General features: G+C 34.9%; 4 protein-coding genes across 4 annotated transcripts; 3 read left to right on the top strand and 1 right to left on the bottom strand.

Annotated features, from left to right (window-relative positions):
* Positions 1 to 8,089: 8,089 nt before the first annotated feature.
* LOC129947172 (protein twisted gastrulation) lies at positions 8,090 to 15,236 on the top strand. The gene is made up of 4 exons (XM_056057620.1): positions 8,090 to 8,815; positions 14,106 to 14,309; positions 14,369 to 14,513; positions 14,729 to 15,236. Exons 1-4 carry the CDS (start codon positions 8,593 to 8,595, stop codon positions 14,919 to 14,921), a joined length of 765 nt encoding a protein of 254 aa, XP_055913595.1. The 5' UTR covers positions 8,090 to 8,592; the 3' UTR covers positions 14,922 to 15,236.
* A 2,687-nt stretch (positions 15,237 to 17,923) lies between these two features.
* LOC129948082 (ras-related protein Rab-21) lies at positions 17,924 to 22,920 on the top strand. Its single transcript, XM_056058904.1, has 6 exons — positions 17,924 to 18,276; positions 18,477 to 18,556; positions 18,670 to 18,757; positions 22,267 to 22,385; positions 22,448 to 22,538; positions 22,605 to 22,920. The coding sequence occupies exons 1-6, from the start codon at positions 18,139 to 18,141 to the stop codon at positions 22,758 to 22,760; spliced, it is 672 nt and encodes a 223-aa protein (XP_055914879.1). The 5' UTR covers positions 17,924 to 18,138; the 3' UTR covers positions 22,761 to 22,920.
* A 5,675-nt stretch (positions 22,921 to 28,595) lies between these two features.
* LOC129946657 (GPI inositol-deacylase) lies at positions 28,596 to 42,620 on the bottom strand. The gene is made up of 17 exons (XM_056056913.1): positions 42,329 to 42,620; positions 41,064 to 41,210; positions 40,920 to 40,995; positions 40,369 to 40,853; positions 40,117 to 40,305; positions 39,878 to 40,042; positions 39,722 to 39,810; positions 33,601 to 33,751; positions 33,395 to 33,533; positions 33,193 to 33,322; positions 33,006 to 33,128; positions 32,749 to 32,942; positions 32,506 to 32,692; positions 32,302 to 32,452; positions 29,212 to 29,708; positions 29,052 to 29,150; positions 28,596 to 28,987 (listed from the first exon to the last, which is right to left on the bottom strand). Exons 1-17 carry the CDS (start codon positions 42,461 to 42,463, stop codon positions 28,738 to 28,740), a joined length of 3,207 nt encoding a protein of 1,068 aa, XP_055912888.1. The 5' UTR covers positions 42,464 to 42,620; the 3' UTR covers positions 28,596 to 28,737.
* A 3,123-nt stretch (positions 42,621 to 45,743) lies between these two features.
* On the top strand, positions 45,744 to 46,867 carry LOC129946226 (uncharacterized). Its single transcript, XM_056056343.1, has 2 exons — positions 45,744 to 45,979; positions 46,041 to 46,867. The coding sequence occupies exons 1-2, from the start codon at positions 45,856 to 45,858 to the stop codon at positions 46,841 to 46,843; spliced, it is 927 nt and encodes a 308-aa protein (XP_055912318.1). The 5' UTR covers positions 45,744 to 45,855; the 3' UTR covers positions 46,844 to 46,867.
* The last annotated feature ends 14,557 nt before the right edge of the window (positions 46,868 to 61,424 follow it).

Here is a 61,424-nt window from a genome sequence, read left to right as displayed (position 1 = left end):
GAGGGGTAAATCTACCGACAAATCTAGATCTACAGATTTGATCTTAAATCAAAAACAAATCAATTTGTTTTGCCCCGTAGAAGGAAAAAACGAGAATTTTTTTTCTGAATCAAGAATAAACTGATATATTTTACCCATCGAAAACCCCATTAAATTAAATTTAAATCATGGCTTGCAAAATGTCTTTTTAAAAAAGTTGAGGTTATTTTAAAAGCCAAGAGACTTTTAAAAGAAGTCAAATTCATGCCTAAACTGCATTCACTAAAATACTTAAGCTTTTACAACTCAACAAAGAACTATATTCCACATTCGCGTATTACAGCTAAAGAACGAATATCTGTACTTCACAAAACAACCCAAGCTATGATTGAGTGTGAACAGATGGGAGTTCCTACAAGCGCAAGTATTATGGTTTAACTATTTCAGGGGACGGAGCTTTAAAAGCAATAAAGGTTCCATTCGGTGCACATCACCAACCGTAACTGCAAGCTACGCCAGGCAACTTGGGACATTTGCCTTTCATCCTTACAATTATGGACTTTAATAAGCTTTTCACTGTGATTGAGGTAGTGAGCATTACACTGGTCCACAAGGTTATGTAGCTTTTTGTATGGTATTGCTTTTGTTTGGAATCGACTTCAAAATCAATCTATCACGCCAATTTTGGCAGCTACAATATTTTATAATTATAAACAAAAATCTTATATAAGGCTTTTTGAGGCTATTTTCATTCATGAAGCAGTTTTTTTTTTCAATAAAATTCGTAATGATTTTTCAAATATACAATCCCTTACTTCATTATTTCGTTTAAATATTTTCAGTATCTTATTTATTTAAAAAAAGCCCTCATTAGTTACAAGTCTTTACCTGCCCTACATAAACCTTAAAAGAAGAATAAACGGTTCTTAAAATTACAGTTATATTTGAAAAAACACGTGACCTTAGTGAAATTAAAAGTTAAAATTCCAATTCAGGACAACAAATTCCTTTGAACTTACTTACTTACTTAAGGTGGCGCTACAGTCCGGGGCGGACCTGGGCCTCAACCAACAAGCGTCTCCAGCCAGCTCGGTCCCTAGCTAGCTGTCTCCAGTTTCGCACGCCAAGTTGGTTGAGGTCCTCTCCCACCTGGGTGCACCACCTGAGTCGCGGTCTTCCTCTACTGCGCTGTCCCTCGGGATTGGATTCGAAGACCTTCCGGGCTGGAGCATTGATGTCCATCCGCTCTACATGACCTAGCCATCTTAGCCGTTGGACTTTAATTCTGCTAACTAGGTCAGTGTCGCTGTACAGCCCGTACAGTTCGTCGTTATATCTTCTCCTCCATTCTCCATCTATGCGTACGGGACCAAAAATCACCCGAAGAATTTTTCTCTCGAAGCATCCTAAGACGCTCTCATCTTTCTTTGACAGGGTCCAGGCCTCAGCGCCATAAATGAGAACCGGGATGATGAGTGTCTTATAGATGGTGATTTTACATGCTCGAGAGAGGACTTTACTTCTCAATTGCCTTCTAAGTCCAAAGAAGCAGCGATTTGCAAGAGTTATTCTTCGTTTGATTTCAGCGCTGGTGTCGTTGTCTGCGTTAATAGCGGTGCCTAGGTAGACAAAGTCCTTAACTACCTCAAAGTTATAGCTGTCCATGGTGACGTTTTGTCCAAGACGTCGTCGTTCAGTGTCCTTTTTTGATGACAGCATATACTTGGTCTTGCCCTCATTGACCACTAAACCCATCTTCTTCGCTTCCGTCGCAATGCTCAAAAACGCTCCACTGACATCACGCTTTGATCTTCCAATTATGTCAATATCATCTGCGTATCCGAGTAATTGGATGGATCTTTGGAAGATTGTCCCTCTAGTGTTGACGGTTGAGTTTTGCACAATTCTTTCCAGAACGATGTTGAAGAAGTCGCATGACAGTGCATCGCCTTGTCTAAAACCTTTTTTGACATCAAATGCATCGGTAAGATCTTTTCCGACCTTGATAGAGCAGCGTGCATTCTCCATCGTCATTCTGCACAAACGGATAAGTTTGACAGGGATGCCAAAACTAGACATTGCTCGGTAGAGCTCTTCCCTATAGATGCTGTCATACGCGGCCTTAAAATCGATAAAGAGATGGTGGGTATCGATTTGAAGCTCCTGGGTTTTTTCGAAGATCTGCCGTAGTGTGAATATTTGGTCGATAGTGGACTTTCCTGGTCTGAAGCCACACTGATAAGGACCAATCAGGTTGTTGACGAATGGCTTCAGACGTTCACATAATACGGCAGAGAGGATCTTATACGCAATGTTAAGGAGACTGATGCCTCTGTAGTTGGCGCAGTTTAGAGGGTCTCCTTTCTTATGTATCGGGCACACTATGCTGAGATTCCACTCATCGGGCATGCTTTCTTCCGACCATATTTTGCAGATGAGTTGGTGCATGCTCCCTACCAAGTCATCGCCTGCTGCTTTGAATAGTTCGGCGGTGATGCCGTCAGCTCCAGCAGCTTTGTTTGACTTAAGTTTAGATATAGCTATCTTCACTTCGTCAAGGTCGGGTAGGCGGAATTGTTGATCTGCGTCGCCGAGGTTGAGTGGTTCTATCTCCCTTACAGCGGAATTCGGTTCTTCATCGCCGTTATATAATTTGGAGAAGTGATCTTTCCATATTCTCAGCATCGACTGTGGTTCTACTACGATGTTCCCTTGATCGTCTTTACAGGCTTCGGTTCGTGGCTGGTACTCTTGGGAGGTTTTTTTTACCTTTTGGTAAAATTTACGAACCTCATTCCTGTTGTGACATCCCTCTATCTCCTCGATCGCGCGCTTCTCATGCTCTCTTTTTTTCCGTCTAAGAAGCCGGTGTTCCTCTCTCCTCTTCTGCTCGTAGAGCTCGCGAGCAGCTCTAGTCCTTTTGTGCAGCGCCGTTTTGTATGCCTCTTGTTTCGCTGCGTGAGCTTGCCGGCATTCGTCGTCAAACCAGGGGTTTCGCTGTGGTGGCCGTGTGAAACCTAGCACTTCAGAGGCGGCATCTCTGATGGGCTGCAAGGCAATGTTGCCACTGGTTTTCAACGCTTAATGCAGGAAGCATAGGACTCCTTAGGAGGTTATTAGAGACTCGATCGGAAAAGGACATGGCAGTCTCTTGCGATTGTAGCCGTCTAACGTCGAATCTACTCACAGTACTTCCTTGTTTTGGCTTGGATCGGGATATCCGTAGCCGTACCTTGGCTACAACGAGGTAGTGGTCCGAGTCAATGTTGGCCTCTCGGAATGTTCGGATATCCTGGATACTGGAGAAGTGTCGTGCGTCGATCGCAATGTGGTCAATCTGGTTGACGGTTGATTGATCAGGAGATTTCCATGTCCCCTTGTGGATATTGAGATGCGTGAACTGCGTACTAGCTACCAGAACGTCTAGCCCCGCAGCGAAATCGACCAGCCTGAATCCGTTGTCGGAGGTGGTTTCGTGCAGGCTGTATCTCCCGATTATGCCACCAAAGATGTCTTCTCTTCCTAGCTTGGCATTAAAATCTCCTAAGACAATTTTAATGTCATAGCCAGGGCACTGCTCATATGTCTTGTCTAAGAGCTCGAAGAATATGTCTTTGGTGTCTTCATCTTTCTCCTCTGTTAGGGCATGCGCGCATATTAGGCTTATTTTGGCGAATTTAGCCTTGATGCGGATTGTCGTGATGCGCTCGCTCACACTGTTAAAGCTCAAGACTTTTTGCCTGAGCCTAGTTCCAACAACAAATCCACACCCAAATAGACGCTGCCTTTGTTCTCGGTAGCAGTCGCCGTAGTAGATATCGCAGTCTTTTAGTTTACGTTTGCCCGGTCCATCCCATCGCACTTCTTGGATGGCTGTTATATCTGCCTTGCAGCAGTTTAGGGCTTCCGCTAATTGTTCGGCTGCACGTGGTCTGTGAAGGGACCTAACATTCCAGGTACATATCCGAAGTTCGTTGTCCTTATTTCGTTTGCGTGGGTTGTTAACAGTGAATCCGTCCGTATCCGAGGCTTGTTGCTGCTTCGAAACTATGATGTTTTTACGTGGCCAGGAAGTCACCCCGACGGCACAACCCCCAACCTGGAGGGCCAGATCCTTAGTATAACTCCAAGGAAGGGGAGCCGGATGAACCGCTCCTTATAGGCCTGGGCTCCGAATATGTCGAAGAAGCCCTAATAAGGTGTTCACTAAGTAGTTCGACCTTACTGGAACTGTAGACGCCACCGTTGATTCTATCTTTGAACTTAGCAGCAGAAAAAAAATAATTTTGATGACCAGTGTTATCTATTGTCATAGTTCTATCCCCAACCAATGGCGGATCCAGGGGGGGGGGTCGTAGGAGTCATGATCTCCCCCTGGGAGATAATTTGTTTGCTTTTTCGCAGGAATTCCCTTCAATTCAAAACTAATCGTATTGCGTTTATGGATATGACTCCAATTATATTTCAAATTATTTATTTTTTTTATATGAAAACATTATTTATATTTAACTTCCTTAAAGTTTGTTACCAAAAGTACTACTTTTGACTGAATATTGGACCAATAACATGATATGAATCTGATATTCAGCCTAATTCCAAAAGAAACAACACAAATTCATCAACCTTTGACCAATTGACTATCCAGGGGGTGTCATATAAGCCAAAACGCTTATACGTTAAGTTGTTTAAGTAAAGATTTCATTTAAAGATTTATTAGTTATTTAACGACATTCACCAAATATGGTTTGCTGTCAAAAACAACTCCAATTTTGATTAAGAAGAAACCTCGAATATGAGATCATGAACTGTATATTAAGTTGCCTTTGAATTCCTTCAACTCGCCTTCAATTTTGTTATTGTATTCTTTTGACGACATATAGGAACTATATAGCAAGTTTGGCATAAGTAAACAATTTCAAACTAGAGTTTTTAATCAAATATGACATTACGAACCGGAAAAGTGGGTACCCCGATTCCTTTCCTCTGTCTGTCTTTCCTGGCCCTACAGTCCAAACAATTGTGTTGATTAAAATTAAGATTTTCAGCCGATTAGTGTAAGGCGTTTTTTTTTAATTTTATTAATACGAAAAATAACAGCCCCACACAAATTTTTTGGTTCAAGATGTGATTTTTCTAAAACTTTTTCTAAATCTTGTGTTCTTAATTTGGCTGCTTTCTACAAGAAAAACATATTTTCGTATTGCTCCAAAAGGGTACAATTCAAAAAAAACCTTAATTTTGTTTTTAAGTTTTCTCAAGAACTAATGGAACGATTTTAAAATGTTTCTCTTTCTGTGCAAGCTCTTGTCAATGATCAAATTGATGTTGATTTTTTATGGTCAAACATTTTTTTTTCTAATTTTTAATAAAATACTAATTTTGTTTACAAAACTCGATATTTCAGAAAGGGGATAACATTTTTTGACGAAATTTTAATGTAAAATGTTCATATATTTATAAGCTCTTTATTAATAGCTTATACCAAAAATATTTTTAAGACAAAATTTAGAATGTTTTTCAAAAAAATAGGTAGATTTTTTGACAAATAAAATGGCTTTTAAATTTTTGAGAAAAACTTTTTTGAAGGTACATTTTTAAATCTTAAAATATAGGAAATATTTTTTAACAGACTTTTTGGAAGAAATTATTAAGTTCTAGCGACCCAGTCGTGCGTTTCATTTATTTCAAAATTAGTTTTCTGTTGAATACAAAAGATTTAAAAAAATTAAATAAATCTACTTTTGAAATGAATTTGCTTTAGATGCTCTAGAACTGAGATTCAAACACGAATTTCAATAATACAAATGTCCCAAAAAAATCAAGTGACACTTTTGTTAAATTAATGGCTAAGTGAAAAAGATAATAAACGTTTCATATCTATTGATATATAAGCTTTGAAACGTGTAATTTGTGAGTACTACAAAACTTTTTTTCCCAACTCATTTGTTTACTTACCTTACTTTTTTCTAATCTAATTTTTTTTTAAAGGAATTATGTACTTAAATGCAGCTATTTCCTTGAATTCAAGAATCAAACCTTTTTGTCTCTACAATGTCTAATTTTGTCGACGCCTTTATAAGATCAAAATACGAGAAATCAGATTGATAACGAGAGTAATAAGAGAGAAATTGAAAACTACATCAAAAAAAGCCCGACATTTTTACATATCAGATCCTCTCTCATTTTCTGGATTTTAAAATTTTTGCAGCGTTCTTTGCATTAATAGAAACAAAAACCAGAAAAGTGTGTTTTGTTTTTGGAAAAAAGCTACGTTTCAAAACAATTTCCTACATTTCTGCGCGAAATTCACCAAAAACCCTCTAAGCTATTGTATTTTAGCTCCTAAATATGGCATATTTAGACAGCTGTTCGAATCTTGGAATGCTTTCATATGAGTCATCCAAATTAAATAGTTAGACCATAATTTGCTCGACAACATTGTTCTAAATAATTTGATAACTAAAGTTGTCATTTTGGCAATTATTAAATTTTGTTGGCATCCTTTATAAAACATAAGGGAATATTTTTAAGCGGTGATTAAAAACTCATCTTGTGTGTGACCCCCCCCCTGATGAAAAGTCTGGATCCGCCCTTGCTGTGGGTATGGGCGCATTATCATGTTGATAAATCCATGGCAGAGGTCAAAAAAGGGTTTGAAAGTATGGAAAAATATACCATTATAAGACAACGCATTCATTGTTGTTGATACAAAATGTAGTTTGCAGGTGCCATAATATTAAATACATAGCTCCCCAAACCATTACAACTCCAACTCTGTTATGCAGCCGGTCCAGATAATGAGTTTCTTTGCGGAGGTCATGGAAATAATAGCTATATCTATCGGAAAAGGCTACTCAGAAGTCCAGGTAACATGTGCGCGGTAAAAACTGATGCGTTTCTTCTTGATTTCAAAATAACACGACGCATGGTTGTTAGACTTGCTTTAACACCACATTTTTCCTGATTTTTGCCAAAGAGTCGTAAGAATTTGACGCTTTTCTTAATATAAGTCGCCTTTCCGCATTAGTAAGCACAATGTGTGTGCGGTCTTTCATGTATTTCCCATATTTAAGCTCATTACCTAAAAATTTGGATATCATGTGTTGTCTTCTCTCGACTTTGTTAGCTATTTTGGCAATAGATAAGCCAGCGTCCTTATATGCTTTAATTTGTCTTTTTTCCGCCTCGGTCAACTCTTTCCCTCGACCTATTTTACGTTTTTTTTTTTTAAATTAAATAATCGTTCAATGAAGGATACAATTCCGCGTGACAAAGATAACGATTAAACTAAATGCATGGCCTATTCAAAGGGCGCAAAAATATTGCTTTAATTAAGACGAAAGTTAATATAAAGTAAAAAAATATAACGTGTTTTTTCCAGAACTTGCAATTTATCATAGAGAGAGAAGAAAACAGTTGCAAAAAGATAACGGCCAAAGTACCATTATTTTATCATTCCGCTTTTGAGTTATAAGCAAAGTAAAAAGAGAGTACAGGGTGTCCTATTCAAGTGGCGATGAGTTTACAATAATGCACCAAGGCGTATACATACTTTTTTGTATTTTGTGTTTTTAAAATAGGTGCAACATTTTTATTTGTCAACAATGACGTATAACGTAGCGCCAGAAAAACGTTGCTGGCAATACTACTTCATGTACTACAAAACAAAGCTACAAAAATTTACCGAGAAGAGAACGAACTTCATACCAACAACTTAAACTGTGTATAGAATAGGCATAGGACTGTTGTATTCTGTCGTGAAGTGAATCATATTTAAGTCATGCATGCATGAATCAACAAAACGCAATTATTATTATGTGCGAAGGAAACAAGTGCCAATCACCAGATCAAGTGTAACTACCTACGACCTTTTCGTTTGGATTTAATCTTTCTAGCTTTTTACTCTGCCGCAGAAAAACAAGGACAGGTGCGTTTCTGTTGTTTTATAAAGTAGCTAAACAACTTTGTGTTCCGCTTCCCCGTACCTCCTTCTTGAACCTGATCAACGTAGTGTGAGAAGATCGTTTGTTTTTCTTAATCCAACTCTTAGCAAACAGAGGAGTAAAACCGTATTGTACTTTTCACCGCATTTTTGTAGAGTGAGGCTGCTGCTGCCTTTGGCTCGCTTCGCTGTATCTCGCTATCCATGCTTAATAATGTATCTTTTAAATCGAAGACGAAGATGTGATCACTATTGATCGGTTTTGATCTTGTTGACAAAGAAGATTTAGTTGTTGCTGTGCAATATATACAATCACAATAATACGCTATTTAATCGCCTGTCAGTTAATATTGAATGATTTGAATATTTAATTTAAATATCTATCTCCATAGATATTTTTATTCCGACGGAATTTTAATATACCACAATCGATCGCTGCTCGCAAAGCTTAGTTTATTTTATTATTTTAAAACCTACCTATCTGGTGTGGAGTGTGAAGTGTGTTAAGTGGCATTGATTGAAGCAAGAAAACCTACTAGCTATAAAAAGATAAATCTTAATGCATCCTATAATAATAAGAAACAAAAAGTGCTAGTTCTACTATAATTTGTGTTTTTATTTTGATAGTTTTTTTTTATTTGTCTAAAAATTTGGTAAACAAAACAAATAACATGGTGCTCCGCAAAGTAGTGTCCCTGTGCTTGGTTGTTCTGTATGCTGGAATTCTAATTATAAGTCAAGTGGAATCGTGCAATGAAGTTGTTTGTGCGTCAATTGTCTCCAAATGCATGTTAACTCAAAGTTGCAAATGTGAACCGAAAAATTGCTCCTGCTACAAAGAATGCCTCAGTTGTTTAGGAAAGAAATATTATGAGGAGTGCTGTAGTTGCGTTGGTAAGAAATAAAATTTACCTACATGCTTGTAATAAAAAATTATTGAATTATAGATAGAATAATAATTATTGTGATTAGGTAGGTATGTTATGTATATCTAATATTTAAACGAGAGCGGAATTCGATTAATATGGCGCCTGACCCTGAAAGAAAGTAAAGAATACCTGTTTCTTTGTCATAGTGTAACAAAACGGAAACACTTACAAACCTACACGGACAATCATAATTTCGAAAACTTAATTTACCTGATTATCAGGCATTAAATATATACCTAGAAATCATTCTAAAAAAAAGTTTTTTTTATTGAAAAATATGGCTAATATGTGTTAAACATTTGTAATAAATAATTCTTCAATCTGTCATTATTGAAGCAATTTTTTGAAATGCATCAGGGCAAAAACAATTTTAATGAAAGACAGACAAAAAAGACTACCAACACGATATTAAAAAAAGAGGCGGGGATGCGACCCACACTGATAACTTCCCATTCCGTCTGTCAAATTGTCTTGCTTAAAAGTTTGTCTATATGTACTCTTATCAATTTTTACCAAATTTGCGTACTATTTTATGTAGATTTTATTTTTTATGAAAAAAACGGACTGTTGGATTTTTATATAAAAATTACTGAATATCGAAAACAATATTTTCTTTGAAATAAATAAATATTTGATATTTGAGTCGAAAATCAATTTTAACCAACTTTTATACATTTTTTTTTAGGTTTTTATTTTTTGTTAAAAAACTGTCAATTCGATTTTTCTCAAAATTTGTCCTAATGTTGAAAACAATATTTCTTATAAGTAAAAATTAGTCAGAAGCTATTATATAAAACTTTTGAAAAGATATTTGAGTCAAAAATCATTTTTTACCAACTTTTGTTAATTTTGTTTCGGTTTTCAATTTTTTGTAAAAAAAAACTGTCAATTCGATTTTTTTCAAAATGTTACTGAATGTTGACAACAATATTTTTTGAAAGATAAAAGTAAATTAAAGCCAATATCTCAACGTTTTAAAAAGATATTTGAGCCGAAAATAAATTTTTACCAACTTTTATTCATTTTTTTTTAGGTTTTTTTTTTTGTAAAAAAACTATCAATTCGATTTTTCTCAAGATTTTTCAAAATGTTAAAAACAATATTTCTTATAAGTTAAAACAAGTTTGAAGCCTAAATTTCAAGTTTTTAAAAAGATATTTGAGTCGGTATTCAATTTTTACTAACTTTGAGTAATGTTTTTTCTGTCAATTAGATTTTGCTCAAAATTTTATCAGATGTCAAAAACATTATTCTTCGTTGCACAAAATTGTTTTGGAGATGAAATCATATTTAAGTCGTACAATTTTGGAGGTGACTATTTTTTTTTTCAGTTTTTTTGATTTATAAAAAAAACCGTTAGATGGATTTTTTTTCAAAAAATATACTTATTCTAAATCACGTTACAATATATTATATAAAATTTAATTAATGGTTAAAAAAACCACCCATGCAATTTTCTTGAGAGCCCTTTCTGCATCTTTCTGCCTTATTATCTGTATAACAAAATTTATTTGAAGTTGATATCTCTTCTGGTTCTTGAGCTATGGAGGACGAAAAAAACGTCGCAAACGTACGGACGTACGGACGTACAAACGTACGTACACACACACGCACAGACATCTTTCTAAAAATCTTTTATTTCGACTCTAGGGACCTTGAAACGTCGATAAATGTCAAAATTTTCAATTTGACAAATCGGACCCATAACAATAACTTCCTATGGGAAGTTAAAAAGGACTATTTTGAATACAGTGAATATCATTCCAATATTTACTCCATAACTTTGGCCGCCCAACATTATGTAAAGTGTATTAAATAATTAAAAAAGAAATTTAGGATTAAATTATTGTATATTTTTGTTTTTAAAATTTAATAAATATTAACAATTTTTAAATGGAAAAAAATATAGTTCTTTTTGTAATAAGTCATTAAATATAGCACTATTCGTTCAATGTTGATCTGACAAAAAACTATAAAAAACACATACATATATTTTTTCAGTCTTACTAAAGTATTTCCAGTATTTGGTAGCAAAGCAATTGTTTTTAATAACTTTAGCATATCTTCGAAGCATGGAGTCAATTAAATTGATTGGAATGTTGTTTGGAATACTTTTCCAAAGCAATTAAATTTGATCAAACAGATCGATTTTATTTTTGCAATAAGTCCTTACAATTCGTCAATCTACAATATCCCACAGTTTTTCTATGGAGTTGAGATCTGAGGACTGTACAAGCCATTGTGACACGTCAATTTGGTTTTCTTGAAAGCACGTCTTGACCTTATTGAACGTGTGCTTTGGATCGTTGTACCGCCGAAATATCCATTTGATCAGAGTGTTGCAGCATTATTATTTTAAAAATGTCACAGTACATTAAACGATCCATTGTATCATCTTTTTGGTGAATCGGTTCCAGATAATGCCCTGAAAAATATCTAAAGACAATTACGTTACCTACACCGTGTTTAACAGTAGCTTTGGTGTAACGTGGATTTAGTGACTCTTTGGCTGGTCTGTTGATGTGAACATGAGGAAATTTCAACCTCGCCAGCTTGGTTTTGGTTCAAATAAATGGCTTTTTTACAGCTTTGAAATATTTTAGTCCAGCATCAACCAGGGTCCTTATTATGAAATACGATACGAACGACAGAAAAAACGAAACCCAGAAAAACGAAACTCATGGCGTAGAGCGATTATGAGAAACGAAAATGGAATCAAGAGAATGTTACCAGCCAAAAATGAAAAATGGTATTTTTTTTAAACGCAACTAACTTCACGCCTATTTACAAATGTCAAAATGTGGATGTTGGAAAAGTTTTAAGTTTAAATTTGATTTTCATTTGGTTCGGTAAAATGTTTTTTCATTGCTTGCGATTACTTTCTTGGAAGCGAAGATGAATCTAAATCCGAAGGAAAAATGCGTGTAACAAGGGCACTGTTAAGAGATTAATCCGACACAATGAGCCTTTTAAGTTCCACCTAAGTAAATGAAAATACTTTTGTTCATGTTGTATTTAAGTAAATTCCTAAAATATTTTCAAGGTTCAAGCAACTTTTTCGTCTGAATAAGGAAGCGTTTAAATATGCATTGGATGAGATTGATCCACACCTTCCAAGTTTTAATTCTACATAATACCAAATGCATTGAAATTAGATGCAACACTTCAGTTTCTGGCAGAGGGTGGATATCAAAGAGGAACCGGACAGGATTTCCTTGTTAGTATGGCACAACCAATTTTAATCGAAAATATTGTGTGCCATGTCATTTGCAATGACGGAAGACGAAAAAACTACAAGTAAACAACATTTGTATGAGAAATATAGTTTTCCTGGCATTATCGGTTGTGCAGATGGTACGCACATGAAAATTATAAGACCAGTAATGAGCACCTTTACTTTAATAGGAAAGGTGACCATAGTGTAAATGAAATGATCGTAAGTTCCACCCACTTCAATTGATACATTTTTGATATATTTATTATTTAATTTACATTTTTTCTCCCTCATCAAAATGAAAACCAAAAAAAAAAGCAAACCAAAACACAATAATGTTTGACACTTGACAGTAACCCGCCAAAACAAAAGCTGAAAAGCTGAAGTCTTTTTACGATTCTCGTTTCTCGTAATCGCAATTTTACGAATACGCGCTTCTACAATCGTTTTTCGTAATCGCAATTTCACAAATACTCCGTATTAAAAACGATTATCGTTTTTCATAATAATCCCCCAGCTGTCTCCGAATCGTTCTCGAGGTTGCGTTCAGGTCGAGTTGGATTCGTATTTCTTTCTCTAAATGATATAAAAGGGTCTTTTCTGACTGATGTCATTATAGCAGAATCCTGTCATTTTCTTGTTTCTCTATGTTTGCCACCTCGATGAATCCTTTGAAATAACTTTTTGGATTTGTAAAATTGTATTAATCGGCAAATCACTGATCTTGGAATGGAATATTTTCCAATGTATTAATTTGACTCTTTCCTCTTTTATAATGTTTTCTTTTTTCATTAGAGTATTCCTTACCGGTAATTTTACAATAGTTAGCTAAGAACACTGACTAGCTTGGCCGTGCACTAAATAACACCTAATAAAAAGATTTGCCAACACCTTTAATATGAGCAATGGATTTGGGGTTATAGGACCAAACAAATTACAGAAACAAATTGTAAATGTTGTTTACATTTATATCAAGCCACCATATTATCTTTATAAGAATATTTTAAAAATAATCCTCTTTACAATCACACGGAAAAACTCAAAATCAAGTTTTCTACATTTCGTTGTCAACTTTCTAATTTTTGTCCTGACGAATCCGTCAAGTTGTGAATTGTCATATTTTAACACATGGATACTGTGTTTCGAAATATCGAGAATAATTTTAAAAGTGGCCGTATACTAGTTACTATATACTCTGTTCAACAAAAACAAAAGGACCGATTAAAAGTACTTTTTGCAAAAAATTGACGAAAAAAGTCCGGAACGAATCATGAGAGTTTTTCCAAAAAAGAACAGACCAATTTTTGACAAATTTGGGAAAGCACTTTTTCATGACAAGAGCTTCTCTTGGAGAATTTGTCAATTCCTCGCAAGAGGCAGTACCCGTGAAAAGACATACGGGTCTTTTTCCTGGCAACATTACTCGCACCCAGGAATGGTTGAGAGTTGTAAGTCACTAGGCCCTAGTTCTCAACAGGCTGTTGCGCCACACAATTTATTTATTTTTATAATTTTTAACAAATAGTAGTATAGTGTTCAAAAATAAAGTGAACTCTTAACACTATTTCCTTCATAAATGTTACTATATTTGATGGCCACTACAGCTCGCTAATCATCAGGGTGTAGTGACGTTTACAACACAACTATGTGCGAATAATGTCATTAATGGAGGAGACTTATAATTTGTTCACCGAATCTGGATAATACTCTTTGAGGATTCTGGCAAGAGGGGCAGTAGTTACCGATGAAAATAACTTCATTGACAATCCTACTCACTAACTATTATTCCACTGGCTTATGTCAAAAATACCACGAAAATGTACCTCAAAAAGATTTGAAGAAATTTCACTCTTAGCAGCTTAGAAATTTAGCTATCCGTTTTTAAAATAAAATAGGTAATCCTTTTAATATATAAGCTGGGATTTCGTTGCACCGGTTTAATTATAAATATACCTACTGCAAAAAAGAATGCTAATTAAATTCCTTTGTATAATATATTTTTAATTAATTGTAAACACGGCCTTATTTTTTTTTATTACAGAGCTTTGTCCGAAACCTAACGAAACACGAAACGCATTGTCCAAGAAGTCTCACGTTGAAGAATTTGACGGGGTTCCTGAACTTTTCAATGCTTTAATAACATCTGAACCAGAAGAATATGAATGGGACATAGTCACATTTCCGGTTGACTTTGATACCGTTCTCGCGGGTCCTAAGTTGGAAAAGGACGTAAAATACTACTTAAGTGAGTTATCCAATTTTTGTTTTTCATTTGCCAACTAACCTTATGACTCACCTCTACAGAATCAAACGAACAGGATTCGGATGAAATACTTAAGGAACGAGATCATATGATTACAGTGAACTGTAGCGTCATCTACCTGTCTCCATGTATTTCATGGAATAAATGTCGTCAAAGTTGTCAAAGCACTGGCGCCAGCAGCTATAGGTAAGAGTTTTTATGTGATATGGTTCTTTCCTTTTTCGTCTATCACCATAATTATGGCTGTCTTCGGAAAAATACCTATAGGTATACAAAAGCAGGTATTTCTTTGGTACCTACTTGAGTGCATGAGAAATGGGATAATGAGTGTGAACAGATTTATTGCTTTATTGTTTACAAAACCATAAACTTAAGATTCTCTGTTTTTATTTTGTTCTTAGATGGTTCCATGACGGCTGTTGTGAATGCGTTGGTGCAACATGCATTAACTATGGTATAAACGAAAGTCGTTGCAGACGTTGTCCCGAATCGAAGGATGATGGAGACGATTTGGATGATATTGATGAGGAGTTACAAGACTTTGGTGATGAAATGGGGCCCTTCGATGGAACTGTAAATAATCAGTTTTTATAAATCCCTGTAGAACATTGTAATTGTAGTGCCGTGTTTAAAAATAATTGATTTATAAGTTCTTATTTATAACTTTTGCCTTTATTTAAGACGATTTAATTTATCTACATTTTGAAAAGAAACACCAACAGCTGTCTGCTGTCCCTTATTACAAATTATTCTATATTTATTTTTTGATTTGATTTTTTGAATATTTGCTAAAATAATTTATAAAATTGTATGTGTGTTTGTACAGAGATTTTTAAGCTGATTTGATTTAAAATTAACCAAATAGAGCTAACATTCCATTACAAATAAAAAAATCTTTAGTAGAATGAGTTCAACTTTGTTTTATTAAAATTATTCAATAAAAAGAAAAACAACAAAATCAGATTCCCTTACAATTTGGGGTTAAGAATTTTTACTGGCATGAAAAAGACTGAATACTGTTTTTTATCCAAATTGAGATATTGTTCTTAGTAGTTTAAAAATATTTCGTATTAAGTTTTCCATTGGTAAAATAAATCACTTTATTTTTAATTGAAAACTGTAGAAAATATTTTTTTGACTTTTAGTTCAACGGGTTTCTAAGACGCATGCTAAAAGCTATAATTATCGACATAAATCTAAAATTAAGAGCAACATTAATCACAAATAGTTGTTAAATCAGGATTCGAGTAAACGGTTTCATTTTCTATAGCCAACTATTTTGGCAGAAGTCGCTTTTGAAGCTGTGATCGATATCTAAAAACTACTAAAATTATTAGCATTCACTACAAAAATAGTGAACATTTTACAGTCGAAGCTCGTTCTACAAGAATTGTTTCTGGACCGTTTTATTTCTCAATAGTTATCTAAAACTTTAAGACTCGTTTCGTTGATGCATAATCGATTCAAGACCGTATAAATAAAATTGGAATTATCGAAGACAAAGAGAAAAAATTGTACGAATATATCATGAATAATATCATGATATGGAACCAAAGATTTAGCATTGCAAATATTATATTACACATTCCTCTTTACAATGAGAAAAACATCTATTGTTTTTCCCAAAAAAACACTAGAAACCCTATAGAGCGACAAAAAAAATTTTCTCCGAATTCTTCCAACAAGTTCTTGTGCGAATTTGTAGCTCCAACGACGGCTCAACTAGTTTCCTTTAATTTCAAAATGAAAAATCTTATTGCCAAACCTTATTTGTATGAGTTGATAGTCTTCTTATCATTTTTATTTTTTCTCATTTTATAATTTTATCTCGCTCCCACTCATTTTACCAGTTTATGTGCCCAATAGGCTTTTTGCACCAAGTCCAAAACCAGGTTTTCGCGAAAATATCAGTTTTCACCAAAAACCTACATCGAAAACTCATGTTTTGTCATACATTTTTGGTAAACCACAAGTTTTATATAAAACAAACAAACCTTTCGAAACCTTCACCGCTCAAATTAATGTAAACAAAAAACAGCTAATGAAATAAATTTGGTCGTGGTAAGTAATATTATTTATACAATTTCCGTACAAAATAAGAATTATTTCTTTTTGTTTTTATTTACAGAATATGGAAGAGAAAAAAAAAGGAAACTTTGAGGAAGCTGCGTGAACGTCGAGAATAAAAGCCCCGGTGACTATTTGCAGCACTGGCGGTTGTTTTAGGATCCTCCAGAGTTTCAAACGCTCTTTGTTAAGCGAGGAACCGGTATTCAACAAAAGGATTTGGGAGATATGAGAAAGACGATAAGTTCATTTGTGGAGGAGAATAAGTATGGAAGAAAATTTCTGGTGGAGGCTAAGTCGCTGCGCGTCTAGGAAAACTTGCGCCAAACATTCCACAATATGGGAATCGTTGTTCCAGTGAATAAAACCACAACAGAGGGCTATCTCAACTTGATGAACAGCCTGTCAACATCAAGAAGATCCTCAGTGCATTTTGCAAACCAGGCGAGTCCTCAAAGGAAGAAGCCAAAGAGATAGTCATGGAGAAATTGTAGCCCATCATAACAGCTTCAGTGATCGCTTTGGTTGAGTATGATATTGGTACGAATCTGGAACTAGGAATTAACCTTTTCTGCTCCCACCATAAGAACCTACAAGAAATCGTTCAGAATCTTCTTAATCCCGCCTATAAGGAAGGCCACAATATATGACCATTCTGAAGGCACGTTTGGCCTACAAAGGCAATAGTCATAAACTCAGTATTTTGGATTGAATTTGTTGTGAAAGAAGAAGAAAATGTTTTAAATAAAATTAATTTTTATTGTAACAGTTTTGTTTGTTGTTGATTCTACGATATATTTTCTACACAATTAGCTTCTCCTTAGTGAATTGTTAGGACCGGTCGAAGTGAACTAAAAGGATAGCTGCAGCCTAGTGAGCTTGTAGTTCTTGTTGGTGCATGTCGTGAGTCCATTCCACCAGTCCCCAGAACTTCAGTTCAAACTCTTTTTCTAGACGAGCTAGTGTTACGATAAAATTAATTTGAATTGGTTAGAATTCATTTTATTTTTACAAATAATTTGAGAAGAACAAAACTTTGTACTCATAAATTTAGTCATCAATACAAAATTTGACAGACAATGTTAAACAAATTTAAATGTCAAATGAAAACGTGTAAATGTTCGGTGTGAACGATTTTCGGGTTTTCGAAAACATTTTGCCGAAAAAACAGATCAGGAGGACTGTATATAGACATATTTCTCGGCTTTTTGTGTCAAATGAACTTTTAATTTTGTTTCTTCTTATTTAAAGTCTGAAATTGAGAATAACTGAAAAAAAACGAAGCTTAAAAAGCCTAATTAATCTATAAAATATTGCAAAGAACAAGAAAATCTATGACTGGACGTAATTATCCATCTCTCTTCTTGTCCATTAAATGAGAATGTTTTGAAATAATGCGACGAAAAAGTACAGCGCTTTTCAAGAGTCAAATGCGAACATCGTAATAAAATGAACAGACCCAATATATTCATAATTTCCTGAACTCTGCCATTCATTAATTGACAGATCGAAATGTCAACATTGTCAGTTTCTCAGCTACAACAACAACTTGTCAAACAAGAAAATTATCAAAAATATAAATTGTTTTTCTTTTGTGCATTTTTATTTTCAATCAGCCAAAAAAAAAACAAATATTTTTTGTATTCAAAATTTGCATACACCGATATGAAGTGATAATAGTTTATTATATTTCCAATTGGTCAATAATTATAATTAAATAAGCGAACACATAAAGTGATAGAATATGAGTACAAACGCAACTGCAAGCAGCTCTTATAATCTAAAAATTGTTTTACTTGGCGAGGGATGCGTAGGTAAAACTTCTATTGTCCTTAGATATGTCGAAGATAAATTCAATAATAAACACATCAGTACACTGCAGGTAATTCTTCGTTTTCTTTTATCTGACTACTTCACATTTATATTGTTCGAATAATTTCTCTTGCTTATCTCAATATTTATAAATGGAAAAATGATTGGTCAGCTATTTTTTTGGCTTCATATCCCTTCAATAAAAATGAACCCTATGTTGTTGTTATTGTTGCAATTGTGATACCTTAAGGTTTAAATTCAATTTTGTAGGCTTCGTTCTTAACAAAGAAAATAACCCTTGGCGATAAACGAATCCAACTCAATATTTGGGATACAGCTGGTCAAGAAAGGTAAGACAAGCCATTTATGAAGAGGTAAGATAAGCAACAAATATGACTCATTTAACTAACGAAGCATAATTTAATAAATAAACAAAAATATACATTTTTTAAATACTCATCAGATTCCATGCATTGGGCCCAATATATTACCGCGCTTCGAATGGAGCCATATTGGTGTACGATATTACGGATCAAGACTCATTCCAAAAGGTTTGTTATAATTCCTTTTAATTCTACACTAAATATGAGTTCTTAAGTATCATAAAATATTTATGTCTTCATTCCCAAAAAAGTTAATAATATGAATAATTATGCGATAGTACTTCTCCAAGTAATTAGTTCTCTATAATTATTTTGGTTGTAATAGCAAATTAAAAGTACGTAGGAGAAAGTTCAGCTTGCCGCCGGCATCAACATTGAAAAATATGAATCATCTGCTTGAATAATACCTATTTATAATTTATTCATTTTAGTCTTGTTAAGAGCTTAAGCCTCATTTTTTGAGCTCAATTCCAACTTGATCTATCTAACCAAAAACGAAAACTCCGTCAAAAATTTTGTTTGAAAAAAAACGCTACATTGAACTAGCTAGGCCCTAAATTAAGGCCCTACAAAACCCGTATGGATACTCTTTCAGGCAAATGAATTCTCGCTTGGTATCTTCGAGAGAAAGGTTCTTCGTCTGATCTATTAACCCATTTGTGTCAATTGGTAAAGAAACAGCTGGCGGACACGATACAATTATGAACTATACGATCGGTACAGCTACTTGCCACAAGTAACAAAACTGAACAGTTAGGATGGCTAAGGCATGTCATCATCATCAGGTCCTCTAACCCCGTACGGGGCATAGGGCGTCAACAAAACGTCTCCATCCTTCTCGATCTGCAGCTAAATACCTTAACTGTGGCCACGTCTTTCTCTGCAAGTTAGCTTCCGATAGCACTGTAGATCTCCATGTTGTTCTTGGTCTTCCAACCCGCCGTGATCCCTGAGGATTCTATTCAAATGACTGCTTCGCAATATCATCGTTTGGTTTCCTCAGTGTGTGACCAATTTGTTGGCATTTGCGCTTTATGATGTCGATGTCCAAGCGCCTCTGACCTGTCCTACGACACAATTCCTGGTTGGATATTGTTTGTGGCCAGCGAATTTTAAGGATGTGACGCAGACAGCGTTTTTCTCGAGATGTTGGCCGAGACTTTTCATGTTTCACAAGCATATAATAGCACGGATTTTACATTGGATTCGAAGAAACTCATTTTAGTGCGTAAGGAGACTTGACTGGATTTCCACATTTTTGACAGAGCACCAAAGGTAACGCGAGCTTTATTTATTCTGCTTTTTACGTCCAGATCCGTATCACCATTTGCTGATACAATACTTCCGAGGTAATTAAATTGTTCGACCTCTTCAACAGGCGTGTCATGCAGAATAATACGATGTTGTGTTTGGGGGCCTGTTAGCATTATTTTCGTCTTTTTGCTATTTATTTTAAGACCGCACGATTCTCCTTTCACCCGTAAAGTTTGACACATCTCGTTAATTTCACTGATATTATTTGCCATGAGACATATATCGTCGGCATAGTCTAAATGGCTAAGCCTTTCAAACGGGCTCCATTGAATCATCTTGAAACCTCTCAGTTGTACCGACGCTGGCCGCCAGAACATCATCTTGTCTCACACCCTGAGTCGGATAGCTGCCCATTATGCAACACGAAATACCTTGCATTGTTGTGGGACTCCTCAATTATAACTACATTTTTTGGCGGAATTCCTCTCCCAAGAAGTGATCTCCATATACATTCTCGGTTAACTCGGTCAAAGGCCTTCTCAAAATCTACAAACATAAGGTTTAGCGGTGTTTGAAATTCTGCAGACTGCTCAAGAGCAATACGAAAGGTGTTTATATGGTCAACGCACGACCGACCGCTGCGGAAGCCAGCCTGATTCCTCTTGAGTGTAGTCTCAATTCTAGCCTTTATCCGTTCGAGGATTAAAGTTGCTATTAGCTTTGGGAAAACGGACAAAACGGTAATACCACGCCAATTGTTGCAGTTCTTGAGATCACCTTTTTTTGGCACCTTAACAATCACTCCATCCTTCCATTGCCTGGGATAGGTTTCGTTTTCCCAAACAGTTTGTATAAGCGGATGCAAGATACTAGCTGCTGTGGCTTTCAGGAATTACGCTGGTACTCCGACAAGCCCGACTGCTGTGTTGTTTTTGCGGAGATTAATCGCTGTCTTAATTTCCGCTACTGAAGGGGGTTCGATGTCAATACTCATGTAGGATCTGCACATCTTGTTAAGTTGGGGCACTTCAGCACTCGACAACTTCTTTGGCTATTTGGTACAATTCTCGGATATCTCCTCTTCTTGCAGCGTTTTCAGCATTATCAGCGAGTCCATCTATCCTCACCCTCCTGTCACGTCCCACACAATGATAGACTATCTTGTGTGCAATCCGATATTCCTTTCGCAATTCAGCCTTTCGTTAAGCATCTGTCTCGGCGTTTATTTGCGGCTTCAACGATTTACGGAGCTCGATTTTTCCCAGGTGTCTTGGGATATCCAAGAGTCTATAACTCTCGTACGCCTAGGTAGTCTCGGATTCAGCCTCCATAAAAAACACTTTTAATTACACCCCACATCTCGTCAACATCTGAGTCAACACTCACATGTAATGACAAAGCTCTGTAGTTAAGGGTGTTGATATAGCTACGACTTATGTTGGGATCACTTATAGCATTCGTGTCTTAATACAGCCGGGGTTTTTAATTTGAGACTCATGACAACTAAATGATGGTCGCTTCCCACATCGGCATTTCTTATATTTCGGACATCACACATAGACTTCCTCCATCGCTGCTGAATCATGATGTGATCAATTTGATTTTCGGTATTACCATCTGGGTGCACCCATGTGACTTTGTTGCACGTCTTATGTTTAAATACAGTCCACCAATTACAATAAGCAGATACCGACTCCATTTTTGGAGAAGCGACCGAGTTGAGACCTATACACGCCGACTTGGTATTAAAAACTGGAAACAGCAAGCTAGAGATCGATTTAAGCTAGTGGAATGTATAACTTGCGTCCAAAGATCAACCTGGGCTGTAGTGCTAGCTGAAGTCAAAAATAAAGTAGCTTGTGAGCAATGGGGTTTCCCAAATTCCCAAGAGGTTATTTTAAGGTTAAACAAGAAGCGAGGTTTCCGCAGACGGCAGAGGTTCTGAAACGTATGCAGTAAAGATTTGACCATCTAGTAGAATCTGATAGAAGGCGATACTCGTACCTTCTAGGGTTCTTAAATTACACCTCTGAATCCATACTGTGTTGCTAATGTCAAAAATGCAGGGGACCAACAATTTGTATGCCAAATTAGAACAGCTTGTTTGAGAAGTACTTTTCATGGAGGTTTGTCAATTCCTAACAGGAAACAGTATCTATAAAAAAATTGTATTTAGCAAAGGCAGTGATTGAACTCAAGACAGACAGTCATACGCACTTACCATCACGTAATCAATTAATTTAAGAACAAACAATTTCTTTAATAAATTAGCTTTACTACGTTTTAGATGTTAGTTATTCGATTTAAATGAAATGACAACCCGAAATATTTGACGTAGAATAATATAATCTTCCTTATTTAATGGTGGAACTATAACAATAAGAATATACCTAACCTAACGTTGTTATGTGTTCTTTCAATAGGTGAAAAACTGGGTAAAAGAACTTAAAAAAATGCTAGGTTCAGATATTGTTATTACTATTGTTGGAAATAAAACCGACCTTGAAAAGGATAGGACTGTGAAAATCGAAGAAGCTCAAAGGTTTGTTGTTTTTTTTTTTAATACAATAGTTTATGTTTTTATCGACTTTGTTTTGTATAAAGCTATGCCCAAGCTGTTGGTGCTACATTCTTTGAAACATCAGCCAAATTAAATGAAGGAATTGAAGAGCTTTTTCAAGAGCTTACATCATTGGTAAATATTTTTTCTTTTTTTTCAAAATGAAATTATTTTGATAAAATAATTTGTATTTTTTTTAAGATGATTCAACACACTGATGTAAAAGAAGCTAAAGCTTCGACATTAAAAAGAAATAACTCAGTTAGGAGTTCTAATAGACTTATTGTAGACGATTCTGATGATAATAGTGCCGAAACAAATCCAACATCGGGTTCACGATGCTGTAGTACTGGCTAAGATAAAATGTGATATTCAGCATTTTTTATTTAAAAAAAAAAAAAAAATAAAACAAAAAAACTGTTATATATTGTTAATATGTATTTTCTTTCTTTCCTTCATTCATTATTCTGTTCTATTCCGTTATTTTAAATTTAAATAAAATATTTGAAAGTGAAAATTGTTATTGAACTTTTTTGTTGATTAAAGTTGAAGAGTTTTTAATTAAAATACTTTTATTAAAGAAAAGGTTTGTATAAAAAAACAATACAAATATATAAATAGCACACATTATTGTTAATTTTGATCTTTTATTAAATTCAAGTGAAAGGAGAATTTAAGGTTTAAATTTCATATATTCCTTAATGTATTGGGCACCATAAGTTTCTTAGTTTCAGTTATTTTTGTAAGAAAATAGAGATAAGAACCAGAGTTATTAAACTTTTGTCATAATAGCTTGGACATTTAATTAGCATCATGTGCTATAAAATTGAATTTACCATTTGATTTCTTCATTTTACTTAACATGTAGTTGGAAAACCCCTGCTGTCATTCACGGCTTGACATCTTCTTGGCAGACTTTCCACCAATTTTCTGCACCTTGCTATTGGTGTTGAATACCAAGCATTTTTAATATTTTCCCCACAATTCCTCAAAATGTTTGGGATTTTGACTTTCCAATTGGCGTTCAATGTCATTCCACGGATTCTCAATCGGGTTGAGATCGGGAGACTGAGCCGGCCAAAACACTAACACAATTATCCTCTAAACATGATTTTACTAACCGAGAACTATGCTTCGCATCATAAACGTGCATAAAACGTCATGTCAAAGGCAGATTGTCATCAGCGTAGGGAATCACATGATCTGTCAATATGTTTTTATAAATATTTTGATCCATTTTTGAGCTTATTTTGAAAATCGGGCCAACGCCTTGCCAAGAGAAAGCTCCCCACACCATAACATTTCCTCCTCCGTGTTAATTGTTTTGAGAGTGTACTTTGGGTTGTATTGTTGGTAAGGTGGACGCCAAACATATTTTTTTTTCCATCTGATCCGAATCTGCAGAACTTTGATTCATCACTCCCGAGCACGCTTTTCCAAAATTTAAGAGGCTTTCTTAGGTGTTCCTTAGCAAACTGAATTCTGCACTTAATATTTTTTTTTGAGACGAATGGTTTTTTCTGTGATATGCAGCCCCTTAATTGAATTTCATTCAACCGCCACCTGTCCGAGAAGACACAGAAATACTGTTATGTAACTCAACATCAGTTTTTATTTGGTTTGAAGTCTTTGTATCAAATGATCTTCTCTCAATGTGGTTTTTCCTTATGTCTCAAGGTAGTGAATTGCGTTGTAAACAAGCTTTCTTGAACAAATTTATTAGCTCCGAAATTTCCGAAACCGTCTTTCCTTGAGCTTTCTTCCCATTTATTATCTGCCTTTTATCCTCTGTGCAATGTGGTCCTTTTCCCATGTCTATCAAATTTTTTGTACATCCATTTTTTTTTTAAATTCACGCATAAGCACTTACAGGTCAATTAATTAAAATAAAAGTTAATATTGTTGTGGCTGCTCCTGAAATAGAAAAATGTGATTTGAAAAACTAGTTGTAAACCATATATTCCATTCCTCGTCCTTCATTTGATACGTTGTTTTTTGTATGAGGTTATGCCGTCGCGTCGTTCCGTCCATCGTTAGCTCGTCCCTGTGTTCAAGATCCATACCTGTGGAAAACAAATATAAGACTATAGAAGGTAAGGAAGAAGGAAAGAAAATGCTACTTAGCTTTGGCCTCGGGGATTCCTGCCACTCCCAGGTTGGAGTTACGGGTATTAAGTTTCCTCCCCTTCCTTCCTTCTGTAGATTCCTTGTTCTTGTTTGATGTTTTGGTCCGCACTCGTGCTTGTTTTTATACTTTTTTTGTAATTTAAATTAAAATATTTACCCAGAGGCACTTGCGCACAGAACAAAAATCAAAATAAAACAAACAAAGACTATCTGACGTCTGTCATAGCCGGTTGACAAGGTAGCGAAGGCCCAAACCTCAACGAGGTTAACTAATGCTAACTGATAGAGGGAGTAACTGGCTCTATCGGAACACACAACCTACGTCGGTAAGAAGAATCCGATTTATATAAAAAAGGTAGAAGCCGTTGAAACAGCTGACGGTAATTAATTTACATAAGATGGAATTGGATATATGTATCGGATGAGGTGATGGATTAGGTATAGGATGAGGTGATGTACACTCGGTCCGTACAGTAGTGCCTCAGGTGACTGCAACTAACCGAAATAGAAATAGTGGGTGGGAATCAGTCCGGAGGCATCACCGAGTAAAGACGGCCGAGTGATAATATTTACGTAAAGCAATTTAAAGAAAAAAAAATTAAAGAAGTGTTGCAACACAATAATTAAAATTATAAAAAAAAGGAAATTTTATTCAAATTTATATTTATTGAAAGTGAAGTGTAAACTGCGCGGGTGAGTTTGCTTGCTATTTAAAGCAAATAAGTGTTAAGTGTTTTTTTGTATACCAAAAAGGTGGAAGAGTGAAGTCAGCTTACGACAGCGGGACATACCCGGCAGGAAGATCAGAGGAGTTCCCTATCCGGAAAAAAAGGCCTGTGAAGTACCCGGGCTCTCAAGTAACGCTAATTTTTTTTACTTTTTCCGTGGAACGTCCACCCGCGCAGTGAAAAAAAGAAGTTTAAACAAAAAAAAAAAGAAGTTTAAACAAAAAAAAAAAGAAGTTTAAACAAAAAAAAAGAAGTTTAAACAAAAAAAAAAAGAAGTTTAAACAAAAAAAAAGAAGTTTTAAAAAAAAAGAAGTTTAAAAAGAAGAGAAGTTAAAATAAACGAACAACCAAATAAAAAAAGAGTTCTTAAGAGCCAGAGGATCCGGTCTGGACCTCGAGGCGAGGCGGGCAGCGCACAGGACGCCGCCGCTCTATACAGACGTACATCCGTGCCTTTGCTACGTAGTCATCAATACGAGGATTTATTGCCCTAAATCCCTTTTTTTGTTTTGTTTTAAATTATTATTTCATTTCTTCCTATATATATAATTTTTTTAAATTTCATTTCATTTTTCGATTATTTAATTTTTACATACATATATTTATTTATTTATTAATTTTTTTCTTACCCTTTTGTTTTTTTTTAGTAACATTCACTTATTTAAATTTTTTTTACCGTTATTTTCTTTTTTTCAAATTTATGGAAATTTGCGTTAGTTTTTTTTGTAATTTCTAAGTTTTGTGATAGGGAAATTTCAGCGATTTTGGTTTTTTTGTTTATTTCATTAGGGAAGAAGTCGCCGACGTCGCCAGTGCGAAGAGGGGTTCCTCTTACGTCCCTCGCGACGCAATATTTTGCATCCCCCCTTTTTTTGTCCACCCGCAATGAGCTCTTTGTAGGTAGGGAATAAGGGTCCGATTAGGGATAACAAAAAAAAAACGAATAGGGAACTCTTCATATACGGGACGCTGGAGAAGCAAAGATTCGCCGCGTGGCTCCGGCGATCAAAGCTCCCATTGTTGTTTTAATTGTTGTTGTGTAGAACGAAGAAATTTCCCTAAGTGTTTTGTTCTTTACCTCTTTGATCTTCGTTGTACATATTATTGCAGTTTTCAGTTAATAAAAAGTTAAGATTTTTTTGTAATAACGAAGCTATGAATCAAGTGTGTTTTTTTTTTCGGTTGTGATTCCAATTTGAAAATGGAATAGGAAGTTATTTCCAGGGGGGTGCGGTATGGGGGACTTAATTTTAGGTTTGGCGGGAATGTAGTTCCACGGCACCGAACTTTCCTGGGTCCGCTTTTGGGGAATCCGAAAACCAGGCCGAGTGGATTCCAGGAAGGGTGGGTAAAGGCCAGGCCGTGACGTCATCAGCGGCCGCCGAGAAAAGTGAATGAAGTGGTGGTAGTGCACAATTAATTAAAAATATTCGGCATGATTTATGTTTTTATAAAGAAGTGAGTCCCGGTTACGGTAGCAAGACCCCCCCAACATCCGACGAGCTCAGCTGTGCACCGCAAGCATGCCGCAGCTACCGTAACGGACATTCCTTCCTCCACCCAATCCCTATCCTAGTTCCCCATTCCAGAGTTGCCTTCTTTGACCGACCCGATCCTACCCATACCTCTCCCATTTTTTTCTAACGACAACTAGCACCCGACCTCGTTATGAGATAACACCCTACGTCAGTAGAGGGTGTCCTACCTCAATGCAAAGGGCACCCTACTCCGATACCAATTTCTCCCGTTTCCTCCTTCCTTCTTCCTTTTCCTCTATCTCCCTCTCCACCTCATTATAATATATTATTCTGAAATCAATCAGAATATGGATAATTCTGAGTGAAAGTTTCCTTGTGCTAATTAAATGACCAACCATTAACAATGATCTTTGACTAGTTTCACATATAAAGCCCACCTTTTAATAAAAAAACATGAAAAATCTAACGGTTTTATGCTCTTGGGGTTTCATTAGTTCAAAGCAAAGATAAAACCCGTTATTTTATGAGAAAAGCTGAGTTTTGTAAAGTGTGCTATTTACGTGTCCACCACAGTATGCAGATTCAATGCTTGCTTCAGAGAATATGAATTTATATATTGAAGAATTAATTGTAATGGATCCCTAAGCTTATCGATATGCCTTGCACCAAGTTATGCACAGCTGGTAAGGCCAGCCACATTTTTTTAAGTTGAGATATTTAAATCCAAAAATGTAGGACTTTTTTCAGAAAATGATGAAATTTAAGTCAATTAATAAACACATAACTTCTTATGTGTGTCCGAGAAAAGTAATGCTTTTAACAATGAGTTTTGCCAAGAGTGGATTTTGGTACCTTAAAATGTGTAGAAGAAATGTAATGGTACCATACATAAAGAAGTAGAGTATCTTAGAAAATTGCATTTTAAATAAAAATAGGCATAGTCACAGGATTTGGATTTCGTGAAAAGTTGTACCTGAATTTTCGAATTATGTGGCAACATTAAAGTCACAACTGGAGCTGTCTAACTTTGTTTGTCGAGTTTTATAACACAGAAATGGAGTAATATTTTAACATTCAAATTCATTATTGAGCTCACCACAAATGGTACGGTACCACTTATTTCACCACGTTTGGGTAATCGCTACATATAAGTTTTTGCCAAAACAATGTGCTAAAAAGAAAATAAACATCAGATGGAATAACATTACCACCTGTCGGGCCACGAAAAACATCCAACGTACACTAGATTAAAAGTGGCTAAGATGCTTGATATCTCAAAGCAGATAACAACAACTAAATGTGCCGGACATCCCGAACAGCCACTTTAACCTAACCTAACCTTTATAACATTTCCACAAGTTATGGGCGGTGTTAAAATTGGACTTCATCGAATCTTCAAGCTGCTTTGCCTGGAGTATATTGAAGTTTTCATATTAATTTTTTTAACTTTTCAAATACTTGAGCGGTTAAATTAAATAACTTCTTTTTTGTTCATAATCTAAGAGCTAAAAGACAATTTAGAGTTCTGAGGTATATCCATCATTTGTGTCCTAGTAGACGCATTCGTTGTTCAAGTCTAATCATTTATGTGAAACCTCTTGTGAAAAATAAAAATCGAAAAGAGATCCACAATTTCCTTGATTATTTAATTTATATAAAATAAAAAAGAAACCTCTTCTGCAAACGTTAGGCTTTTTTTTTAAATTTAAGACCAGAATAAGCCAAAAAGGGAATCGAAATTTACAGCCTATTTTTAATATCACTTAACCAGGCAAAATAAAATCCTATTAGACTTTAAGGTGCTTTAAACTTCTCAATATTTTTGTTATACCTCCAAAAAATAAAAAATAGCTATCGGCTCTGAGTCCATTACTTTTTTTTTATTTATAAATAAATACGAAAAAGGCCTATGAAAAATACCGAAAAATAACAAGTGTAAAAAAAAATCAAATACATAGACTAGAACTTCTACAACAGGTAATTACAATAAAAAGCAAATACTCAATCAGTTTTCTTCAAATTAGCGTCATCTAATACGGCTTTCATTTTGTCTATTCTATTTTGCACCTCCTGTACGTCTGGATCAAAATCACTTTCCACACTTTTTGTTGTTGAAAAGATTTGATGTAAAAAAACCATAACGAAAACTGCTGGTATAACAGCACTAAGTCTATAAATTGAATCCTGACAATAAATTACACAAATGGCAGCACACGCATATAAAATACTTGCAACGAAATTATAGGCATATCTGAAACAAAAAATGTATTAATATTTATATTGAATAGACATATTTGAAATAATATGTAACTTACAAATTTTTCGGAGCTGAAATCTGCCAAAGACCAAAGACACACACAAGAACGATAGTTGCTGGGAAAAGTGAAGGGTCTGGCGATAGTCGTTTTGAATATCTTAAATTCAAAGAAAAGTTAGAGAAATATTTCCAAAAAAAAATTGTCATTTGTGTTTTACCTGAAGTCCCTGGCCCATGATATAGTCGTTGGGATGAAAACAATTGTCAATATGCACATTAATAAAAATAGTGTCATGTGGAAATTCACACTGACTAAACCTTCATGAACCGCATCGTATTCAATTCGTTCTTGTTGTCGTTTATCTTGTTTTTCTTTGAGAATTTCTTTTTGTTTTTGTATGGCCTCGTTTAAGAGTTGTTCGAGTTCTTTGTCTTGATCGCTGGATTCGTTGATATCTTCAATTTCTGAACTTTCTGTTTCTTCATTTGTAGCTTTTACGACAGCTTGACTATCTTCTTTATTTGACACCAATAAGCTTTGTTGGTCATCATCAACATCGTGTTGCCTTGTGTCGTCGGGGAACTCTTGTTCGGTATTTGCACGCGTTTCATGGACTTCTGTTGTTGGAAGTGTCTTACCAAATAATTTTTTAGCTATTGTCACCACAGTTTCAAACACAAATGTCTCCAAATAATCTTCATATTGTTTAGCTATCTAAAATAATAAAGAAAAAATAATAAATTTACTAAACAATGGGTAAGCTGTTGAACACAAACGATTAACAAGCCCGTATCTTTCGAGAATTTCTAATATATTTTTGGTGTTAGAACAACAACTTTGGTTTAAAAAGATTTCAATTTACTTAAAATTAGATTTTACATTCGAAATTAAACATAAAGGCCTGTGGAACCGATCGCATCGCAGTTTAGGTTTAGTTATATTCTAGAGCGTAATATATCAGCGAACGTCTAAAGCCCATCGTGAACAACCTGATAGGTCCTTATCAGTGTGGTTTTAGACCAAGAAAGTCCACAGTTCATCAAATATTCACATTACGACAGATCCTGGAAAAAACCCAAGAGCACCAAATCGACACCCACAATCTTTTCATCAATTTCAAGGCCGCATATGACAGCATATACAGGGACGAGCTGTATAGAGCCATGTCCAGTTTTGGCATCCCTGCCAAACTCTTCCGTTTGTGCAGGATGACCATGGACGTCAAAAAAGGTTTTAGACAAGGGGGTGCGCTGTCATGTGATTTTTTTAACATCGTGCTTGAAAGAATAGTGCAGAGCTCACATTTCAACACTAGAGGCACTATCTTTCAAAAGTCTGTCCAATTACTGGCATATGCTGATAACACTGACATAATCGGAAGAACTCAGCGTGATGTCAATGGGGCTTTTGTGAGTAGTGAAGCAGAGGCGGCAAAAATGGGTTTAACGGTTAATGAGGGCAAAACAAAGTACATGCTGTCGTCAAGAAAGGACATACAACGCCGACGTCTTGGTCAAAACGTCACCATCGACAGACGTAGCTTTGAGGTAGTCAAGGACTTCGTCTACCTAGGATCCGATATAAACGCAGAAAACAACACTAGCGCTGAGATCAAACGCAGAATAACTCTTGCTAACCGCTGTTTCTTTGGACTAAGAAAGCAATTGAGTGGTAAAGTAATCTCTCGAGGGGCCAAAGTGTTGCTATATAAGACCCTTATCATCCCCGTCCTGCTATACGGTGCAGAAGCATGGGCTATGACAAAGACAAAAGCGGATGAAAGGACCTTGGGTCGCTTCAAGATAAAAGTTCTTCGTGTGATCTACGGCCCCGTATGCATCGAAGGGGAGTGGAGGAGAAGATGGAACGACGAGCTGTACGGGCTGTACAGCGACGTAGACTTAGCCAGAAGGGTAGAAGTCTAACGACTAAGATGACTGGGTCATGTAGAGCGCATGGAAACCAATGCTCCGGCCCGGAAAGTCTTCGAATCCCCACCCACAGGACAGCGCAGTAGAGGAAGACCGCGGATCAGGTGGCGCGCACAAGTGGAAGGTGACCTCACCCAACTTGGAGCGCGAAACTGGACACATCTAGCTAGGGACCGAGCTAGATGGAGAAGTTTGTTGGGTGAGGCCCTAGTTAACACAGAACTGTAGCGCCACCTTAAGTAAGTAATACACCAGCAATGGCCGAAAAAGTTTCCCATATTTTGCCTTGCATAAGATTAGGATTAAATTGATGGTTTGGGAAGAGTTGGTGCAGATTTTTGTTGGGACATCCTCCTCTGTGCCACTAAAAGACATGCTGAAACTATCCAAAAAATCAGGATGGTTCAGGATGTCGTTAAGTGGCAAAGACGAGATGTCACATTCCATAGGTCGTTGAAAAGTGTTTTCCTTGTGCTGTTTTTGTTCTTTTAGTTGAACTTGGGTTTTTGCAGAGCTAATGAAAAACATCCTGTAGGGGCTCCTTGCCTTCATACTCTCTACATGAATAAAATGAGCTAATACTTATTTTGTGTATGTGTGCATCTTTTAGGAAAACTTGTGACCTTTTAGGAAAACATCCATTAGTCATAATTAAGGTCTGCTTAGTTGTAAAAGAAATCTTGTTTTTCCTGGAAACTAGTTAGCCATAGATTTTTCGAAAAAAAAAACCAACAAGTGTCAAGAGCGGGCCTTCTGTTGCTCTCAATTTCGAGAAATCTTTGGTGAATCTTTCCATTGATTTGCTCTAGTGGCATATAAATCAATGCTACAGTTTGACTCGGAGGAAGTACTGATCCGTGTTTGACCAATTCGCTTGCCCTTTTCACTCCCACATATGTGAGTTAATATGTCCTTTGACCAATAGAAAGAGTGACCTTTTTGGCTTCGTTGAGTAAACACAGTTCCCTATGCTTTGTCCAAAAACTTTTCGCAAGGCAAGGGCGGATTATCAATAAACATGTCTTGCTTCTTTTGTTTATCAAAGAAAGATTTTTCGCAGCTTTAGAAACCTTTGCTCCTTCCTTAAAAAACACTATATTAGTCTGCCTTAGAAGTTTTTCTCGAAGTAATCAGATCCTGCTCCTCTTTTATTTTGGAACCAAGGTTCAAATCTGTGTATGGCTTTAAATAGTCTGTTTGAATGCCTATATCTATGTTAATAGTGTTTTTTATGTTTCCATGACAGAAAGAGGACTAATGAACTTTTAAAATTTAAGTTCACTTTCAATGAGGTTTTAATTCTACAATTTAAAAAAAATACTTCCTTTCTGCCCAAAAGGACTTACTTACTTATATCAACTCTTTCAAATACTTACAAGCATAAGATACACCAAACAGCCAAGAATCAAAGCAATTCCACCACAAGAAGCAAAACCAATAGCAACCAGAGCTACACCAGCTATTATAGGGAATCTTTCTATTATTGGCAATGCTATCGAAAATACCGGCGTTGATAATCTTGTTAATCTGAAAATACAATTTATTGCAATTTTTGCTTTCTTTAAATAACTGATAGAAACCTTAAGAAAATTCGATGTATTATGTTTCCATAAAACGTTATTATTGCCCATACACCAGCAGCAGATAATAGCATTAATGCAGAAGCAGATCCATGAATTATAAATGATATAAGCATAGAATGGTGAAAATTGTCTGGATCAGGTAGAAACTTAACCGATTGTAAGATTTTTGAAATTATTTTAGTTACTGTAATTAAATTTTTATCATATTAATGGTTTATAATGTATTTATTATTATTTTACCAGTGATAATAAAGAATGTCCCAGAATGAACAATGGCCGAATGCACTTTACCACATTTAAATGGCGCCCTATGCGGGGTCAAGGAGAGTTGATATTTGAATGATAATAAAAGAACTGCTGTTAAATGAGCAGGAAGCCAATGGGCATACTGCTGAACAATGCGAGACATCGTTCCTTCAAATGAATTTTGATATCTGCAATGAAAGAAATTAATCAAACAGAAATACACAAAATATGGACTTAAATGTAACCCTTACGTTATTTGATAACGACAATTAGGATCCAAGTGTAAGTTTATAGTAACCGGGTTTAACGTGGTATTGTAACTACTTGGTTTTGAAATCGGTACACTCACAAGAAGTGGATTATTCTCTGAATCGCTACAAAGGAAAAAAAATATCAAATTTATATAAAAATACAAAAACAAATATATTTCAGTATTACGAAATGTGTTGATAACGCTCAAATCCTTTGGCCCAAGGAACACACGTTTTAGTAATTGCCTTGTGTGTCGGTTTCGAGCATACGTGAGGTTTAATGTTAAATTTAATAGATTGATGTGATTCGTCAAGGTCTTAAAGTATAATTTAAAAGTTTATTAAATTCAATTCGAACAAAGATCACAAGTCTTATTTTGATACCTTACCTGATATTAAGATTTTATAATGCGATGCTCCAAGTGTTGAGTCAGTTGTTAATTGATTTTTAGTATACGAAAACCATTTTGGAGCTTTTATTCTCAAAGTTCGTTCTTCAGGATCATGAATGTCTATATTTAATTTAACCTGCATTTAAGAAATGGTCAATAATTAAGTGAACTAAAAGAGAATTTATAAATGTTTTGTAAATTACATTGCTTCTTGTTGGTGGGATCCGCAGGACAATATGTGTCCAATTGGGATAAGTTTTTTTGATTTTATGCAAGTCTACTGACACAAACATCCGCTTTTGTTTGCTATTAGGGAGCTTTTCCACGTGATGGGAAATGGATTGTCCAGTTGAACTATTTATTAAAAAATATAAATAAGTGTTTTAAATTCATATTAAAGATTCAAATTTATGGTATAAAAATGTGCTTTCATTGTTTAGTGTTAATTTTGTTATGCTTAATTTGAGATTGTTAAGGGATGTACATATGTACCTAAACAGTTCTTTAAACTCAGACAACGATACCATCGCTTATCGCAATTGATTAGTGAATTCTTTTTTTAAGCATACTAAGTGGACATATCTTTTCCTGTCATATATTACAGAAGTAGGCGGCAAATCAAATACTAGAAACCTGCCTTAACTTTAAGTCCCTTATGTCGCCTGAACCTACCCATTTACTTTTTCAACCTTTTTGAAAACGCTGCTTTGAAACTATTAGAATAGGTACTTTTTAAAATGCAAACAATACAACATTTTTTGAATCCAAACAAAAACGAAATTCGAAGATCATAAAAGACTTCAACCAACTTTACGTTAGAGTTTGGAGATAGGTACCATGGTTTTGGAGCAATTAAGATTATGGCGATTGATATTTCAAAGGCATTTGATAGAGTCTGAAATTTCTAATCCACTAAATTGATTCTCATCTTTGTCTTTCAAATGTGGATTACCTACGGCAGCGAATAAGAAGATTATTAAATTTTGATCTTGACAGCATTGTTAAACGAGACATCAGAAACTGTGCAGAACAACAATCTATAAAATATTCAATGCTTCGAAAACTCACTGATGTCCCCTGTGATGGGCTATAGTTCTCTTACTGAGACAATTACTATTCTTGAACACAGGGCCGCCCCCAGGCAATCTTGCGCCCTGGAAGGTTAGTAGAAAGCGCCCTTTTTTATATTTTCACACATAAACTGATACACAAGCATAAGCCTTTCTCACATTACCCAGGAGGTAGATTTTCAGTGCGTTTTTTGTTATTGAGGTATCCCAAGGCAGCGATGAAATGAGCAGAGAGGAAACGTTTAAACTTGGAAACTTACTTTTCTGGCCTTACATTTTGCAAATTCAGAAATGGGATAGACAAAGTCTAAAGAATTTAATAATTCCTTTTCAATGGACATTATAGATACGCCTACCAGTCTCTCTTGAGTCATGGTTGTCCTAAGATAATTTTTAATAATTTCAAGTTTAGAACAACTACGTTCTCCTGAAGCTACTGTGACCGGGATTCTATTAGCGATTTGGAGCGCAATTACTAAATTCGGAGCAAGATTTTCAAAATTTTAACTAAAAATAAAATTTAACATATCTAAACTTGAGTTTTGTGGTGTAACAAGCGGGCATATTACGGTTAACTCTTGAAACAATTTTTCTCTATCTAAATCTTTATAACTACCTAATGTTATAACAATCTGCAAATTAAGGCATGAAGCACGTACATTTTTATTTTTTAAACATTCGCTTATGTTACATAAAAATGAAAAATTGATGTTATGTATATCAAGCTGTTTAAACCTTTCTGTAATTGATTGAATGGCTTCATTAAGAATTTTGAAAAAAGTCTACTTTAAGTCTTTGTTTCGGGTCTAATATAGTTTCAGGATAAATTCTTTTTCTCCGTTGAAATGGCAATGATGAAGCTTCAGGAAACATATTTAGTATTTTGAGTTGTAGTCTATATTTGAGTTTTAGTATTTATAGTAATTGAACAAACCTACGCATTAAATTTTTCATCGAAACGCATTAAAATTATACTGTTTTTTGTATTTTCTAAAACTTTTTATGTCAGTTGATAGATTAATAGACGGACTTTGCAAATATTTACTAGTTTTATTTATATTTTCTAAAACATCAAACCAAATCAGCAGCCAGCAAATAAATGTAAAATCAAGATTTCATTCTAGTGTTTGCCAAAGCAGGAAATTTGCAGAGGAAATGGATTATCGTTTCACTTTCTCTTTGGTCACTACAGCTACGGCAAAAGGTGTTGTAAGAGATACCCAACTTCTCTGCATGAACTCCTATAGGCCAATGTCCGGTACAAACCGCAACAATCCTGGCTATGTCTTGCCTAGGCCTGCATAGAAGATCGTTCTCCACCTTCGGTTTGATTTAGTTTGGTAGATAGAAAAGATTTTACCCCACCAAGAGGAATGTTAACCATTTCCGCAAGTGAGCTATGAAGGGCCGATCCTTGCCTGGCTAGCTCGTCAGCCCGTTCATTTCCCACGATACCACTATGGCCCGGAACCCAGATCAGGGTGACACCGAGGTTAATATTCAGGCTCGCAAGCTCATCGACATTGCTGGACCAATTTAGATGAGAATATGGCCGAGTTAATAGCTTTGACAGCTGCCTAACTGTCTGTAAAGATAGCCGCATTTCGGTTTTGGTTTGGGTTTTGTTTAAGTATCTTACATGCCTCCCTTATTGCCTTGCCAGCAGTTCAGCCTGAAAAACGTTAGCAAGGTCAGAAAGCCTAAAGATTTGGCTACATTTAGGGACTCAGAAAAGATCCCAGAATCAACTCCGCACTCCATCTTTGAGCCGTCAGTAAAGATGGTTGTGTCCAATCCAATCGACACGAAGTCATCCTCCCAATCTTCTCTGGATCGGAAAATAACCTTAAAACCCTTACTAAGGCTCAAAGTAGGAGTGCAGTAGTCAGTGTCTACCGAGATAATATCTGAGGGAATCAATTTCGTAGTGTTGCTGTGACCACAATGTTTTGACAACCAGCTGTTTGATTCCTTCAGCATAATAGCGCTGCAGGAAACTATGTATTTAATAAAAAGGTCGATTGGTAGAAGATCCAAAATAACGTTTAAGGCGTCCGTTGGGCAAGTACGCATGGCCCCTGTGGTGTCCAACGCAAGCTGTTCTCTGCACCTTCTTTAGCTTATCAATATTATAGGCTTTGATAAGAGCAGGCAACCACACAATCGAACCATATGTTAAGATTGGACGTACTACGGCTGTGTATGTCCATAAAATCATCTTCGACTAAAGTCCCCACTTTTTGCCGAAAGTTTTGCTGCAGGCGTGGGAGGCAAAACAGGCCTTCTTAACCCGTACTTCAATATTTAGTTTTCAGTTTAGTTTAGGGTCGAGTATAACTCCCAAATATTTTGCACTGGAAGACAATGATAGGATTTGACCGTTGAGTCGAGGTAGCGTGAAGGGCGGTACTTTAGTTTTGGCGGCAAAGAGCAACAGTTCAATTTTACTTTGGTTAACTTCTAGTCCACAACTCGTGGCCCAGTTGCTAACTTTCTTCAAAGCTGACTCCGTGATTTCACTAATCACAGAGGTGTACTTTCGTGACACCAATAGCACCAAATCATCCGCATAGGCCTTCACTCCACATCTGTCTAATTTAACGAGAATTGTATCCATGACCAGAAGCCATAGAAGAGGCGAAAGGACACCACCCTGGGGTGTTCCCCTACTCACGTGTTTTGTTGCGATTGTATTGCCTAGAGTGGCTCGAATCTTCCTACCACTGAGCATGGAAATAATCCATTCTCGAATGAAGTCTTCTACACCGAACTTAAAGAGCGATGGATTCTGTAAGGACGTTGTTAAAAAAGCTCATTCTATGTCTAGGAAGGTGGCAAGAGTAAATTCTTTATAATGGATTGTTTGTTCTACAGTACGCACTACTTAATGGAGGGCAGTCTCCGTAGATTTGCCCTTAAGATAAGCATGCTGAGAGCCTTCGAGAGGTTGTCCAACTAGGATTTCTCTAATATGGTAATCAAGAATGCGCTCCAAAGTTTTAAGCAGAAAAGATGTTAAGCTTATTGGTCTGAAATCCTTCGCGGATTCGTGACCTCGCTTACCCACTTTCGAGAAAAAAACTACTTTGACCTGTTTCCATGACATGGGCACATGTTTAAGAAGGAGACATCCTTTGAAAATTTGTTCCAGCCATGAAGCTGCCACATCATGCAACTTTTGAAGCATAACTGGCAGTATGCCATCCATGCCTGGGGATTTATATGGAGAAAAAGTATTGATGGCCCACAAAATATTTTCTCTGGTTATAACGGAATTGACTTGCTCCACATGAGCTACGTTTAGCTCTGTGGTTTCAAGCGATTCGGGGTTATCACTCTCACAACCCGGAAAGTGCGTCTTCATCAGTAGCTCAAGAGATTCGGCTGGAGAGGCTGTCCAGGTTCCATCAGGCTTTTTTAGAAATGAAGGATTACAATGTTCCTTTGATAAAACTTTGCTGAGCCTTGCAGTAGTCCTTTATGTCTTCGATTGATTGACAGTATTCTCTCCAGCCTTGTCTTTTGGCTGATGACAGGGCTTGCTTGTAAATTTTAAGAGAGTATTTATACGGTTGGTAAAACTTATGTTTGTGGCAGATATTGAAAATTGTCCTAGTCATTTTCCTAAGACTGGACAGTTCTTCATTCCACCAAGAATGAAGGGTTTTACGGCTATATTTAACTGGGCAAGAGACTCTAAAAGCCTTACTTATAGAAGTTTCAAAGGTTTTCACCTTTGATTCAAGGTCTCCTATCGATTCAGTGAGATTCGGTAAGTTGATTTGTTTTTCTATTTCTATAAGGGCTTCATGTGTTTCTTCTAAATTTGTTTTAAAGGCTTCAATGCTTCTAACCTGCTCTCCCATCTAGTCTCAGAAAGGCGTTTCAAAGTAAGACTCGGATTATTTTTCTTATAAATATCCCACCTCGTTGTGGAACTTGAAAAAAGTGTATACAAACATTGAATTGTATCGACAAATTTAACTGCAAATAATGAGCACCAACAAGCATCATTAACCACTAAATTAAAGGAATGCGAGCAACATATAACGAAAGATGCGCTTGGTTCCAGGGTTCGTATTCGATTCTGAACACCCGCATTTTTTCCTTTCATATTCGAACCATTATCATAACTTTGGCTTCTACAGCTTCTTATTAAAATTTCAGGTAATTCAAGCTTGTCTAAAATCAACTAAGTCAGGCATATTCCGGTCTTGTCGTGTCACAAAATACGTCACTTCTATTAGGCTATTTATTTAATCTTTATTAACCAACAAAGGAAAAAAACAATTGAAACATTCACAAATAAATGTTCATTGAATGCAAGAATGAAGATGATGTTAGTTAGTGCGCAAGAGATAACTAAAGACAGTTGTGATGAATGTTTTTTTGAGATTATTTTAAGAATGTTTGTGGTTAAAAATATGGCAAATAATAGTACATATTTGTTTGCTGCTGGTAATGCGCCCCAGAATTTTGCGCCCTGTGCATTTGCACATCTTGCACATATGCTTTGTCCGGCCCTGCTTGAACACCGCCGCAAGCTCTCATGTCTATCATTGTTTTATAACAATTTTCAAAATCAATGCTCTAGTTAAATAGCCAGTTGCGTTCCTCTCCCCAAAGAACCGTATTACTCGTACTAGGAATGCTTATCAGTCATCCTTGGGCCCGATTTCAAACGTAAGTACAGGGACACCTTTTTTAGCTACACGCCTACACTACACGAATGTGAAATGTTTTTAATATTTCCCGCCCATAAAAACATGCAGACATTCAAAATCAATATGCATCGGTATCTTTTTTTCAAATTCTATCCTCCTTTCCTAATTGCTTGCACTGTGTCTAATCATTATAAGGGTATTCATAGCCCCTTGAGTGCGAAGACAGTACAAACAAAAATTAAAAGTGTATGTCTTGGTCCATTCTGAACCATTGCATTGACTTAAGTAATACGTCTTTAAAGGTACCATAGCTGCAAAAGGATTTAATTACATTAAAGGCGCACACAACATCTTTAAAATATTCACAAGACTGCACAAGAACATTAAATCTCTTCAATTTTTGTTGGTATCTTTCTTCTAACAATTATGCTTAGAATATGGAAGATTTTGATCCTATAGTACTAGAATTTTGGATAACTTTTTTTCAATGCGATCAAAAAGAAATAAGAAAGAATTTAAAAAAAGGACAAGTAAAAGTGGTATTAAGGAAGTAATTAAACATTGATTTGTTTTTAGTAAGGTTAACATACCAATATTTCATATTTGGTTTGAATTCCTTAGCATCGCAACCGAAAACCCAATCTTCTGATTCTAAGTTTATAACATCAGCATATAATCTCTGAAATTATTCAATTTAAATTAATTTAACTTACGTTCTTATTTCAATTAAACAAATGTATATATACTTTATATTGACGTTTCTCATTTAATGGAATCATTTGAATATAAAAATGATCAATACCATTTGAAAAATCCTTTGAGAAAACTCTTCGCGTATCTTCAAACCATTCATCAGAATCTTCGTTTAATGTTAAACTAAAATTACGATTTTTAGTATTTGACTTAGGACGCTAAAAATATTTGAAAAAAATAAATAATTATTTCATAGCATTATAAACAAAAAAACCCAAAATATTGTTTGTACCACAAAATAATATTCAGCTTTAGCTAATCGGGTAGATTTATCCTCAACAAAGGTTAATCCTAGTTTGGCGTTTGCCCGAGACGACGAAATGATACTAAATAGAAACCGATTGATGACCAATACCAATTGAAGGCACCAAACTGATGCAACATGATCCGTACTTAACCAGACATTTGGTATAGTAGAAGTCTAAAATGAAAGAAAATCATGAAATAGTCGAACAAGTCTTATATTTTGTTTCTTTAAACAAACCATAACATTTATATCACTGAATTTTGAGTACGTCAACCCAGCATGAACCAATAGATCCCTGTTTCCTCCACCAATTGATATAAGGAGCTTATCATCCAAACTCTTGGGCTCTTCTGATGATTTCGAATATGGAGTTGTACAATAGTTTGTGTCATTTTTGATTAGTAAAGTTTTTCGCGCCAATTGTAAGTAATCATTGGTTTCACGATAAGCAGCTTCCATATGAACATCGAAATTAACTACCGGTCGATCTATAGGCGTAGCTATGAAAATGATTGTATTTATCAGTCCCGCTACAGATTCGTCTGTAAGCAAAGCTTGTGCAACTTTTCCACCCATTGAATGACCAATTAGCACAACTTGTTTTGGAGCATTGGGCAAATGTTTGTACAACTTTAAAATTGATGTTATACATTTTTTCAGGAATTCTTTTTGATTGTTAAGATAACCGCCGAATAATGCCGAAAATTCTTCATCATAGTCAACTAAAAAATTTCATAAAATTTTTGATGAATAAATATTTTATATGACGTAGTTTTGTCATTATTTACCGAGAAAATAATCCAAATGGTGATTTAAGTCGTTGTCAATGCCTTTTCGAAGTGCAGTCGACCCCAAAGATCGTCCCTGAGGAAATTCAAATTATTTGGTGAGCTTTAAATGAGTTAAAAGAGTGAACACAAATTGTCATTTACCTGTTTGTGTGATCCACTGTTTCCTGGTATAAATATAACCGGAGCACCATTAAATTTAAGAGATCTCGCATTTTCAATTAAACTACCTTCTGCATAACTGTATAAGTTGTATTTCGGAAATTGTTTTCCTTCGTCTACATGAATTTTCTACGAACAAAATCAAATAAGTACGTTGGATAAGTTAAAAACCTTTAGTGTTCAATTATTGTATTTGATTTCTAATGAAATAGATCTAACTTTCACCTAAACATTTAAAGATGGATTTCTATCAACATTAATTGGGAAGACAATTAAGACTTAAAAACAACTATTTATGCTGATTGTAAGAAGTTTTCAACTATGTCTCCTGGCACTAAAATCGATGCGTCGTTATCCTCACAGACATCAGCAGTCATGGCTAAATTCTGCTGTAAGTCTCTAAACTGGTTCAGCATTTTCAGGTTGGGCTTGCGAGGACAATTATCAAGGAACAACAAAGCCAAGAATGTAGCAACATTATTGGGATCATACAGAACGGATGAGATTCCTCAAATTCGTAGTTACGAGGTCTGGAGTAAGAAAGGCGAACGTGGCTCACTTGCCCTGTAAATGTTCTGTATTTGTTAGAGTCATAAAATACAAACTCAATCCTTCTGCTTTGAATATCAATAACTTGTATTCCATCCTTTGAACAATTGTTCTTCACCAAATCTAGAACCCCTAACAACTGCAATATAGGTTTTCGATAAGAACCTTTCCTTTAAAATGTACTTTCACACGCAACGGTGACAAAAAACTTTACCAAACCTAATTAATTATCATTTTAATATCCCCATGTCGACATTTCTTTAAAAAACAAAAGAGAATTTTTAACTAGAAGATCTAACACAAAAATCCATACTAATAATTAATGAATAGTTACAGAACAATAATGATAAGTGGATGGAATAATTTGTATTAAAATTATTTAAGGCCATGGGAATCAAGACCAACTGGTATTGAACTTCTTTACTTTCGTCGCCTTCTCTGCCATCGCTGTCGGCCGGCTCGGCGGTGGTTTCGACTATAAACTAAAATTATGTTTAATTAGGGCCATGAGAATCATTGCATCTGTACTTTGTAGACTGCGTTTTGTTTAACCACAAACAAGGCACGTTCATATGCAAGTAATTCATGTTTTTAAGTTTATTACCTTTAAACTATACTAAAACTTATTGATATAGACACAGTACTTAGATTAACAATTATTTAAAGATACAAGAATTGATTATAAATATATAACTCACGATAAATGTAGGTAACTGGTACATATAAGTCATTTGGCACTCATTTGTTTCAACATTTAAAAGTATATTTGCTATGCCATACAAGAAACAGCAAAGACTTGATAGTGCAATGACAACTATCAAATGTTTGTACATTTTTGCTATTATTTATAATTTCAATAATAACAAATACAAATCTTTAGATTGCACCGTGCCCAAAAAAGAAGTACCATTCACTTTGAATTTAAATTTAGAAATATTTCAAGAGCTTCACAAATATGAGACCAAAACCAATAAATAACCAAACCCAAATCCAAAAGCCAAAACAAAAATTTAGTTTTTTTTTTCTGTGTTTTGATATGGGATTATTCAACTTCGAAATTCGAAAACAGCTGTTTTGAAATAAATTCAAATGGAATGAAGTTAAAACAAAACATGCGTACAGGGATGAAATGGAGGACTTTATGTCAAGTTTTTATTGTCGAGCTTAGCACGGTATCGCTAAAAACTGTCTATATCGAACTTTTTAGAAATCTAAAGACATGCCTAACTAAAAGCACTGAAGTAGGTGATAAATTATATGTTCATAATTTACACTCATCTTTACAAACTAGCTGAAGTCATATCCATGTACGGCCTACGAAGTCACAAACTACAGACTCATTGCGAAACGTTCTTGCATTCCTGAAATTTTTAAAGAAGTTGTTTGGGAGAGTGCAGCTTTTTTCTATTAAAAATCACATTTGCGGAAAGAAACATGGATTTGTGATGAAGACATTGTATATATATTTACTATAGTACTCTAATGAAGAGGAACAATCGAAGCGACATCTGAGAGGCTTGGAGATGGTTGAATTTGATCCCTTTTTTATACCCCTCAATAGTTGAGAATGAGGGAAAATTCAACAATAATTAAAGAATAGAAAATAGAGAAGAACATATGCAAATGTAGTAGGAGATCAAGGGAGATAATAGCAACAACGTTTTGACATTATATGTGTGTATGCATATTATACTTGAAGAGGAAAGTTTTTACGGTTATGCTTTGACAAGAAATAGACGAGGTATTTATTAGAGAAACAATAACGCAGCAAAAAAGTACAGCAAGAGTATTTTTTGCGGTAGGTAGTTAATATAATATATTTTGTAATATATTTGTTTTTCAACTCAATAGGGTGTTTCTGATAACTGTCTTTATTTTTGATATGACTCTTAAATCAAAAAAATTATATTTTATCTTTTTTATACCAAAAATGTGGTTTCATGTAATTCCTTTAGTTTGGCCGTTTTATATGTATATGTATATATTTATAAAGGGTGAATTTTTAAAAGTTATATGAAAGTTAAAAACAAACACATACAATTCGGAAAATGCATGGAATCTTTATTTGAATAGATAGTACGGTCGATATAATTTAATTTTTGAAGATTATTTCATGCAGTTGTTGAACTTGACCGCGCCTCAAGGGGTCCATTCACTTAGTCCAATTTTCAATATTTTAATTCAATAAATTGCAAGCGTTGTTCGTTTGTAAGACGATTCATGGTGAAATTATAGACCAAGACTGAAGATGTTTGACAGTGAAACAAAACACGAAACGTGCGTCAGCTGTTTAAACCAGTGTTGCCAAAAAGATAACAGGTACAAAATCTCCCTTCACTTTAAAAGCGACTTTTTTGTTTTCAAAAGGATTTTTTTTTTCTTGATTAGCTTTTTGGTAATAATTTTGATTTCGTCAGTACTTGCAGATAAACCTCAAGCTATCTACGAATTCTTTAGTAAGATCTCATATACTAGAGTCAAATGGGCCATTTGTTCTGATAAGATATCCATTTTTGAGAAGTTTTTGTTGCTTAATTCCTAGACATGCTAATTAAATGCCCGCCGAAAAAAAACTCTTGAAACAAGGTGCAAACTCGGCATACAATGCACTAACAAGTATGTTTGTACAAGAAAAGAAATATTCTGAACTATATGAATCGAAGAGTTCCATAGAAGCAATTAATGTTATCATAATGATATCTCCACACAAGAAACACTTCCATTCTGTCAAAATCACGATACCTTATATATTAACTTATATCTTTCCAATTAAGGCATTGATACCTGTAAGGTTAATTTTTCAACCTAGTTTTATATTATATTGTATTTATTTATTTGTATGTTTTTATATAAAAATTTAAAATTCCATTCAGTACACCCTATTTAGCCGTTAAAAAACAAAAATCGACCTAGTTTTGAATACATTTTAATTTTGATTGTATTTATACTTTATGCGTACAAATAACAAATAATACGCAAGAATAACAACACCAAAATAACTGAATATATTAAAATCTTCAATGCATCATATGCCAAACATGGCAACATTTCATTTTTCAAAAAAATTGAAAATTTAAAATGAAATGAGAATTTTTAATTTCAAAATACCTACAACGTTATTGTTTACATAGCTACAAAAATATGTATTGGTATATGCAAAATATGGCAACATTTCATTTTTAACAAAAATTGAAAATCTAACGACAATTTTTAAATTCAAAATACCTACAACATTAAAGTATACATACCTAAAAGCATATGAATACATATGCACATCTCCTCTACATTCACATGTGAAAGCAAAAAAAAAATGTAAACAAATATTATTCTTTTTTGGTTTGAAATTTGTATTTTGGCTATCTCCCTCGAACATATTAATACCTATGAAACCTAAACAAATATACTGTTCTCATTCTTTCTTTAGTAATTTTCTCCTCATTCTTGATTTCCTACCAAGCATTTTGATACACGCAGTGCCATAAACGGCATGGAGATGAAATAAAAATGTTCGTCCCATAGGAGTACTATAGAAAATATATATACAATGCTCTTCGTTTTCCACCATTTTTCTCTAACCAAGTAAAATTTATAAATTGTTTTTCAGAATATTTTGTTGCTCACTCTGGTGTTCCCCAGGGAAACATTCTTGGCCATTTTCTGTAAATTATGGCTACTAACCCCTTAACGTAAAATGTATGTACATATTTACAAATTTTGTGCTCATTTAAGACAAGAGTTGATCTTTAAAAGCAGAACTGTCAGGTGGGTACACACACAAAATAGAAGGCCTTTAGTGGAAAGATTATGTCTCGAATAAATTAAATACAAAATTTGATGCTTATTTCAATCGGTTCATTCATCACAGAAAAACTTAAAAATAACCCTTAGCAAATTTTCGGGTCTAAATAAAGTAGTCTTTTGTTAACAAAGTATACACATTTTAATTTCATAATCGCTTTTAAATCTAAAAACAATTTTTTGAAAATTCAAACAGCGGTTAGCACTCACCCTTAAGTTTTCTATTTCCATTTGAGCCCGTTGTGTGCTATTCTCGTTTTATTTCTGATATTTTTATTTTGACTTTTCTCACTGACAGCTTCCCGTTTAAAAAAATATAACAAACATCAAGATTCATTGTTTACAAATGTTTGTGTTTGATTTAACATTTAAACTATAAAGTTTTTTATAATTTCCATGAAATTAAATAAATTTGAACATAACACAAATGGATACAAATTTAAGTATCATCGAACTTGTCCAAAGGAGGCCAATACTCTACACCAGATGCAATGATTTTCCTGGACGAGCTCATCAATGGAAGGAAGTGGCTGATATTCTTAAAACTGATGGTATTGAAAACCAACTCTTTATTATCAAATTTATTGCTTCATTCATGTTTATTTTTTGCAGTTAGCTTTGTTAAAAGCCGGTGGCATCTATTACGAAGTAGATTCATGACAGAATACTCTTCTGTTTTGAAAGGAAACCGCACTACATTCAAGTATCTAACTGAAATGTCCTTTCTTTCGAATCACATAAACCTTGAAGCTTTTGAAAAATATTCTAAGGAAAACAATCAGTACAGCTCCGAGCCAGAGTTTAATATAACAATAAGAGACCTTGAAGCTGCTAGTGATGATGACTCTACTTCAGAATTCATTGAACTAGAATTGGACGACGAAAGTCACAGGGAATTGGCTCAAATTCCGTTTGGTTCTTCAGAAGAAGTCAATCAAAATGTATATGTAGAACCGATTTATGTGGATGAGTACTCGAATACTTCTAAGCCCATGGAAGAAGATGAAGGATCTTCAAGAAATGAAGATAAGCAACAACAAGTAGAATTGTTTATAGAAGTTCCAGCTTCGACTGCAAAGTGTGCGGAACCAGCGTCAAAGACACCTACAGATACGAAAGATGAACAGAATACTGTCTTGAAAGATGACGTAAAATATAATAAGGTTAAAGTTAAACCGGAAGAAAAAGTCCCAGAGCTAGACAAAATTTGTAAAACAGAAAACATCTCTTCAACCACAAATTCAAAAGAAACACTTCCAAATAGTGTAGACAAACCGATATCCAGTCCAAAAACGGACAACTTGAGGTGTGAAGATACTATTTTTGGGGAATTAGTAACAGCAACGTTGCGTCAAATGCAGACTGACAAAAAGAAAGCTGTTAAAAGAGAAATAATGAATTTGCTTTTTACATAGAAATAAATAAATATTTTAAATTTATGTCTGAAGTGCTTTTTAATTGACTTTAATTTGTTAGGTATTTTTGTAAGTTGCATATGATTTGTTTCTCAAAATCAGCGTTTTTCTTCCAGCCACAATTAATCTGCTCTTGCCGAATTATTCTTAAACTCATGTTATGAATATCATTAACATAAATTAAAACGAATATAAAAACTGAGGGCACTATCATCAGGAAAGCGCGTAAGTGGATTAGAAATTTTAGAAAGAAGATCATTAATACAAATTAAAAAGAGTGTCGAAGAAAGAACAGAGCCCTGGGGCACACCAGCATTTATGTTCTGTTTCTCAGTCTACTGGTATTAAAAGGTCCGAAAGTAATTTCTAATCCAAAGAAGAAAAAGTGCAATATTCTTACTTTCTCCAAAACGATGTAGGAATGTGTTTCACTGTTTGGTGAGATAAACCATCAGATCACCAGTGGACATATTGCTACAAAAGCCATGCTGCCAGTCATTAAAAAGCATTTGATAAATAATCATCGATGACCTGGGAAAGAAGGGACCAAAGTACGATAGAATACATTGTACAGACATTTTTTGGTCTGAAAGGAAGATTTGAAAGGATTTGGTTATTGAAAAAAATGGTTTCCTTACTTTATAGACTTAATTTATTATTAGATTATCCTTCGACTATGAAAACTTATTAAAATAAGGTGTTTTCGAATTTTAGAGGGATTCACATTACTGCAACTTTTTCAAATTGTCATTAAACTGATCAAAATAATCCTTGCATCAATTGGATACAAAGCTATAATTTATTTTTAACATTTATTTAATTAACAAGAAATTACTTATTATCAATACTTGCGAGGGCACTTCACCTAAAAACTAAAACTAAAGCATTAGAATTTCTCAAACAAAACTTGTAATTTTTAATTGTTGAAAAGCTTGGCTTGACCTTTCTATTACCACTGCCGAAAGCAACGGAAAAGACTTGACCTATCCTTAACTTATTTCAATCATTATTGCATGCAAGTTATAGGTTGTGAGCTCAGGATCACATGGTCAATAAAATTTTGTATTAAAGAAAATAAAGGGAGACGGACACAATACCGAAAAGCCAAAATTCCAAAAATTCAAATTTCCGAATGACTAAAAATGCTTGCTTTTTTAGCAAATGGGACTATAATAACAAATAAAATACAACATTTTATACAGAGTTGTAAATTTTCCAGCCAAACTACTGTATCATCTTAGAAATGTATCATCCTCCCTTTTCCATAATGCTTTGGTTACTATGCACTTTTGACACCAAAAATAAAAATTTTGTCAACATATACTTATCTTAGTTATAATTTGTATTCTTATACATAAAAATACTCCAATGTTAAAATGTATTTTAAACAATTTTTTTAGTACTCATTCTTTATCTTACAAAAATATTCGAACAAAATTTACTTAAAGCTCATACATCAAGAAAATTTCATTTAAATATTTTGCTGATTTAGCTAATATTGTGGAAAACTAGAAGCTTCTCTGGAAATTTTTACCAAAAATAAACAATATGTGAAATTTTACTTTTCTAACTCAATTTCTTTAACTATATAAGGCTAAGTCTTGCAAGCAGTTCGCGCAACATTATATCACTGGTCCGGAAAGTAAATTGGAATATTTTTGGTGGCTCTTTCGATCACACTATGCATCGAGTCGCCTTCGTTTTGTGTGTGACCAGGCTCTAGCAAACTGTGCCCTATTTCTATCTTGTATTTGGCTGTGCAATGCAGGTACAAACAAAACAAGAACCGGTTTCGATTTTGTCCGCTGCAGTTGTCGGAATAAAAACTAAAACTTTTTTCCCTTCAGCAACTTTGGTTTCTATGAAAGAGAGCACACAGCTTCCTATTTCACAAGCTCGATGCTATAGCTTCATCCTTCATGCCACATAAAGCAAAAACCTTGACGGGAACCAATGTTATAAACAGTTAGATTATAAGTAGACAGTTTGCGTCTGTAATAAAACTGTGAGATTTCAGATTTTGGCGACAGAAGTGCTTTTTGCAGGTCAAAAGGAGCAACGCAGAAATCAGGAAAACTTTCAGATCGGAGATTATCTTTGTTTTTCTCGTTTCTTGCCAGTTCTTTAGCTTTAAGATGATTCGTCATAATTTCGTCCATACTTTCTTTTTCTTCGTCATGTTAGTTTTTAAATTTGTTGCACAGATCGAATTGGTCTTTTCTGGGTACATGGAATGATAAATTAAACACATTCATACAAATTTGGCGATACATGGATAAGGATGCCTTTTGACGGACGTTTGTTTTCTTTTTGTACATTTCATGCAGTTTTGTTATATTCAGTCCAGTTGGCAAATACTCTCTTTGTGTGTTGGATCTGCAGTAATGGCTTTCTACTCTTTGAATGCTTTTTTACGGAACTCGGAAGACGAGAGTTCAGATTTACGCGTCCGCGCTTGTCTCATCTACTACAGTGATTCCATTTTTAAAAGTTTTATTTACCACAGTTTTAACCATTTGATGGCTTATAGATAGTATATTTATAAAAAATGTTTGGCACACTTTAATTTTTTGATCAGTCTGTAGCGTTGGCATATAGTAATAATACGAGAGATTTCTTCTACTTTCGAAGTTTTCTTTATTACCTGTAGTCGTTGGCCTTACCCGTTCTCTTTTTTTTTTGCTGAACGTCAACGTATTTTGAAATATAATCTCTCTGCCGATTTATATCTCCCATTTTCCAAAATTCATCGAAAATCTGTTGTCTACAAGCTTCTTCGATTTTAAGTTGGCATTTCAGCCTACATTTTTCACTGCAGGGGGGATTCATTTTTCGTTCGCAAACTATTTCGTTTTTAAAATTAACGCATTTTTGCCCACTGTTTCTCAAAGCTTTTCGTTTGTTTCGAGTCCATTCCGCCTCTTTGCGAACGCGCTTTCTCGAAACCGTAGAATTTGACTCACCTGGAACTATGACGTCTCCTACTTCTCTGGAGTTTTGAACTGCGTTTTCCTCATTCGTGGTATGTTGATGGCTTGTGAAGTCTTCACTAGAAATGCTAACTGAGTTGTTTTCATTGTTTGTTGGATTATGTTCGCTTGCATCATTGTCATTATTATTAGATGAGGAAAAACTATTCGAAGGGCAATAATCAGAACCATCATCTGTTTCAAGAGCGTCGCCCTCGTCAGTATTTACAAAATAAGAATTTTTTTTAAACTTAAAATAAAATTATACCATTTCAATTATTGTACCATGTTCATGTTGGTTTCCAGAACTGAGCTCATCTATTGCAGATTCTTCTGTAACTTGTACTAATGGTTCTGGTTCCGTCATTACTTCAAAAGAATGTTTTAATATATTTAAGACAAGTTATAATAAATAGATTAAAATTTGTATTCTATACTTGTAAAAAGTTGTTTTATATTTTTAAAATATTTTTTTTACACAAAATACTCGTACGTTATAAAGAATAAATTACACACTTATTTTATTTCAAATAATACAAACCTGTATCACCCCGTCGTTTTAAGACGAGGCTAAGCATCTTTTAGGATCTTGACATGCTGTTAAACATCTTATTAAAATTAACGAACTTAACCTTAACACTTCACGAACTGGGACAACTATCCTAAGTCACTACAAATATAATGCAAAAAGGAAGACACATTATTAATTTTCTTTGTGCAATACTAAACTGTGTCCTTAGTCCTTACTGTAGACTTAGGCTATAATTTTTTTAAAGCTCAAAAAACCCAAGTCCATAAAGTGGACATAGATTAGTTCTGCACAGTAAAAAAAGGCTTAGGACATATGTAGGCTTATATCGTACAATTAAAACTGTGAGCGAACGACTGCACGTATGAACACGATCATCACACAGGCACGCGTAGAATGCAACTGGCTTTCTTCTCATTAAAAAAAACTTAAATTCGAAATTTTGGACTTAGGCTAGTTCTGGATTAAAGCGACGAAATGTGCCTGGAAGAAAACTGAAATGGGTGAATACTGGAATGAAATTTCTAACAGATCAATGATGTAAAAGGAATATACAAACGCGATGAAAAAATATGGTGTTTGTGCTTAACCATTGTAATCAGGGTCGTCGAGAGGTATTCCGGGCTCGGGATGGAAAGATCTCGGGCCCCCGGAAAGTATTTAAAATTTTTTCTTAAAGAAAACCAATGTATTTTAAAAGGTTTACATTAAATACTATTTACTGTTTTTCTTTATATTAAAGTATTTTCACAGTGTTCCTCAAATACAACTTCAACTAACATTTTGTATCTTTTTGTTAACCAACATATACAAAAAGCTGAAATCAATTTTCAAGTTTCTTGAAATTGAATCATTTATTGAATCAGCTGTTCTGTGAGATACCTATATACCCCAAACATTCTTGGATACCTTTGGATTCATTTTTTGACATATAAGCTGTTTTTGTTCAGCTGTTATTTTACACGTACAACACTAACAAAAAAGGTATCCGGATACCCTATCTGTCTGAGATTAAACCCAGCCATTCAGATACAATTTGATCCCATCCCTTTCGAATAATGTTGAAATCGGAGAACGAGCTGTCGTGATTTCGAATTTCGAATTTCAACGTCAATAGTTATGTTTCTGACTCAAAGAATGATACTTCTTTCATTTATAGCGCTAGGAGCTTTGCACCAAATCGAAGACATCAGGACGCATTGAAATTTGTGCATGTATTTTGAAACGCCATTTACATCTCTTCAAACTTCAGCAGTTAAATTTATATCACTTAAGACTTCTGATGATGTTCTAAGGTTTTTAGATGATGCAAATGGTTTCATTGCCTCAATTTCAGCTGACCATCTTGTATCGGGAAGTTTGTGAAGGATCCGAAAACATATTTTACCAACTTTGGGCACTGCTGCTAAACAAGTTGAAACACTTTTTAACACCACACACAAATGTGATTGCGGTAGTACAAAATTCCGCTGAGTCGACTCCACACAAAATATAAATTAATTAATATTACGGAAACCACAACTTAAAAGCGTTTGCGTGGGATTTTCCGGTCCCCCGAAACCGAATCAAAAATTTCATTCCCAGCAGAAACAAAAATAGAAGAAAAGAAACTTTAGAAAAACAGAAACCGCAATAAATATTTGTTTTTTGTGTTAACTTGCCGAGCCCCTTATTTAACGTTAAAAATTTTCAAAATAATATAAATTTGAAATTTACGTTAAATTAAAAAAGAAAAGCGAAACAATTAATTTTAAGTTTCTTTCAATAGTTCAGATATAGATTGTTAGATAACATGCAAACTGGGGCCCAATTGCGAAAGCATGAATGATTTTAAATTTGTGGGTCCCTAAAAATTAGTGGGAATGGCTATGTTGATGATGAATATAAAGTATATTGAAAAAAAAACACTCCGCATTGCTTTAAATTTTACGAGGCCCTAGAAAACCCTGGGCCCCTGGGGGGGTCCCCTTCTCTTTTCCCCCTCTTGACGGGGCTGATTGTAATATTCTCATATATTAACTTGTATTAAAATCATTTTTACTAAGAAAGCAACTTAATTTACTATTTATATAACAAATAATATGCAATCTTTGTTCCAAAAATGAGCATTATTACAAATACAATAACACAAAAAAAGGAATCCCGAAAGATAATAATTTGCGCAAATTTTTCATCTTGTATTATTTTTTTAGACTTTGGAATTTTGGCTTTCCGGGACTTTGGTTTTTCGGGATTTTAGTTTTTCAAGATTACGATTTTCGGGATTCGTTCCTCAACCCGAAAAGAAAATTCGATTTGAAGATCTATGGGAAAACGTTTTTAAAACAGAAACAAATTCAAGGAATTTATGAAAGCAAAACGAAGATAATTTTGTTAATCGAACCTATAAACTCGTTCTGGTGCGGGTTCGTGATTGTACATATACATCGGTATGGAATTTTTTTTGCCTGCTTCCTCGTATTTATCAAAATAGTTTCGTTTGGATTCCGCGAATGATTTCAATGATTCTAGTGCACGCATTGCCGATTCAAGAATCATTGTCGGGTCTAGCAACATCTTGTTTGTAGCGTTGAATCGTTCCAAGATATCGTATCAAAATGTTGAGAATGTCGCAAACAATGCGATTTTGAGATCACTCATCTTCTGTAGAAGGTGCTTTGCTTTATTTTTCATAATGTCTTTTTGCTCGATTTCCGAATAGCCGTCGACTAAGGTTTCCGTAGCTTCAGCTCGATAAGACTAACAAATGTTGCTGAGACTTTTCTAGACAACAAACGGCCCGGTTTTCTTCTCCGATAATTTTTCAATCAGAATTCGGTAACGTTCTGTACTGGTTAAGAAAAGCGTGTACATATTCTGCACGAAATCAAAGAATTGCACAGCCGACGGACAATTAGTCAATTATAATTGATTTTTCCAAGAATTCAAGAACACCGATTCTTCATATGCAGCAATTAATTAATATGTACATATGCGTATATATATATATACAAAAATTGCCCAGACACGGAATCGAATACCCAACCTCCGAAGTTGCGGGCAAGTACCACCCCACTCAGCGGATAAAGCGTTAAAGATTACATAATCAAGCTGAAGAAGGGCGTCTATACAACCTCTTATGGTCTTAAACGCAACTTGTTAAGGTAGATATGGCGATCTCAAGGCAACCTAGCCTGAGATCCAATTAGCGCTGTAGTGCGCCGCGCCGCCGTGCTGCCTAAGACTTTTTTAAATTCAGTTAACCACAAGTTTCGATGGGCAAACATTTTTTCAAGTACCTTAGAAATACAAGGCAGTAAAGATATTGGCCGATAGCTACAAATAATGTCGATATCTTTGTTTGGTTTTAAAATAGGGATGGTTGGAGCTGTTTCCCAGCTTTTATTGTAAATTTTATTTTATTGCAAAGGTTAAGGAGTCCAAGTTTAGTGAATTTTGGAAGGTTTTTGATCATAGGGTATGGTACTCTATCCCGACCGGGGCCTTTTCTTTGACTATACTCAAGCAACTTTCCTATTCAAGAGAAGTGATTTTGACTTCAATTCGTTTTGCTGCAGTTTGAGTTTTTAGAATTAGGAGACCATGTCTCAGCAAAAGCATTTGATTATTGTTCAGGGGTTATGGCAAAGCTATTGTGTGTTTTTATTGTATTAGAGAAGGTGGTTTTGGAACTCCCTGTCAATGTACGAATGTTTTGCCATACTTGATTTATTGGGAAGTTAGGGTTAATCCTACTAATGAACTCTTCAAAGGATTTTGTTTTACTTGTTCTCAAAAGTTTTCTAAACTTAGCATAATTTTTTTTGTATGCTAATAAGTTGACGTGGTTGCGACTTTTTTTAAAAGACCGCCAGGTTCTGACCTTTTCGGCTCCAAGCATAGCTAATTCTTTATTCCACCAAGAAACAGATCTTTAGGTAGGTGTAGTTTGAGGAATAGAAAATAATTTAGTCGAAAGCAAGTTGAAGACCGTTGTCATACAAGACTTTCTATATTTCAAGATTAATTGAAGAAAATCTAGATTGAAATTCCTGTCGAAGAGAAGAATCTAACCAGACCTGATCATAAATCAGACAAATATTTTGAATGCAATCTTGAAGATTTGTCTGTAACGTCAACTTCATTGCAGTGTGTTAGAAAATCAGAAAGAGAGAAGAAACCGAAAAAAATGATGAATATGTTAAAACTTAACTATTGATAAAAACAATATTTATACATTAGCCTACAGAGATGCTTTCATATACGAATTCAACAAAGTGCAAATTCAAATCCATTTAAAGTTTGCATTTAAGTCCTCCTAATAATCAACAAAATATAGCTACATTATATTATTCCAAAATATTTGAATTTTGCTATTGTTGATAATCATTTGTTCTAAATTCGGTAAGTTGCTACCGTAAAATGGACATTTTTTTATAAAGAGGTATGTGTTTTTGATTTTTAGAAAACTAGCATCAGTGCCTCACATCATTCCCTGGCTCATACCCGAAATGGATTTGAAAAGAGTGTATTTTTGTACCTAACCCACATCGATAACAAACTACTAAAGCTAGTAATGAAATTTCTTCAATTGCCTTACAATTATGTAATGGTTTGTATTTCACATTTGTATTCTTTCTGACTTAACTTCTAAATAAACAAAAAAACATCCCTTTAAAATATGAAACTATAATATTTAATGCATATCTATAAATCGAGGTACATACTTCGTTTATGTGGCAGGGATTTTTTATTTGAATCTGACCGGTTTACCCTTGATTTGCATTCTATGTAGGTAAATGAGATACGAGCTCAACACCCTTAAGCTTTAAGGTCATATAGATAACCATCGTTATGAAAAATCGTTCATTAAAAGGGTTAACATTGTTAACAATGAATAATGTACCAATGAAAGATGTGATCCTCTTGATGGTATGAATGAATATTATACCAAATTATAATTAGAACAACTGGGCAATTTTATGAGTACCTATGTATGTATATTCTCAAAACTTCTATTAATTGTGTGTTTAGAAGATAAGCTTTATCAATTATTTAAGTTGACTCGTTTTTAGATTCTTTTTTTTTTTAATTTAATTTTAAATTAGAAATTCAGTAAAATCATTCAACATATGTTAAACTTTATAAGAGGCAAGTCACAAAAACGTTAGCAGGTAAATTCCAAACAAAAGCATTCTTTTAATCTACTAAAATAATAAGAGGTAAAGTTTTAACATTTTACTATAGTAAAACAATATGTACATATATTACCTTCTGAAACTCGGGCTACTGAGATGTGATAGAACATAATGTTTTGCAGCTACCAAATTAAGTGGGTTTTGACAATTCGTGTACTTCAGTAACAATAAGTGCTTGGAATGCTAAAAGATTTTGTATGTATTTTTGTATTATTTTTTAAATTCCGAAATGTTGAAAATTCAACACAACGTTCCCGAAAAATTTAGACTAGTATAGGATTTTTCAATTAGGGCGGGTAGGTGATCAAATGGAATGGAATGGCGTTTGCTGACTGGCTCGTTCGTCAAGGTCGATATGCTTCAATTTGGGCCATACAAAATTAGTTATCATCGCTATGTAGCGCTGTTGACGGTGACCACAACCACCTCACTAGCTTCGTTTTGCTTGTTAGCACAGCCATTCATCAAAAAATGCGCCTTATCACTTAAGATTATTTTTCGGCCAAAATTGGGGTCCTCTTCCAAACGAAAAAACGAAAAGAAGAAAGAAAACGAGAAAGAAGACCCTCTAAACTGCGCCAACTACAGAGGCATCAGTCTCCTTAACATTGCGTATAAGATCCTCTCTGCCGTATTATGTGAACGACTGAAGCCATTCGTCAACAACCTGATTGGTCCTTATCAGTGTGGCTTCAGACCAGGAAAGTCCACTATCAGTCAAATATTCACACTACGACAGATCTTGGAAAAAAACCCAGGAGCTTCAAATCGATACCCACCATCTCCTTATCGATTTTAAAGCCGCGTATGACAGCATCTATAGGGAAGAGCTCTACAGAGCAATGTCTAGTTTTGGCATCCCTGTCAAACTTATCCGTTTGTGCAGAGTGACGATGGAGAATGCACGCTGCTCTATCAAGGTCGGAAAAGATCTTACCGATGCATTTGATGTCAAAAAAGGTTTTAGACAAGGCGATGCACTGTCATGCGACTTCTTCAACATCGTTCTGGAAAGAATTGTGCAAAACTCAACCGTCAACACTAGAGGCACAATCTTCCAAAGGTCCACCCAATTACTCGGATACGCAGATGATATTGACATAATTTGAAGATCAAAGCGTGATGTCAGTGGAGCGTTTTTGAGCATTGCGACGGAAGCGAAGAAGATGGGTTTAGTGATCAATGAGGGCAAGACCAAGTATATGCTGTCATCAAAAAAGGACACTGAACGACGACGTCTTGGACAAAACGTCACCATGGACAGCTATAACTTTGAGGTAGTTAAGGACTTTGTCTACCTAGGCACCGCTATTAATATAGACAACGACACCAGCGCTGAAATCAAGTGAAGAATAACTTTTACAAAATTGCTGCTTCTTTGGACTAAGAAGGCAATTGAGAAGTAAAGTCATCTCTCGAGCATGTAAAATCACCATCTTTAAGCACTCATTATCCCGGTTCTCATTTATGGCGCTCAGGCCTGGACCTTGTCAAAGAAAGTTAAGAGCGTCTTAGGATGCTTCGAGAGAAAAATTCTTCGGATGATTTTTGCTCCCGTACGCATAGATGGAGAATGGAGGAGGAGATATAACGACAAACTGTACGGGCTGTACAGCGACACTGACCTAGTTAGCAGAATTAAAGTCCAACGGCTTAGATGGCTAGGTCATGTAGAGCGGATGGACATCAACGCTCCAGCCCGGAAGGTCTTCGAATCCAATCCCGAGGAACGGCGCAGTAGAGGAAGACCGCGACTCAGGTGGCGCACGCAGGTGGGAGAGGACCTCACCCAACTTGGCGTGCGAAACTGGGGACAGCTAGCTAGGAACCGAGCTGGCTGGAGACGCATGTTGGTTGAGGCCCAGGTCCGCCCGGACTGTAGCGCCACCTTAAGTAAGTTCCAAACGATTCGAAGCCCAGTCAGCTTACAAACGGCTTTGTCTAAAGTCTTGAAAATAAGCCAAGTTAAAGTTAGCAAAAGGCCGAGTTCTTGTGCACGGCGAGGAACAGACTGCCTCGTGTCCTACACTTTACGGACCGCGGCGATGTTCTCGTCCGAACTTCCGTTCCTTGAACGTAGGGGTGTTGGCTGATTGTTTACTTAACCGGTCATCTCAAATTTGGCCACCAAACCATGAAGAGTCAACTGTGAAGGGCGATGTTTGCGTTAACCAACACTCATATTCAATACAAGTTTTATTATTTGAATTTGTTGTTTGTGTAACTTGCCATGATGATTTGGCATAAGCAACTGAATAATAAACAAAAAATTTGATAGATGCTACCAAAAAAAAAATGACCGCCACGGGGCGCCAAAATCTATCCACGCCAATTGAAAAACCCTTAACAAAAATTGCAGTGCAATAGAAATTAATATTACAGATTTGAAGCGAAAGTGGTTTAAAAACAGTAAAGATACTTTGATACCTTGAGAAGTAAGTACCACATTTGAGCCTATCCGAAGGGTTCTGATAAAGATTAGGGAACACTAATTCAGAATATCACTTGAAAAACGTATACATTTGCAGGATACTTGTATCAGTAACCTACTAAAACACAATCTTAAATCATCTTTACAAAAATATTACATTGGATTAAGCTGGATTGGATTAAATATATATATATTTTTGTAATTCTTTCTCGTAAATTTACCGTAAATGTCGGCTTCCTGAAGGGTAAAAAACCCTTTTAGGAAGTGAATTTTCACAAAAAATAAAAGCAAGACATACGAATCAGTTTAAAAGATATAAAACAAATTCCTTACAATATTTTTCATTGGTTTATAATTCAAAGGTTTAAAAGCGAAGTATAGTGTTTAAAATCAAAATATTCTTTAATGTATTCCTGTTGGAACCAAATATATTCCAACTCCATATCCTTAATTTGTGTTCCATGATTAAAGGTTCATTTCTTGCGATAGTGAGAACCATTCACAGTAATTTCTTTGCGGACCTAATTTTGGAAGAAGTACGTCGCTAGCTTGTAGACTGCTCCAAGATGGTTTAGATTGTTTAAGCGTTTTAGGAAAATGTGCAAATCCCTGAGATGAAAGTGTGTGGATTATGCTGTTCGAGAATTGCACTGCTTCAACAATGGGGACATTCACTAATGTAGTCACTACGTAGTAAAGTCAATCTGATTGGCTACTTCCAACTAAAAATGAGTTAAAATTTCCCCTCCGACGTAGTGTAAAATTTTCAGCTACAAAGTTAGCCCACACTGATTTTTACGTTTCGCAATCAGCTGTACGGTAAAGACTCAATAATTCAAAATGAAATAAATTTCCCAGTATTAAAATATAAAGATGTAGATATATATCACTCATATTATATCTTATATTCGATTTAATTTAATTTAAAAACAAAATTAAATATTTAAAGTTCTCAAAACACAAATGTTAATATTTTGTATATTTGCAATTTTGCATTCACAAAGCAAAGGGGAAGTTTAGAGTTTTAATACTTTCCCATGTTTTTTTAGACCATAAGCACATGAGGCTTGGTTCTTCTTGATCTCCGAACATGGTTTCTTATATTCAAGACGGACTTCATTTCAGATTTAGTATGACTTTGTAGTCTCTGGTTGTGCGATACAGCGTATTTTTTAACAACTTCTGTTACCATTTCTATTTGTAAGTCATGATGTAGATCGTCTTTTCTTATGTACCAAGGTGCATTAACTATTCCACGAAGGACTTTGTTTTGGACTTTTTGGATGATTTCGGTATTTGTTTTCTTTGTACAGCCCCATAATTGGATTCCATAGGTCCAAACCGGCTTTAGTACTTGATTATACAGCATTATTTTGTTTTGGATTGATAAATCAGAGTTGTTACCAAGTAACCAGTACATTTTTCTATATTTCAAGTTTAGTTCTTCTCTTTTCTTTTTGATGTGCACTTTTGCACTTTAACTTTGCATCTAAAGTCATTCCAAGGTATTTGGCCGTATTGGCGTAGGGTACAGCTTGATTATTAATGAATATTGGAATATTGTTTATCTTTTTATTTGTAAAGTTTGTATGTGAAGAGTTTGTTTCATTGAGTTTGACCACACCATTTTTCGGTCCAAGCTCTCACTGTGTGGACGGCATTTTGTAGTTTTACTGCTGCCTTAGAGACACATTTGTCGGGTACCAAAATTGCGGTATCATCTGCAAAAGTAGCCATTATGGTGTGATTACCAACTGGAATATCCCTTGTGTATAGTAAATACAAGGTAGGACCTAGGACACTTACTTGTGGTACACCGGCTTCTATTTTCTTCAATTCCGAGTATTCTTGATCGTACCTTACTCTAAACAATCGGTCTGAGATGTACGATTTTAATATTTCAAAGTACAGTTTGTACTCAAGTCCCTCATGCCAAACATTGTCAAAAGCTTGAGCAACATCTAAGAAAATAGCTGAACATACTTGTTTTTCTTCTAATGCTTTTTCTCTTACATCCGATATTCTATGAACTTGGTCTATCGTGGAATGTTTATTTCTAAAGCCAAACTGATGGTTTGGGATTGACCTTCTTACTTGTATGATTTTGCTAAATCTGTTCAGAAGCAGTTTTTCAAAAAAATTTTCCATAATTGGTATAAGCGATATTGGTCTGTAAGCCGTGACATCTGTAGGTGGTTTACCTTGCTTTGGTATGACAATTACTTCAGCAATTTTCCAATGGTGCGGTACATACCGGTGCTTAAGGTATGCATTTATTATGTATTGGTTTCATTCCATTTAATGTTTTTTTTTAAAAGGGTTTCTTGTCAAATTGGAAAATAATAAGCAATATTCCTTTACAATACAAAATTAAAATCGTGGTGGACTTGTAGCTTGCCTGAGAAGTGTTTTGTAGACAATAATGTCTTCGATAGTTTTTGTACGATAAACTGAAGGAAGCGGTTAGTGAAGTAAAGTTCCAACTTTGAAATGTATGACACTTGAAAGACTAACTAGCTGCTTAGATCAAAATTTACGTTAGAAGAATGCAGTTGACGGCAAATGAAGTCCCTATATGTTTTCTGAACCCGCTCATTATTCTTATAAGAACAGTGGTTAGAATCGCCCAGTTAAAGTTTGGGAATTCCAATTAATAGTTCCATTTAATAGTTCTTTGTTTGTTATTAACTTTTTAGACATGTTTGGATGATCGTTTTTTTAATAAAATAAATTAAGCAATTTATTAGTTAGCAAAACGAAAAGAATAGTTTGAAATTTTATAAATTGCTAAATAGTAAGCAAATTACTAACTAGTGAATTTGTAACAATAAGTTGTAAACAATTTTGCGCCATTGACTTTAAAATTAATGCATACTATGCAAAATATTGTTCTTATTATAAAATAATAGTCTTAGAAAAATCCAAGCGGTATTTTAAGATATTAAAAATGCTACTAAAAATTGCTTTTTTACTTAGGCGTCAGTTACAGCTGTCATTGGTTTTCATTATTGAAAACGCCTAAGTATCTCGGGAACAAAACCAGATATTGAAATCCAGCATATTTTACCATATGCCAATTATTTTCGTAAACAATTTATAAATTTTGTTTACCAAACTAAAAAAGGTTTCGACTAAAAAAAAATAAAGACATTGACTTTAGGTGATCACAAGAGGTTAAGACCAATTAATAACCATGCATTCAAAATAATAAAATCCCTTCTTCATATAACTAAAGTTTAATGGTAAAATAGCTTCTTAGAATACTTTCCCTCTGATTATTTTTTTTAAATACAATTGTTTACTTTTAAAACATTTTTTTCGATTGAGAATTGAGAATTCAACATAATCGCTACAGAAGTCTAATAGGTAAAACCTTATTTCCATCTTCATTTTGAACCACCCTTACAAACATATGTAGGTATTCCACTATAAAAATAAAGACTTTTTCTGACGGGGCGTTCAAGGCCGCCCTTAT

Source organism: Eupeodes corollae, chromosome 2, assembly GCF_945859685.1.
Source record: "Eupeodes corollae chromosome 2, idEupCoro1.1, whole genome shotgun sequence".
Classification (NCBI taxonomy): domain Eukaryota; kingdom Metazoa; phylum Arthropoda; class Insecta; order Diptera; family Syrphidae; genus Eupeodes; species Eupeodes corollae.
This window is presented reverse-complemented; position numbering and strand designations above follow the sequence as displayed.

Excerpts from the sequence above, each read along its gene's own strand:
- LOC129947172 (XM_056057620.1), top strand. The coding sequence starts at position 8,593 with ATGGTGCTCCGCAAAGTAGTGTCCCTGTGCTTGGTTGTTCTGTATGCT. Across the intron at positions 8,816-14,105 it reads GGAGTGCTGTAGTTGCGTTG|AGCTTTGTCCGAAACCTAAC; the intron begins GTAAGAAATAAA and ends TTTTTATTACAG. Across the intron at positions 14,310-14,368 it reads GGACGTAAAATACTACTTAA|AATCAAACGAACAGGATTCG; the intron begins GTGAGTTATCCA and ends TCACCTCTACAG.
- LOC129948082 (XM_056058904.1), top strand. The coding sequence starts at position 18,139 with ATGAGTACAAACGCAACTGCAAGCAGCTCTTATAATCTAAAAATTGTT. Across the intron at positions 18,557-18,669 it reads GATACAGCTGGTCAAGAAAG|ATTCCATGCATTGGGCCCAA; the intron begins GTAAGACAAGCC and ends AATACTCATCAG. Across the intron at positions 22,386-22,447 it reads AAAATCGAAGAAGCTCAAAG|CTATGCCCAAGCTGTTGGTG; the intron begins GTTTGTTGTTTT and ends TTTTGTATAAAG.
- LOC129946657 (XM_056056913.1), bottom strand. The coding sequence starts at position 42,463 with ATGTACAAACATTTGATAGTTGTCATTGCACTATCAAGTCTTTGCTGT. Across the intron at positions 32,693-32,748 it reads GACATTCTTTATTATCACTG|TAACTAAAATAATTTCAAAA; the intron begins GTAAAATAATAA and ends ATTTAATTACAG. Across the intron at positions 29,709-32,301 it reads GTTTGGTGTATCTTATGCTT|ATAGCTAAACAATATGAAGA; the intron begins GTAAGTATTTGA and ends TTATTATTTTAG.
- LOC129946226 (XM_056056343.1), top strand. The coding sequence starts at position 45,856 with ATGGATACAAATTTAAGTATCATCGAACTTGTCCAAAGGAGGCCAATA. Across the intron at positions 45,980-46,040 it reads TGATATTCTTAAAACTGATG|TTAGCTTTGTTAAAAGCCGG; the intron begins GTATTGAAAACC and ends TATTTTTTGCAG.